The following is a 72,089-nucleotide window of genomic DNA, read 5'->3' as shown; positions in this document are numbered from 1 at the left end:
CACTATGGGGGTGGCAACAGGCTTGGTCAGTAGCCAAAATCCCAGGGGTGACAGATGATGTTTGTCTCTGACAAAGCAATGATGTCGGTTGAGCAGGTCATCCCAGGCTGACAGATAGTGGATCACCTTACAATAACATCACACACTAAGGCGATTATTGAAGTCAATTTTTGTTTGTTTTCAGCCATCATCCTAGCTGATATTAAAATGCAGTTCACGGCTAAGGGCATACCTGCCTGAGACACATAGTCTGTAAGCTAAGTATTGTCTCTGCATACAGTCCAGACAAGTATATCTCAACTCATACATACCAACAGGAACTATGACGTAGTCATAACAGTACCTGATGTTGACAGACTTGAGTACATGTGTGATATGGTGTATCAAGGCACCTCACAGGAAGCTGGCTGTGACCTTTTCCTTATGTAGCCTGGTGAGAGGCATATCAATGTGTCTTATGATGTAATCACCTTTGAGTAATATGTTTGTTTTTTGTGTTCTGCCTTTGGTATTTGATGAGTGAGACAGTGGTGTGTGAGCTATTATGTGTACCGTGTTCTACAGAGTTATGATTATGTGTAGCAAACTTGCTTTTGGGTTTCTGAGGTGTCTGATGTTTACTTATGTGTCTGGTAAGGACCTCCACACATGTAGGTATGCGTGATGTGGGTTTGGGTGGAATAGGAGGAAAGGTGTGCATGTTGTTAAACTGCTCATTGTCATATTTTCTGACTGGTGTGTGTGAGAGAGCTTGGATGCAAGGGTTTTAATATAGTCACATCTCTCACACATTGTGTTTGCGTGAAGTAGGAGTAGACAGTTGGGAATGCTTTCCACCTCTTGTCACCAGTTAGTAGTAATGCCATTAGCAATAGATTATTGCTTGTGTATATGTCACAACAGGCCATGGTTAGGCAGTGGCCTGACAGATGTTTACATTTAACATCTTATCACCTTTATGTTGTCATCCTAAGATGAAACAGTGCCTGAAAGTGTGGCTTAACATGGTAGATTGAGTGTGATGCTTTGCCAGGCATGGGGCACTTGAATTAACCATAATACTGTTATTAAGCAGGTCACAATAGCATACCTACAAATGTGAAAATGTACAACTCCAGCAAAGTAAGGGTCATTCTGCTACACCCTTCTGGTTGATAGCCTGAAACACACTGCTTATAGGCACTCTTTGCAGTGACGATGTAGATGTCTGTGCCTGCACAGGAAACTTGTTCAACTTTGCAGTCATTACTTTGGCCTTGCAAGTGTACAATGGCTGTCAAGCAACCAGACTGCAATTGGATGCTGTGTGAAATGATGTGGGAACATAGAATTGTGTTCTGGTAACATAAATGTACAGTGTGACATACCTAGGACATGTATGAGGGAGAAACACATTGGCCAAAGGTGGCCAATCCTCTGCAGTAGACTTCACATCCATGTCGCACAAATGTCCACCATCACCCTGTTGAAGGGCGGGCTGCATGAATTGCTGTGAAATTGCCACCTAACATGGATCACTGCTGTTGTGGAGCTTGATGGAGCAACCTTGGACATGTATGTCACCTGACATTAAACATTGTATTGTGACACAGCAGCTGTGCTCCTAATTGCTATGAGTTCAGTACCCCAGTCAAACTCTATGAGGGTCTGAACACAATTCATAGTACATGCAAAAGTCAAATGATTTCTCTGGTTGCTAATCATTTCATCTACCTGGAAATGGTATGTCAAGCCTACAGAGTTGTACATCACGTGGGACAACTGTGTGGCTCAACAAACAGGCTGTGGCCTGCTTTTCATCTTGAGCTTATAGGTTCATAGGTTCATAGGTTCATACTAGGCTATCTGCCCGAGGGCATTTATAAGCCTAGCCCATAGTTTTGTGGCTTACACCACCCCTTTAGTTTGGAGAACTATGCCCATTATTTTGCTGTGCCTCTGTCGAGCAGTGACACTGAGGTAACCCCTGGGGTGTATCTGCGATCTCCCATCCATTGGTCAAGATTCCTCTTGAACAAGGCCAGCGAGGTGCTCTGCCTCACATAAACCGGGATTTTGTTCCACAGCATAGGGAGTCTTTGGGTGATGAATCTATCCCTCCAGCACGTCCTATTAATAACCGTGTTGAGGTTTAAGTCTCCGCCTTGTGGCTCTGAGGGATCTAGATTTTGAGATGAAGCATGTTCATCAAATCTGGGTTTGACATGGCCTTGTATGTCAGGCATAGGTCACCTCTGAGCAAGCGGTAAGCAACTGAATATAACTGGAGTTCTTTCAGTCGGGCAGCATAAGACAGATTTTGAGACCCTTTATCCTTTTGGTGAGGAACTTTGTGGCCTCTCCAGCTGCTGCAAGTGTCAGGTCAGATACATTCGAATGGGGCATTGTACTCGATCATTGGTCTGATGAGTGATGAGTATAGGGAGACTATGACTTCCCTTGATCTAGATGTGAATCCCTTCATGATAAGGTGGGCAATGTAGAAGGTCTTCCTAACTACTTTAGCAATATGAGTGTCGAATGAAAGGCTACTGTCAACCTGGGTTCCCAGGTCCCTAATAACTTCTTCTGTGTTCAGGGATTGCCACCTATATGGTAGCTAGGGGTAACCTTATTTTTCCCGAAGGGTATGACTATGCATTTCTTGGCATTTAACTTTAGGCCATGGGTCTGGCACCAGTTATCCGTTTCTGTGAGACCCTTCTGAAGGATATCTGTGTTGGATGTGTTTTCAACTCTGGCCAGTTTGCAGTCATCTGCAAACTTTGTCAGCCATAATCCTCCTGTGTTTGCTTGTACTTCAGAAAAGTAGATGCCAAACAAGAGTGGGCCCAGGACTGAGCCCTGTGGGACACCACTTGTGACAGGCTTTGAGTCTGACATGGCGCCAGCAACTCTGACCCTGTGGGTTCTGTCACTCAGCCAGTTTGCAACCCATCTTGTAATGTATGGGTTTACATTTAAGTTGATGAGTTTTCAATGATACCCGAGTGAGGTATTGTATCAAAAGCCTTCGCCAGGTCTAGGTAGGCTGTATGGACTGCCTTTCCCTCATCAATGGCCTTGGTGACTGTTTCGAAAAAGTCAACCAAGTTTAAAAGGCATGATCTGCCTTTGACAAAGCCAAACTGGGTTGGATCCAAAGTCTGCAAGTTCCCTATGTCTTTATTTATGAGCTCCATTATGATCCTCTCCATGGCTTTGCAGATAAGGCTTGTCAAGCTAATGGGACGGTAATTTCCAGGGTGGGTGGAGGCACCGCCTTTGTGGAGTGGGACCACAGTTGCTGTGCGCCACTCCTGAGTGCATCCAGAGGTGAGACTAAGATTAAACAGCTGTCCTAACTGTGGGTTTAATTCCTCGTTGAGTTCATGGAGCACACAGCCGGGGACACCATCAGGTCCCATGGATGCTGTGTTCTTTGCCTTGGAGAGAGCAGTTCTCACCTGGGCGTTAGAGATGTTTGGGCGGCTAGAATCATTTGGTATAGATATGTCTCCTTTAGGGGTGGGGAGAAGTTTGCACTGAACCTGCCAGCCAGTATGTTGGCAATGTCTGTAGGATCAGTAATCTTCACATCATTTTGAACTAATTCTGAGCATATCTGGGAGTTTCCTCCTAGGTTTCTGACATAGCTAAAGAATGCCTTATGGTTGTCTTTAGAGTCCTTAGCTATTTTTTTCTCAAAATTAGCTTTGGATGATTTTATGAGAGCTCTTAGCTTTTTACTTATAGTGATCAGCGGTGTCTTACCTTTTAAGGATTTTGCTCTATCTTGTAGTAGCTTTCTCCTTTTGGTATTAATATTTGGCTTCTGGTGAGAATAAAAGAATAGGAGCTTTGTATTCCAGCAGAGTGTGGCTTTGGTGAGACCAGCAGTAATAGTAGCCAGGTGCCAGCAATTCATGATGCTCCCCTCTTTTCAGCATTCTTTACAAGGTAATTATTTATTTTCAGTATGCACTGCTTGATTAGTGTCTGACTGCTGAGTAATTGTGTAAGTACTCCATCCTTACATTTACAGGGTATACTTATTTGTTTCCCCTCCAGTGTTTGTCTGTGCTCTGTACAGACCTCAGACACATTGAGTGACAATTTTCTTTGGATCCATGATGGAATTAACTGCAGTACCAGTTGCACACAGGACAACCAGCATGCAGTAACAGGCACTGTCCCCAGAAGTCTCAGTAGTCTGATATGTAAAGCCATGAAAAGAATCATCATGGAAATAATCATTAAAGATGTAGTACTCCCACAGACACTGGACCAAATTCAGTTTGGTTTTGTCAAGAGCAGATCATACCTACCCTCCCTGGTGGACCCCACTGAGTGGTAAACAAAGCAGTGGATGAGGGAAAAATGATTCACTCCACCTACCATTGCCTGACAAGGCATTTGACACTATTAGGCCATCAGGCATTGTTGACAAACTGTACAGGTTAGTTACAAACTAGTATGTCAGCCAGTGGATAGCCAAGTGGCTGACAGACATTATCCAGAACAATAGTATTGGAGAGCCCACTGCTACAATGAAGCCAGTCACCAGTGGACTCCCTTACAAACTATTTCTGGGACTGCTCTTTCTAGGCATTTACTTCTCTGTAGTCACAGCCACTGCCATTGACTTCTAAATGACTAAATTTGCAGATGATTGCAAATTAGGAGCTATCATTGAATCCCACACTAACTCAACTGTTATCCAGGATGGGCTGACGCAGACATTCAGTTGTTGCCAGAGCCATGAACTAACAATAAATGCCAATGAATGCACAATACTATCTGTTGGGAAGTCATCCACCGCTAGTAACTACTGTATTGACAGCACACCTCCAACAGCTGATCCAATATTCAGAGAATTATGGACACATAGCTAGTGATCTAGCCACTGACTGTCATAGATTGATAATATTTGGGGATTCATTCTATGTTGCGCAACCTATAACAAAGCTATGGCATTTAATTCCAAGAAAGTCATTGTTCCATTGTATTTGGCATTCATTACACCTATGAGTGCAATGCCACCTTTGATATGCAACTAACCAGGCATATCTGACAACTGTAACATCCACAGAGGTTCCACAGTAAACCAATACACAGTGTACATAACATGTCTTATGCAGACCGCATCATGGCTGTAACTATGTATTCTGTCTCTCACATGCTTTGGAGGGGGAGGTGAATGGCTGCCATGCAGGGAGGTGTCAGACCACACTGTGTACCTCCTGCATATCCAAGAAAGGACTAGCATGAGAATTACCTTTCCAACACACCTACACCTTGACTATGGTAAAATAGGACATGTTGGAGAGACAGGTATGTAGCCCAGAGACTACACCCAATATGTAACAGACTGCCCAAGCATGTAAAGCACAGTTCAGCCCTACCACAACTCATGTGCAAGTTACATGATAGGATGGGGAACACAATAACGATAACTTCTTTAGGACAAATGTCTCTAATTGACACTGGGAAACCATATGTGGTTCATCTTCCACATCACAGCTTGTACATGTCTCAGTTCCCAAAACCCTGCTTACACTTATCAAAGGTTTCAGACCTTGTCAGAGTTTAGGGATGCATTGCTAGGCTGAAAGAAGACCTTGTTTTTGTTAGCCTATTATACACATATGAACCTATGGAGCCATGCACCTATACTGTTTTACATTTCTGATGACATTTTTCTTCTGTACTATCATTTCATCCTGTGCTCTGAGGTTGATGGGTTTATTGTAGATGTGAACCCATAGGTGTATCCTACACAATCCTGAAAGTGAAACATAAAAAGTTCCATGAGACACCTTTCATTGTGTGACTACACAGCCATTACAACAGCATCCAATGTAGAGTATACAAAATATTGTGGTTTAATCATTATTAATGGCAGCGTACAATATCTGTAACTGACCAGTATAAGTAACATGTCAAAGGCAATAATGGATGAAACAAAGGCATATTAATTTAGATAATCACCCTGTGCATCAGACACATTCCTTCATTTCTCTGCATCGATGAGAAGGATGACACGGATGTGGCACAGGTATCATCACTTGCACAGGGTGTTGTATGTGGGTGCTGGAGGGCTAGGCTGACCTAATAGTTTGGCATGTCTGTGTATGAGTCAGAAAGGGAAGCAGGCAAGACGGACCATGTAAATGTGGCATGTGTGTCTGTAGGTGACCTGAATGCAACCATGGTGTGTGCGTATCTGTGTGAACACAGCCAAGCTCAGTGCTAGACCTATGTGTCTGTATGTTGTGCAGCTTTGAACCATGCATGGTAGAGCTGACAGCTCATCATCTCCACCCCGGAACATGAAAACTGGCTCTTCCAGTGGTTGCACTGGCACCTCCATGCACAAGGTCAGATGCTAGGCTACAACATGAGGGTGACTGCTGTCTGTTGGGACCGTGCCCTCCATGGCAATGCCCAGGACCAGGAACCCATGGCCTGCCATGTCATGGTGTGGACAGCACACTCCCCTCTGGAGGGCTGGATGTACTGCCACTACTGGAGCATGGTTGTGCAAGGCCGTGTATACTCTCAACAGATGTAGTTGCTGACCTGCGTCCATGAGTCCGACTCTCAACTCCAACCAGACGTACCCTCACAGACAATGTGCATTCCAAGACAGATAGTATGCAATTTGTCTCAGACCAACATCTTTCTACTGCATCAGTCAACCAATCCAGGGTATCAGCAATGTGGTGGATGCAGTCATGGATGTCAGACTGTGCTGCATTCATAACCCTGAGCATTTATCTGGAGTTCCTTTTGGAATGTGCCTTTGCCTCCATGATGGAGTGACAAGTGATGGAGCACCTGCAACAGGTGGTGGAGGGACAGCTGGCCTAGTACGAGCACCCCTATCAATCCACCTGTGTGGAACCTCACCAACTGTTTGCTTATTGCCAGTGTCAACAATCACTGCAGCCACAGTAGCCATACTTCCCTGTTCAATGTCCCCACCCTCCAACTGTCCAATATCTGTGGCCTCAGAGGACTAGATACACATAGGCATATTGACTGTGTATGGTAATAATGAGGGTAGTTGAGGGATATAAACATTTTTTTCAAGAAATGTACTCAGTTGACAACTGGTACCATTCTGCACAATAGCACAATGGAGCTGTGACAGCTCAAATAAAAGTTTGCATGGGCGGTTGAGGAAGCATGCAGCCCGCCAACATTAGGGGTAAAATTTCCTTGAAAAAAAAAAAAAAAAATTTTTTTTTTTTTTTTCGCAAGGTTTAAGCTTAAAATTAGCAGCATGCAAATGGGAAATACTATAAAATATAAAAAATAAAAAAAAAAAGAAATAAAAAGCCATTATATAGCATATAATAGATAAGTGAATGGCAGGACTCAGTCCAAGAGATGTAACCAAGCATTACTGGGCAGTCTATGCAAATGAGGTAAAGGATAGTGAATCCCAAGTCTACATAGCAAAATGCAGTCAGTGGGTGAGTGCAAGACTAGGAGGAGGAGAGTAACAGAGTAAGATATAGGTGACATCATGAGTGGGGGCAGCAATAGCTAATCTTCTATTGGAGAGCAGTGGTTGGTGTTAGCTGTCAGTTGCTCATCACTAGAAGAGGTATGTCAGCAGAGCTAAGCTAAAAGAAATAGATAGATAGAACACCGTGGGTATCACCAAAGTTTCTATAAAAATGCGGAAAAGGAAGCACAACAAACAGTAGGAAGTTAACCAGGAGAGTCAGCAGAGCTAGCAGGTGGAATAATCAGAATCAGGCAATTACACAGGCAGTAAAACCAGCCCAGCCACAGCCTTAAAATCCTGCAAACAAAACAACTTTTGTGGCCTCATTCCTCAGAGACACAGCTGCACTGCAGTAGAGAAGTGAATTGAAAAGCTGTAAAGCCTGGATGAGACAAAAAATGTTAGGGGCTGCCACACAAGGCGATAGCTGCAATACAACATATGCTGATGGTGCTGAATGTTGCCCAGTGCAGAGACCTGCAGCAGGACCAGCATAGGCATGGCCCAAACAGCCCCCCACCATTGCCAAGGTCATCACAGGCAGAGTGTGACTCGGAGGAGGAACAACCTGAGCCTGCCCCAGTAGGCAGATGGAGGCGTGCCCAGTATGCTTTGGCCTTGGCAAAGAGGCAATGCATAGCACATACACTGGCTCAGTAGGAACCCTGGAAATGATACCTCTCTCTGACCTGCACATATAGTAAAAGGGATGCCTAAGTTGACACTACCTGCTTCAAACATGTACAGGGAGTGTAGTATGTGCATCCGACATAGGCAGCCCTGCAGCACCACCTGAGGCATGATTGCCATGTGTCAAGCAATTTAAGGTAGTGCTAAACAGTATTTATCACCATGTTGTACGTGCAAACAGAATTGCACACACCAACTAGTACAACTGTGGTCAATGTCGAGTAATATTGGGCAATGTCCAGCAAAGGTGGTGAATATACAGCAATGTAGGACAAACCTGGTCTAAGTAGGGCATAGCAGAACAAAAGCCAACATGCTTATATTTGCTTAACTGGCCCTTAAGCAGTCTGGTCTGCTCAGTATGGAAATATAAAGCAGTGATGGGCCTCGAACCCAGGATATTGTGCACTATAGTTAAAGCACTGAACCACTAAACCATGACAGCATTGCACTGTTCAGCCAGTATGAAGGAATGTTGATAAGTCTATGCAAAGTATCTCATGGAAACCCTGCAGGCACAGCATAATCCCTGTTGAGTTATGACACAAAGGTGAGTCCTGCAGTAAGAACAGAACTTGACTTCCAACACACACAGTATAAATGTTAATATTGGTCATGTTCACACACATCCACAAATGTAGTGGACTTCAGATCACAACATACTGAAAGGTCACACTGGGCATGCTCACCACACTTGAATAAATGAGACATATGTCTGGCAACAAAACATGGAAAGCCTGAACTGGGCATGCTCACACACTTAGGCCATGTCTGACTACAGCAGTGGGCCACACATACCTGGCAGTTGCATGTGTTAACCCAGGAACCTCTCACTATCCAGCAATCCGCCCTGTGCACACAGTTACATGACAACAGACACTTATATAATATAGTGGAACCCTGTCATGATCAAACATGTTCCGCAGATACTTAAGTTGTTCATAGAAACTGGGAAAGCAAAGATGATAAAGACCTGCAAACAGTATCAGCAATAAATATTGTGCATCCCGAGCAGAAGCATAGGTTCAGAGGTCGATACTAGGCTATCTGCCCTAGGGTATTTACAAGCCTAGCCAGAGTGTGTTTGGCTTTTGCAGCCCTGTCAGATTACTACACTGTGCCAGTGAATAGTAGGTCACACAAGATAGCCCATGTATGTTTAGGCTAGTGTGCCTCTGTCTAGCAGGGCACAGAAGATATCCCATGGGTAAACATACGATCAGCCATACAGCCATCAAGATGTCCCCTGTAGATGGTTAGTGGGTGGCTCTGCCTATGTGAAACTGTGATCACAATCTGGAGTGAGTGGAGGCCCTGGGATACGAATCTGTCCCTACAGCATATCCTATTAACATCTGTGCTGAGGTATATGTCCCTGGAGTGTGTAGCTACAAGGGAGTTGGATATCCTGAGGTGGAGCAGGTCCATTAATTCTGGGTTGGGTATTACTGCAAACAACAGGCACACATCATATCCGAGTAGGTGGTAAGTGACTGAGTAGAGCTGGAGTTACTGCATCTGAACTGTGCAGGTCATCTGTGTGAGTCCCTACATCTGCTTGGTGTGGAACGTATAGGTTCATAGGTTCATAGGTAGATACTAGGCTATCTGTCCTAGGGCATGTATAAGCCTAGCCAGAGTGTATTTGGCTTCCATCTCCCTATTAGATTAGTCTACTGTGCCTCTGTAAATTAGGTCACAGAAAGTACCCTTTAAGATTAGTTTGCTGTGCATCTGTCTAGCAGGGACACAGAAGAGATCCCAGGGGCGAATTTGCGATTTCCCATCCACGTGTCCAGAATTGGCTTGAAGAGGGTCAGCGAGGGGCTATGTCTAATATGAATTGGGATTCTATTCCAGAGTGAGGGGAGCCTCTGGGAAATGAATCTGTCCCTCCAGCATGTCCTTTTTTTTCTTGTGCTGAGGTTTAAGTCCCTGGAGTGTTTATCTCTAAGGGACTTGGATATTTGAGGTGGAGCATGTCCATTCATTCTGGGTTTGACATGGCTTTGTATATCAGGCATAGATCGCCTCTGAGTAGGTGGTAAGCAACTGAGTAGAGCTGGAGTTTCTTTAGTTGAGTTGCATACGACATCTGTTTGTAGCCCATGATCCTCTTGGAGAGGTACTTTTGGGTCTCTCCAGTTACTGCAGGTGTCAGGTAAGGTACATCCCAAAAGGGCCATTGTATTCAAGTATGGGGCTGATGAGTGACGAGTAGAGGGGCACAATGACCTCTCTTGATCTAGATGCGAGCCCTTTCATGATAAGGTGGCATATATAGAAGGTCTTTGTAACCACTTTGGCAATGTGATTATCAAAGGAGAGATTACTATCTACACTGGTCCACAAATCTCAAATTACTACTTCTGTACTTAATGGATTACCACCTATGTTGTAATTTGTGTGCACCTTGTTTTTCCCAAAGGGGATGACTATGCACTTTTTAGCATGTAGCTCGAGCCCGTGGCTCTGGCACCAAACATCCATCTCTGTGAGACCCTTCTGGAGGATGCTTGTGTCAGCTGAAGAGTCGAATATGGCCCCCAGTTTGCAGTCATCTGTGAACTTTGTCAGCCATAATCCCCCCATGTTAGCCTGAACCGCAGAGAAGTATATACCAAACAAGAGAGGTCCCAGAACTGAACCCTGTGGGATGCCACTTGTAACTGGTTTGGATTTGAACATGGCACCTGCGATTCTGACCATGTGGGTTCTATCCCTGAGCCAGTTTGCAACCCATCTTGTGATATAGGGGTTGATATTTAAGCTGGTAAGCTTATTTATGATTCCCGAGTGGGGTATTTTGTCAAAGGCTTTTGCGAGGTCCAGGTAGGCTGTGTGGACTACCTTGCTCTCATCTATAGCTTTGGTAACTGTTTCAAAGAAATCAACTAGGTTTAAGAGGCAAGATCTGCCCTTAACAAAGCCGAATTGGGTAGGGTCCAGTGTCTGGAGGCTACCAATGTCTTTGTTTATGAGTTCCATGATAATACGCTCCATAGCTGTACAGACCAGACTAGTCAGGCTTATGGGGCGATAGTTCCCAGGGTCTGTTGTGGCACCACCTTTGTGGAGTGGAACCCCTGTAGCTGTACGCCATTATTTGGGTACATATCCTGTAGTAAGTCTAAGTTTGAACAGTGACTTAATGTGAGGGTTCAGTTCTTCTTGGAGCTTGTGTAAGACACAGCCTGGGACACTGTCCGGTCCCATAGCTGCTGTGTTTTTTGCTTTGGAGAGGGCAGCTTTCACCTGTGCATCTGTGATGTCAGGGAGGTTGCATTCAGTTGGGATAGGCATTTGTTCATTTGGGGGTGAAGGGGGGGAGGTTTGTGCTGAATCTGTCTGCCAGGATGTTGGCTATATCTGTAGATTTGGTATATTTTGTACCATTATGCAACAATTCAGAGCATATCTGGGAGTTTCCACCCATATTATGGACATAACTAAAGAAGGGCTTGTGATTATCTTTCGTGTCTAGGGCAAGTTCCCTTTCGAAACTGACCTTTGATGATTTTATGAGGTATCGAAGTTTCTTGCTAATACTGATCAGAGATGCCTTCCATTTTAGGGATTTTGCTCTGTCATGTAGTAGCTTCCTCCTTCTGTTGTATAGCTTATTTATGGCCGTGGTCCACCAAACAGGTCTCCTGTTTTTGGAGGAGTGAGTCTTCGTTTTATTTGGGATAGCACGATCCATGCATTCCTGCAGGTGCTCATAGAATGCATTTGTAAAGGATTCTGCGAATTGGCCTGTATTATCCTCTGGCCCGTGGGCTTTGAAGGATTCCACCTCAGTCTTGAGAAGTGCAAAGTTGGCTTTTGAGAAATTCTTTACAGTGATTTCCTTGGCTGGGGGTGTGGATGGGTTATGGATGTCCATGGAAATTTGTTAATGGTCTGATCTTACCAATGAGGGGTTTACCTCTGGTGTGGAACATAGAGTCCCCATGTTGGTGATGACCAGGTCCAATATGTTGTTCCCTCTTGTGGGAGTGGTGACCAGTTGTTCCATCACATTACAGTTTATAACATCAAGGAACCATTGGGCGAGTGTGTTTGGGCATGAGTAGTTGTTGCAGTCAATGTTTGGGTAGTTGAAGTCACCAAATAACATAGTTTTAGGAGAGACCTTGACATTCTCCAGTGTTCTCAGGAATGCCAAGTGGGGTTCCTGTAATAGGGAGGGTGTTCTGTAGCAGGCTACAAACTGAAAGGCAGTTTGGCCCGCTGTTTGTTGCTCATGGATGGTTTCTGATGCTTCGTGCAGTGCCACTAACCTGGAGGTGTAGGTATCTTTGATGAATATAGATACTACCCCTCCTTTTGTGCTTCGGTCTGAGTTTTGTGTCTGAAACGCATGGTATGAGTTATAACCTGGTAGTGCTGTGGTGCTCTCAGGAGCCTTGAACCAGGTTTCTGTTACTGCACAGACATCGATATTCTCCATACTGAGGAGAGCCTCGAGTGCGTGCATCTTGAGGTTTAGACTTATGGCATTGAGTAGCATTACCTTTAGATTTTGTATCCTTGGGTTGTCTATGGAGGTGGGTTTGTCCTTTGAGCCTCGCCTAAAAAATGCACTATGGGGGTGGCAAGAGGCATGGCCAGTATACGAAAGCCTAAGGGTGACAGGTGCAAGCCATCCCTAGCGAAGCAACGTGGCTTGTCGGGCATGTCATCCCAGGCTGACAGACACTGGATCCCCATTGAATGACACCAATACTTTAGATAATTGTTGAAACTGATCATTTTGTCTTTATACTCTGGCATCATTCTTGGTGAGGGCAAGATGCTACTCAAGGTCAGGGTCATATCAACCTGGGCTACATGATCAGAGAGCTCCTCTATGTCTCTTTTCTTGTAGTCCAGGGAGGTACGTTTCATGTCATTCACACCTGCATGGACAATGACGGAGTCATACTTGTACTTGCTTTGGAGTGACCTGAGTGCTTGCGTTATGTGGTGGATCCTGGCACCTGACAGGCAGCTTACAGTGACCTTCTCCTTGTTCAGTCAGTTGAGCGGGACGTCAGTGTGCCGGACAATAGAGTCCCCTATAACAAGTGTATTTGGTGTGTTGTTTGGCCTTAAGGGCTGTGACTGTGAGGCACACTGATCTTGTGAGATATGTGATTTGTGGGTATTGTTGAGGGGTGGCTGTTGCTTGGGTATCTGTGGCCAGTACGGTTGCTGCAGGTGTTGGGTAAGGTACACCCCAAAGGTGGCATTGTAACCAAGCATGGTTGTTATTAGTATAGGGGCACAATGACATCACTCGATCTAGATGTGAAACCATATGGCATAAGGTTGCTTATATAGAAGGTCTGTCCAACCACTGTGGCAACGTGAATGTCAAAGGCGATAGTACAAATAAGTCATGTCCCCAATCACCTAACAACACCTACCATATGTAATGGAGTACTACCTATGTGTTAATGTGTGGGCATGTTGTTATTCCCAAAGGGGATGACTATGCAACTAATGGCATTTAGCTGTAGGCCATGGCTCAGGCACCAGTCATCCATCTCTGTGTGACCCTGTTGGAGTATGCATGTGGCAGCTGGAGAGGTGATTATGGCACCCAGTTTGTAGTCAAGTGCGAACAAGGTCAGCCATATTCCCTCTGTGGTAGCCTGTACATCAGACAAATATATACTGAACAAGAGAGGTCCCAGGACTGAGCCGTGTGGGATGCCATGTGTAACTGGTGTATAGTCAGACATGGCACCTGCAATTCTGACCATGTGGGTGCTATCCCTGATCCAGGTAGGAATCCATCATGTGAGATATGTGTCCATATCGATGCTGGTGAGCCTATGCATAATGGCCCAGTGGGTTATTGTGTGGAAGGGTTTAGCAAGCTTCAGGTAGGCTGCGTGTACAACTGTCTCTATGTCGATGGACCTGTTAACCACCTAAAGAATACAAACATGTTCAAGAGGCAAGATCTGCCCACAACAATGCTGAAATGTGTAGGACACAGTGTCTGTAGGTTCCTGATGTCTATGTTTAAGAGTCCCATGACAATACGCTCCATAGCTTTGCATAACAGGATAGTCAGGCTTATAGGGCAATATTGTCTGTGGTCCGTTCTGGCACCAACTATGTGGAGTGAGATCACTGTCGCTGTACGCCATTCCATGGGTACATATCCTGTAGTAACTCCGATATTGCACAGTGATGTAATGTGAGGGTTACGTCTGTCATGAAGCTCGTGTAAGATGCAGGCCGGGACACCAACTGGTCCCATTGATGCTGTAATGTATGCTTTGTAGAGGGCAGCACTCACCTGTTACTGTGTGGTGTCAGGGAGGTTACACTCTGTTGGGATGGATATTTGCTCCCTAGGGGGGATGGGGGGAGACATCTGCACTGAACCTGTTTGCCAGGATGTTGGCTATGCCAGTGGGTTCAGGGTAAGTGTAGTCAGTATGCAGTAACTCACAGCATATCAGTGAGTGTCCACCCAGGTTCCTGACATAACTGATGAAGGCCTTGTGATAGTCCTATGTGTCTGGTGCAATTGTCCATGAGAAGAAGACCTTAGATAAGTACATGAGTGATCATAGCTGTCTGCTAGTACAGATCACAGATGCTTTCCCCATCTGGGATTGTGCTTTATCATGTAGTAGCTTCCTCCTGACATTGTACAGCTTATTAATGGCTGGTGTCTACCAGACAGGTCCCCTGCCATTGGAGGAGTGAGTCTTGTTGTTATTTGGGGTAGCACAATCCATGCAGTCCACTAGGAGTCCATAGAATGTGTATGTAAAGGACTCAGCAGTCGGAGCTGTATTTGACACAGTCTCAGGGTCTCTGAAGGATACCACCCTGCTTTGGTGAAGTGAGACGTTGGCTCATCAGAAGTTCACCAAGATTACCCAGGATGTGTGTGTGGAGTGTATATGTATGTCCAGTGATATAGATGTATGTTCCGACCTTACCAATGAGGGGTATATTGCTGGTGTGGAACATAGAGTCCTCATGTTGGTGATGATCAGGTCCAATATGTATTCCCTCTTGTGGCTGTGGTGACTGGTTGTGCCATAGCATATGAATTTACAAATTGTAGTGACTGTAGGGTGAGGTTGTTGCGGCTTGAGTAGTATCCTCAGTCAATATTCGTGTATCTGATGTCACCCAATATAATGGTGTTTGTGGAGACCATCATATCCTCCACTGTTCCCAGGAAAGCTGAGTGTGGTTCCTGAGTATGGGAGGGTGGTCTGTAGTAGGCAACAAACTGAAAGGCAGTTTCGCACAATGGTAGTTGTATATGTATGGTCTGTGATGCTTAGTGCAGTGCCACTAACCCGGAGGGGTGTGTATCTGTGATGTATATGGATACACCCCCTAGTTGTGTTGTCCGTTCCAAGTCCTGTGGTCAGAAAGCATGGTATGAAACATAACCTGGTAGTGCTGGTGTGCATATGTGACCCTGAACTAGGCGTCTGTTAGTACACATATATTGCTATCCCCCATACTGAGGGGAGTCCTGAGTGGCCACAATATGAGGGTAACACATCTGGTGTTGAGCAGCATTACCCTTAGTGTTATTTATCCTGTAATGTCTATGTAGGTGGGTTTGTCTTTTGAGCCCTGCTCAACAAATGCACTATGGTGGTAGCAAGAGCCTTAGCCAGCATTCAAAGGTCCAAGGGTGACAGGTGCAAGCTGTCCATAGTGAAGCTACCTGGCATGTTGAGCATGTCACCATAGGCTGACAGACACTGTATCCCCTATGAATGACACCAATCTGTTAGCCAAGTGTTAAACGTGATATGTTTGTCTGTATACTGTGACATCATACTTGGTGGGTGTAAGATGCTAGACAAGGTCAGGGTCATACTGGCCTGGACTAGCATCTTACACCCACCCAGTGCATCTGTCTCAACGCTACACTTGGCTAACAGATTGGTGTCATTCATAGGGGATACAGTGTGTTAGCCAAGTGTTAAACGTGATATGTTTATCTGTATACTGTGACATCATACTTGGTGGGTGTAAGATGCTAGACAAGGTCAGGGTCATACTGGCCTGGGCTACATGATGACACTGTTCCTCCATGTACCATGTCATGTGATTCAGGGAGTAACATCTGAGGTTTTACGCACCAGCATGGACAATGATGGTGCCAGTCCTGTACTTGCTTTGTAGTGACCTGACTGCATGTGTTATGTGCCAGATCCTGGCTCACGACAGACAGCACAAAGGGACTATTCCCTTGTATGGGCTGGTGAGTGGTACGTCAGTGTGTCTGACAATAAATGTCACCTATCACAAGTGTATTATGTGTGTTGTTTAGCCCGAAGGCAAGTGACTGTGTGGCACACTGACATTGTGAACTATGTGAGATGTGGGTATTGTAGTGGGGTAGCAGTTGTGTGTGTGCCTGCCGTGGAGGTCTCTGCTGCTTAGGCAGAGTTCATTTACAGCATCCGAGTATGTGTATGTGTGATAATGTGGTTTGAGTGCTGTTGCCAGAGGATATGTGACACTGATATGTGGTGTGTGTGGTTATCATCACCACCTGATAGACTATGCCAGTCATGGGTCGAGAGAGTTCAGCACCCTGTATGTCTCTATAGGTGCATCTCACACATATATCTGGGTTTGTTGTGAAGAGGAGAGTGTTGTCTGTGTACATGAGGCAGATTTGACATTGTGTCTACATCACAATATTCACCAGCTGGACTGGAAAGTGCACACAAAGCCGACCCCTGGACATGCCGTGATATCATCATGACATACTCTGTAGCCAGATGACAAAGGATCAGTAGGGTGTTAAGTGTGTAAAGGAGTATAACAGGGATTAGTGCTCAGGTTTGTTGGTGTTCTGTAAAGAGTAGCTGAGAAAGAGTCCAGACTGAATCATGACACCTCCGACAGCTATGTCATATATAGCAATATACACAAATATATGTCATGAGTCAGGGCCAACTGTACCTGACTGACAATGCCGACATCCTGACAGACAGGCCCATATATACATACCCACCTCCCACTGACGATAGTCCATATCATCATACCAGGAGAAATCACATGTAGAATGGATGAACAGCTACCCCCAATGCTAAAAGCATGGCATCAAGTGGACTACATTGATTCCCAATATGTGTCATGCATAAACTACAGAACAAACAGATCCTGCACCTGAACAATCAGCTGAACCCCCCCCCCTACACAGGATGTGGAACCGTTGAATGTGTTACAGCAACATATGGCCCTCCACACAAGTGTTGGTGCACAACACACCATGGAAAGTACAGTCCAGTATGCCTATGAAGTATGATCTGCAAGGCCATGGAGTCCATCATGGTTAAAGTCATAAACCGAGCTATTGGAAGCTGACATACACACAACCCTACTAACCGTGGTATGTTCATGTGCAGATCATGGTTCCCAAACATGCTAGACTGTTTGCAAGGCAGCTACACAGGACATACATCACTGAACACAGCTACACAAGTCTCACATACACTTTGAATAGCCCTTTATCAACATCCCAGACACATGTAGTACCCACAAAACCAACAAGCTGTGCATAAATATTTGTTGACATATGAAGGAATGTCGATGTGTCCACAGATAGATCACGCAAGGTAAGGATTATGAGTTCCTGTTCCAGCTGTTGACACCTGACGACCCACATGGACCATTCCTGGAATGGCATAAAACAAAGTGTACACACATTTCCATGTCCAGTCTGATGATGTCACCACCCTAGAAATACAGACAGAGAAGGAAAATGCCTCCATAAACCAAATAGTGCGCTGCGCTAATGCGTCTCTCTCGAACATCATAATCTAGTTAGATAGCGGTTTGAATCCTGCAAATGCTGACTGTGTCTGTGTGGGGGTGTATGTGTGTCTGTAGTTCTCCTTGAAAGAAGTGGCCTTTTTGAAAACTGGGAAAACACACTAAAGATGTACATTCCTCTTTGAAAAGTCTGATGATGTCACCACCCTAGAAATACAGACAGAGAAGGGAAACCACCTCGTAAAGCAAGTAGCGTGCTGTGCTAATGCGTCTCTCTCTCTCTCTCTCTCTAGTATCATAACCTAGTTAGGTAGGGGTTTGAATCCTTCAAATGCTGACTGTGCCCATGTGTGTGCAATCCTCCTTGAAAGGAGTGGCCTTTTTGAAGACTGGGAAAACACACTAAAGATGTACATTCCTCTTTGGAAAGACTGATGATGTCACCACCCTAGAAATACAGACAGAGAAGAGAAACCACCCAATAAAGCAAATAGCACCCTTTGCTAATGCATCTCTTTCTAGTATCATAACCTGGTTAAGTAGGGGTTTGAATCCTTCAAATACTAACTGTGCCTATGTGTGTGCAATTCTCCTTGAAAGGAGTGACCTTTTTGAAGACTGGGAAAACACACTAAAGATGTACATTCCTCTTTAGAAAGACTGATGATGTCACCACCCTAGAAATACAGACAGAGAAAAGAAACCACCCAGTAAAGCAAATAGCGCCATGTGCTAATGCATCTCTTTCTAGTATCATAACCTGGTTAAGTAGGGGTTTGAATCCTGCAAATGCTGATTGTGCCTGTGTGTGCAATTTTCCTTGAAAGAAGTGGCCTTTTTGAAGACTGGGAAAACACACTAAAGATGTACATTCCTCTTTGGAAAGACTGATGATGTCACCACCCTAGAAATACAGACAGAGAAGGGAAACCCCCCAATAAAGCAAATATCACGCTGCTTTAATACGTTTCTCTCTAGTATTGTAACCTAGTTAGGTAAGGGTTTGAATCATGCAAAAACTGCTTGTGCCCATGTGTGGGGGGGTGTGTGTATGTGTGTGCAATTCTCTTTGAAAGGAGTGGCCTTTTTGAAGACTAGATGTATATTCCTCTTTGGAAAGACTGATGATGTCACCACCCTAGAAATACAGACAGAGAAGCAAATCCACTTAGTAAAGCAAATAGCGTGCTGTGCTAATGCGTCTCTCTCTAGTATCATAACCTAGTTAGATAGGGGCGTGAATCCTACAAATGCTGACTGTGTATGTGTGTGCAATTCTCCTTGAAAGGAATGGTATTTTTGAAGACTGGGAAAACACACTAAAGATGTACATTCCTCTTTGGAAAGACTGATGATGTCACACCCTAGAAATACAGACAGAGAAGGAAAACCACCCAATAAAGCAAGTAGTGTGCTGCACTAATGCATCCCTGTCTGATATCAGAACATAGTTAAGTAGGGGTTTGAATCCTGCAAGTGCTGACTGTGTGCATGGATTTTGCTTTTACTATGTTATGGCATATTATGATTACAACAGTAAGTGCATTGCACACATCAGGTATATGCGTTGCAAATATATATGTGTACATGTTCCTCAGTACATAGGTGTGAAGCCTGCATACTACATGAATACATTTGTTGCCATTGACAGGCTGTGCCGCAGCTTCTCAGATCGTAGGTCACATATGTATGTATGTGACAGGCCCATCCACTGTCGTGATCCGTGGCCAAGGTCATATGTGCCCCACACACCCATGACAGTTACTTTACAGTAGTGTGAGTGAGGGTATATGCCTGGGGTATATGTCAGGCATGTTCATACACAACAATGACTGCCAATAATGGACAGTCTTTATAGGTGTACAACCGCCTTGTGGAAATGCATCCAGGCCTCCAATGTGATATGTGACACACCTTGGGACTCCACAATACCTATGTATATGTGGATACCAAGGGACACATGACATAACATGAGGCTGTATGTACACATTGGTACCCATCATACATGTTGAGGGCTACCACCTATGTGGTACTGACGAGATAGTAAGTATAGTACATGTGGATGACTATGCCATAGTCAGCTTACTGCTATACAGCATGTATCACATGACAGGCATCTGTCTGTATGATAACCTTGTGTAGGATATGTGTCCCATCCAGGGAATGGATTGTAGGCCACTGCATGCATTACCAGATGTGGATGGACACATCCCTAGTGTGTTTGCATGTACTTAAGGGGGCTATATGCCAAACAGGTGTGGACACAGGAATGGGTGGCAGTAATTACCACTGGTTAGTGTTATAATGTAGCATGTGAAGGATACAACTGTTACTGAGTTCCCTATGACTGTGTGTCATTTGTCAGGACATCATCCAATGATTGCTTATAGTCATGCTGTTGAGGTTATGTATACTACCAGACCACAAATCATTGACAGATACTAACAGTATCACCTACAGCATGGTGTCTACCCATGTCATACACACATGTCTACCCATGTTAGTACATAACTGTAGTAGAATGCATACTGGCCATTGAAAGATACTATGACATGTTAACAATGTGTACAACAGGGTATGCCACATGTCCCATGTGTCCACTATGCACATACATACAGACAGTGCACACCCACCATGTCCAGAGATGTACACTTGCTAATCTGTACTGCACACATCACACACACATACTGTCCACTCACTAACACATGCTGGCAACACATTACACATCAGCCAAGTGGCACATGGGTGGACAATACATAGTCAGACCTAACAGTGGTGTAAACAATGCTACATTGACAATCAGAGCTTTGATGAATAATGTCTGCTGCGATATACCTACAAGGATGTCATTACACTTTCCTGTTGACAACTTGCTAATATTGCTACACTGCTATAGTGTCACCCTGTGCATCAGCACCATGTTAGCCTGTTCCTCCATCAATGTTATAGATGACAGGAGGTGACACAGGTATCATCATATGCACAGGGCGTTTTGTTGTTTGCCAGAGCCTGACATTGACCCATCCAATTGACATGTCTGTGTGTGTGTGTGTGTGTGTGTGTGTGTGTGTGTGTGTGTGTGTGTGTGTGTGTGTGTGTGTGTGTGGGACAACAGTACAGCATGGGCCAATGTTGATGTAATGTGTGTGTGTATGTGTGAGCCCTAGTTGTTTGGTTAATGTGTGTGTGTGTCTGCATGCACACAGCTCCACCATGTGGCTGCCATATACAGTAGTTTGTGGGACAGCCACAGACTGTACCTGCTAGGCTGTACAGATTACTGTCTCTGGCCATGGACACAGTACCTGTACCTGGCAGGGGTGCTACGGACAGTATGGGGTACCAACCCTGACTGGGTACTGTCCTCAGAGGCAGAGGTGGTACGACTGGACCCATGTCCCTGCTGGGAATGGCCAGAGCCACGTGCACGTGGTCTACTGGGATGGTCAATGGACAGGCCAGACCCAGCATTGCTGGGGCTGGTACTGCCACAATGGGAGCGGCTGTGAACCGGGGGCCATCTGCAACTACTGCCAGCTGTTGCTGTTGCTGGCATGCATCCGCATTGACGTCGCAACCTTCCCGCACGGTATTGGTTCATGGATGACATATTGTGGAGGGCATCTAATGTCTCCCTCCAATGTCTACCAATGTCCTCGGTGTAAGTCCAGATGGCACCGGCAAGGTCACGGATGCTGTTATTGATAGCGGTGTAATGTGCCCTCTGCACCATAAGTCCCTGCCTGGTGTACCATTCCATACGTGCCTGAGCCTGCATTACAGCCCGGAACATACTGGACGTCATAAGACCAGTGAAGGCACGCCTGCCAGGGGCAATACAACCAGCGGTGCTCCCCCGAGAACCCCTGGACCTCCGCCTATGTGGTACCGTTCCAAGAATACGGCTATGGCTGCTGTGAGGGGATGCAAGTGCCATGGGTACCACACTCTCCTGGTCAGTGCCAACTGTATGCTGTCCCTCACCTATGGCCATTGGTGGTGAGGGATGTATTGACAGTATGAGTGTGCGCATAGATGGGGTTGAACGCTGTGTACTGTCGATTGGTGGACCAACGACAGATCCTGTAAAACCTTCCTGTGTCAAAATACATGTCTCATCATCAGCACTATTCATGGCAGTGGCTTCAGGTTCCCTTCTGCATTCGGCCAGCCCTAACTCACCACCTGTGAGAAGAAGACAGGAAACACACTTTACGGTCTGCACTTGGACACATGGACACATGCACACATGCACACATGAACACATGCACACATGCACACATGCACACATGAACACATGCACACATGCACACAAGCACACATGAATACATGAACACATGCACACATGCACACATGCACACATGAACACATGCACACATGCACACATGCACACATGAACACATGAACACATGAACAGTAATACACTCCTCACTACAGCACATACACACACACACACCAGCAATCCAACACATACTCTATAGTGGGTGAAGGTGGTTGTCAGTATCACAAGGTAAACAGTGACCATACACGTGTCAGCATGCAGAATATGTGTTGCACAAGACCATACAATGCAAGTGTAGATGCCCCAATGTAATGGCAGTATACATGGCTTTGTTGCAACTGTGTCATTGCTCAGTGATTGGCTACACCCTGGAACACAATTTGTACATGGACACAACATTGCTGTGCAGGTATTATCAGCTCTGCAATGCCCTGTGCACCATCACTCATAAGTATACATGCCATGGCTGCATGTGCTATCTGTGTGACACATAGATATCAATGTCTGAGTACAGTGTCTGTGTCCAAAGCAGATAAAAGTGGGCACGGGTGTAGCACATGCATGCTATGTACACACACGGGACAATTGCTGCATGTTGACGTGAAGGTATCCCAATGCTCTACATGGCCAGTGTACAGTGGTTATGCTGAGTGTGGGACATATTGCAGATATGTCGGTGCCACACATGGCATGGCATGCTACACGACTGCAACATTAAACACCACACATACCCAATGTGTGTCAAGTGACCTATACACCCACTAGCATTCCAGGACATATATGTGACACTTTGTTTGGATGGCGACTGCTGTGCATATTGTGTATACTGGCATATGTAAGCACACACACAACATGATATGCATATTGTGTATAGGTGCATATGTTTGCACACTCACAACATTGAGGTGCAAAGCAATAACTGCTATGAGTAGTACTGTGGTCACTGTAACTGGATGGGATGTCGTACCCTGTGCCATCATCAACATGCATCCTATGGTCACTCACAGCTACTAATGTGTGCAAGACCACCGCCTAGCATGCTGTACCTGAACTGCAGTGCCATGGCTACATTCACAATTACACAGACACCTTGTACATGGGTGTGTGAAGTGACCAATAGGGAGCATTGCCTAATATGACTGTGTTATGTGTTGCAGAGTGTTGCACACACTCATGATAGGACTCTAACCCTGAGGTACAGCATGTGTGTGTGCAAGACATGTGGGATACTGACGTGTGACCTTACAGCGGGTGTGATGGGAAATGTAGCATGTTTTCGTGTACTGCGTATGATAAACGTGTTCTGTTGTGTACAGCTGTAGCAACTATGCATATCTAAGGTGCAGTACAGTGTTGCCACACTTGTGTCTGCTGCACTGTGCAGTGTATGTGATTGAGGCAGCTACTGACTTCAATGAGATGATTAATGTCTCACAGCAAACATGGACAGCACGCATTATGCGTAGGTGTGTTACGTGTACATGGCCTACACCTCACCTATGACATGCACATTTCATTACCAATATTAAAGTGTTAACACACTCACCAGCATGTAGTGTCTGCCCTGCTGTCACACCAGAGGGACCTATAAGAATATGACACAGTTTATCAGTGGCCGCAACTGTGGCATTGCTACCATGAGTGAGTGCACTAATCTACAGTGGAACAACAGTCAACAGTCACAGGTGTGGAGATACTATTCTGAATATCAGTATTGCACACAAGAGGCAGCACAACTGCTAAACACACAGTGCACATCTCACATAAGCATATTCTAACAATACATGTAACGGTAGTCTACAGCTAGGGCATATTACCTGCACGCTCCATGTCGTCCTGCTGGGTAGCTCCGGCCTCCATGATGACACATGTATGATGTTGTTGCTACTGTAGGCCAGGAGCCACCACGCTTAGGAGCAGCTCCTCCACTCTGGTGAGGGAGATGTATGGGCGCCCCACCACCTGTGGCAAGCTGTTGCCTATGGATATCAGATGCACGCTGCCGGACATGTCTAATTAAATCACTGCAGTGATGGCGTACCTGCTCATACGTCCGGTTATGCATGCCTATGTCATTTACCCGGCGAACAAGATCTTGCCACAGTGCAGTACGCTCATGCTGGTGCTGGCTGACCCTGGAAAAAAGCAGGGCATAGTGCTGATACAGGCTGGCCTGTATGGCCTCCTCCTCTGCAGCTGATGAGCCATAACCCTGGAAGACAATTAAAGAATATGTGTGAGCAAGTCATGTGGCACAATTAACATTATGAAGTACAGATATCACTTAACTGCCAGATATAGCATCTGTCTGTCTATCAGAGGATACACACATTCAATACCACATATCAGTGCTTAGCCCACAACTGCCTGACAGTGGCTGCCACACTCCATACAACAAACCAGTATACACCAGTACTCGGCACACTGTATGGGATACAATGCACAACCTCACACTAGGGGTATATATCAAGCTAATGCATGACGAATATTGTCATCCAATGCAATGAATGTAATGTACAGTTACAGTATTAACAGTAATCCACCCTAGTCTTTGATGCCATACCCCTACCTAACATATGTGCATGGCTGTTAATATAGCTGGCATACTGCTGTAACAGAGTATACATGTTGCTAGGTACACACACATACCCTGTAACACACATGTGATTGCAGCCATGGTACAGGCATCATTACACACACATTAGACATACATACATCACACAAATGTATGCCAACACAGATGAGCATTACCTGTGTACCTTATAGTACTGTGTTCCCCTACTTACAGATACCTATGCCTGAAGAATGTAATCTGTGCAGACTACAGGCAACATTTAAGACAGTGATACCAGGGAATGTGAACATACACCATACTGTGGTGTTTAGGCCTATAGCTTCAGGTAGTACAACAGTTCATAAGTGACCTGGATTAACCAGCAGTACCACTTACTGAGCATACATGTATTGCTTCAGCCTACAATGGGACACCACAGTCGTACACAAGGTACTACGTCACAACATATGCCATTCTACTATGTCTGCATCCCAATAACTGACACATCTTTCTCTGCCCTCACACCTAGGACACAAACTACCATGACAGACACAACATCACGCTAAGCTATCACACCTTTACAGACCTTGCACACAGTCAGTATCACACTCATTCCACCTCACATAGCTGGTATTGCACTGAGTACATGTGTGTGCACATTGTGTCATAGGTAGGTACTATGCTATTGGCCTGGGGCCTACAGCAGCCTAGCCTTATGCTACCCTGCCATTTAACACACATGTAATGTGATTACACTTGCTCCTGTCAAACAGATACACAGAGGTGACTGCCAGGGCATATTACCTATCTCCATAACATTCATCAGGGGTATGTATGACATCTACTAATGAGGAGCCTTGTTTATTAATGCTGGGTAGTTTAGTCCAGAGTATGGCATATTTGTGTATAGGAACCTGTACCTCCAGCATGTGCTGTTTAGTGCATTGACAAAGATGAGGGCCCTAGGTCATGTAGCCCGGAGGGATTGTGAGGTGTTGTCATGGTGGTTGGCCGACTGCTATGGGTGTGACATACCTCTGTATGTCCGGCAGTGGTAACCTCTGTGTAGGACGTATGCAATGCACTCTAGCTGTGGTTTTGTGAGTCAGTCAGAATAGGGCATGTGTTTGGGGCAGTGTCACTCTTTGTTAGGTATGTCTGTGGCCTTTCCACTTGCTGTGGTTGTCATGTGAGGTACATACCACATGGGGCATTGTGAGGAGTAGGGGGTACACTGACCTATATTTCCCTAGATGACGCACCTTTTGTGATGACATGTACCACGTAGAGGGATTACAAGACTAGTGTGGAACTGTGAATATCAGAGGGGAGGCTACTGTACACCTGCGTCCCATGTTCCCTTCTGACACCTTCAGTGTTAGGTAGGCAACCACCTATCTGGTAGTTAGTGGGTAAAGTGTTTTTGGAATGGGGTATGGTACTGCAGTATCAACACTGGTGTTCAGTCAATGCGTTGGTCACCAGGCACCTGTTGCAGTACGTCTGACCCCGTGTCTCTCTCTCTCACTCTATAAATATATATATATATATATATATATATATATATGAATATATATATATATATATATATATATATATATATATATATATATATATATATATATATATATATATATATATACACATATCTATATATGTATCTCTCTCTCTCTCTCTCTCTCTATATATATATATATATATATATATATATATATATATATATATATATATGTATATACATACCTATATATATCCGGATATATCCATATGTATCTGTATATCTCTATATATCTCTATATATATATCTATATATCTATATATCTATATATCTATATCTATATATCTATATATCTATATATCTACATATATCTATATATCTTTATATCTACATATATCTATATATCTATATATGTATATATCTATATATCTACATATCTATATATCTGTATATATGTATATATATATATATATATATATATATATATATATATATATACGTATATCTCTCTCTCTATATATATATATATACATATATATATATGTATGTACAGTACCCTTCAGACACATCATTCGGATGCCAGCAAATACATATCTGTTACATACCTTACCTTTGTATTTCTTACCTCTGTCTGTTGTACCTGTTGACGTTTATTTTTCTTTTTAAATATATTTTTTTTTTGGTGTCTCCAAACACCACTGTTTGTTTGTTTGTTTGTCTGTCTGTCTCTCTCACACTCGCTTACGCTCTCTGTCTCCATATGCTGCAATGATATTATTGCATGTGTGGACAGCAACTACAGGCTGCTTTTGTAGATATCTGCACATGTGCATTTGATGGCCTCTGCACCAATTGGTGCCCACCATTTTGTAATTGCATGCAGCCTGCTGTGTGCTAATTGCAGTTCTCACTGTGATTTCAGGACACTGCTATAAAATGGTAGGTTAGGTAGGCATAGGCCTTTAAGTTTTGCAAGGTGGGGACCATGCTTGTTTGCTGTGGACACTGTTGTGTGAGTCAGAAGGTTGGTATATGTCTCATATCTGAAGCTGGGTTGTAGCCAGTGAAATGCATGTTGTACTGAAACCTGACTGTTGCTTCTTCAAGTACACTCTTCTCAGTGTGTAAGTTTACTCACACCTCCTAATGCTAACACTGGATACATGGGAGTATGCACTTTCTTTTGGAATTAGGGAATTAACTAGCATACAACAGTGGTTATTGCAATGTATTGCTCTGGCTTTCCTATTTGCCCTTTACATTCACTCCTTGTAATGCATGTTACATTTCTTTCTTGCAATGTAATGCTCTGGCTTTCCAATTTCCCCTTTACATTCACTCCTTATAATGCATGTTATATTTCTGTCTTGAAATGTATTGCTCTGACTTTCCTATTTTCCCTTTACATTCACTCCTTGTAATGCATGTTATATGTCTGTCTTGAAATGTATTGTTCTGGCTTTCCTATTTTCCCTTTACATCCACTCCTTTTAATGCATGTTACATTTCTTTCTTGAAATGTATTGCTCTGGCTTTCCTATATTCCCTTTACATTCACTCCTTGTAATGCATGTTATATGTCTGTCTTGAAATGTATTGCTCTGGCTTTCCTATTTTCCCTTTACATCCACTCCTTTTTATGCATGTTATATTTCTTGCAGCACCAAGTTATTCTATATCTGCTGTGGCTTAGTGGTATGTCACGCAGACTGGTGAGTCCAATTTGTGGGGTTTGAGACTGACAAGGATATTTTATTTTGCTGCTGAGCGGTACAAGGGCCTTGTCATACAGAGTGACTAAGGCACTTTTAAGCAGTTGTAAGCAGGTTTGCACGACACTTAGCGATGCTTAGCTAAGCGCACACAAGCTCACACTCACGCACTCACGTAAAGCGCTGCCAAACTCTGGGCAACTTTATTTAGCTGGGTAAAGCGCTGCTAAACTCTGGGTAACTGTATTTAGCTAGGTAAAGCACTGCTTAAATCCTTATATCAAATCAAAATGGTCATATCATACCATTCCACATAACCTGCTGGTAAAGACCCACAGAACAAGATTTGTGTTATGGCATTCCTATTTTCCCTTTACATTCCCTCATAGTAATGCATGATATATTTCTTACAGCACCAAGCTGCTGTATATCTGCTGTGGCTCAGTGGTAATTCATGCAGTCTAGTGTGTCCAAGGTCCGGGGTTCGAGACTGACAGGGGTATTTTATTTTGCTGATGAGCAGACTACAGGCCTTGTCATACAGAGTGACTAAGGCACTTTTAAGCAGTTGTAAGCGGGTTTGCGTGGGTTTGAGCGATGCTTAGCTATGCTTATCTACGCTTGGCTAAGCGCACACAAGCGCACACCCGCTGACTACTCCTTAAAAGTGCTTACTCCCGCTAACACCAGCGCTAATTTCTTTTAAAGAAAAGAAAATGAGGAAATAGGAAAGTGGTGAAAAAGGGGGCACAAAGAGGGTAGGACAGTAGGAAAACAAGCTCGGGATGTGCAGGAAGGATGTAGAGAAGGCCCATAGCTGCCCAATTCTTTACCAGCAACAGCTGTGCATATGTTAGAAATTTAGAGTGAGATTTGAAACCTTCCACCCCTGAGAGAGGAGTGAGGACAACAAAGTATGTTGTACAGCCAATTGTAATTATCAGTTTACATGTCCAGCAGACATGTGTGCGAAATGGGCAGCTATGTATGGGGCATAATTTTTTTGCGGGTACAGATTGCCCTTTTTTTTTTCAGGTAAGAGTGGAATGTGAGGTAAAGGAAGTAGGAATATTGGGGGAGATGGGTTGCGGAGGTTAACAGACAAGACAAACAAGACGCATACAGGGGTGGAGTATGACACGTGGTGCGTACACACAATTGACGGGGACGGATGTTTGGATATCGCAAGCCCATGAGCCCACAGATGGCAACAGTGGAACTGAGATCCCCACCCATGGGCAGTTACCACTGCACCTTCACAGCCCAGGCTGGGGCTGTGCTGTGGGCTGGATAGGAGGGGCAGGCACACCCATGAGTTGCGCCACTCTCGCCTCAAGCTGGCGTAGGGGATCAGTTATGGAATGCCTGATCTCACTGCGCACCACAGACCGGACCCTTTGGAGGGTGAGTGGTGGCTCTCCTCCAGCCACGCCTGCAGAGGGGGGGCAAGCCCCATCCCCTGCAGCGCTTCCACCCGAAGGTGGCAGAGGGCCACCGGAGGAGGAGGTCCCAGGCTGGGCACTGGTGCCAGGTGCAATTGCCAGCTGAGGTGGGAGAGGTGGGTCCGCTGGGACCCACCTTCCCAGTTGTCCTATGTTTAGCAATATTTAATGGCATTTTGGGTTAGTAACAAACAACACCATTCCAAATTAGTTGTAACAGCATGCATTAGTATTCCCATTAACCAAACACAAATGAATTCCAAACATTGAACAGCAAGCATAACACATGCATATTTAGAACAACAGTGGACATTCCAACAGCATGCAGGGTCGATTGGTGGCAACAGGCCATCAGGTTTGGATATGTGAACAGGGCACATGCATCAACGTACATGCAGATATGTATAAACCAACAGGACAAATGTCCATAGGAATTAATTGTGAATACACATACCCAGTTTGGTGTGGAATGGCATAGTTTGTGAACATAACGTAGGGTGGCAAATTATTACATTAACAACTTAAAATACCTATATGTATACTGTACATTCCTACTAGATGCAGATATATATCCCCTACATGTATTAGTACAGTTCCCTGTATGTAACCTTAGAAATGTTGGTGATGGAGATGTTACTGCTACATTAATATACATTCCATTTATATTCATATATGTTCATATCTGGCTGTGTTCAGGTAAAGTATCCTGCTACATTTGAACAGTTACGTACAGTTCTAGCAACACACTGACATTTGTGGGATCACAAGCACAAGCTGCTCATGTACTGGATTAACATATACATACTATACATGAAACAGTTGAGGACTATAAATATTCTTCTGAGATACTGGCATTCCCATCAGCCAGTTTATATGGACCTAGACAACTGTAGATGTTCAGCATTTCATAGAACCATACTATCTCCATAATGCAAGGGTACAACAACATATCCAAAATGTGGGACGGACACAGTCCAGGTATTGTACTTTATTAAAAACATTTCACTCTTTGGTTGTGGCTGTCTCATTCATTTCATTATGTAGTGCATGCAGTATATCTTTATTCCAGACTTCTTACACCTTTATTGGTAGCTTCAAACTCTTTCTCACACTCTCTCACTTATTTTATATTTATATTTCAGGATGGTACTTAATTCCAGGCATTATTAACATTTATTACTGGGTTACAACAATCCTTTCCAGCTGACTCACTTATTTCATATGACAGTATATACAAGGATGTATTCAAGACTTGTCTGTCCTTTATTGATGGATTATAACACTCATTTTCAGGCTGAATCAGTTATCTGATATTACAATACAGGTGGAAACTCTATTTGAGACTTGTTTACTCTTTATTAATGGATTACAATACTCTTTTTCAGGCTGCATCACTTATCTGATCTTAGAATACTAGCAGAAGCTTTATTCTAGGCTTATTTAACCTTTATTACTGGGTTACAATACTGAACTCTTTTACAGGTTGTCTCACTTATATTCTATAATAATACCAGCTGAATAATTACTAACCTGCCTGGTGGCACAGCCTTACCAGCCTATCAGCATAGGCTTGCCGATTCGTGGAACGAACATCTGCAGCTGTAATATAAATGAAGGGATATTGGAACATACCTATCCATACTATAGGCTAGAATAGCATTTCTTACATACTTAATTACATGGATACTTACTCAGTAGTGGGACTTTGGGCATATGACGGGCCTCCTGGATCTATCGGTTCAGTTGGTCCTCCTTTCGTCGCTTCAGGTCCGCATAGTGGTGACGGACCTGCTCACCAGTCCTGGGAATGCCTGTGGCACTGGTAAGATCATGTGCCAACTGGTTCCATGCCTCTGCCTTATATGGTCCCTATTGAACCTGGCCCTGCATGAGTCGGCCTTCATGTTGGTGGACTAGGAGCTAAACGATATATTTGGACTCCTCAATGCCCCACCTTTGCGTTCTAAAGTGATTACTCTCTCCGACGCCTGCCATCCTGACTGCAAATGGGTACCACAATCAGTTATGGCGAGTATTCCCGCCTATGGGGCTTAAATATGCCACATTTCCCACATTTTTTGTGATCAGCCATTTTTGAGAATTCTAAGCTGACTGCAGACCTGCTTAGTAATGGTTAATCTACCATTTCTAAGTATATGTATGCTAATAGTGGCTGTTTCTCTTACGCCGTCATGGCTTAGTGGTTCTGTGCTTTCACTGTGATGCACAGGGTCCTGGGTTCAAACCTTGTCACTCTTTTATTTTAATACTGTCTAGACAGGCTAGGGGGTGTGGCTGCGTTTAAGCAATCTAGCTCTACATTGCTCCCTGGTGCCCTATGGTGCCCTGGTTGGTGCAGCGCACACATCCGCGCAAACACATTGCACTGGGTAAAGCGCTTTTAAACTTTGGGCAACTCTATTGCACTGGGTAAAGCGCTATTAAACTATGGGCACCTCTGTTTAGCTGGGTAAAGCACTATTAAACTATGGGCACCTCTGTTTAGCTGGGTAAAGCGCTATTAAACTATGGGCACCTCTGTTTAGCTGGGTAAAGTGCTGCTTAACAGCAGGCTATTATATATCTGGATCCTTTAAAAATATATATTTTGTTCACTGATACATTGGCCATTTCACATAAAATTTTAATCATATATGTCTGGTATTATTTCAAATACTGATTTAAAGCATAAATAATAAGGGGAGTGGTGGAACTCGAACCATGAATGCCTCCTCTTTGTGCATACGCTCTACCATTATGCCATTGCAATTTGGTGTGATTTGCATAAACATTCTTTCTTGTGCTCTTCCATGTCGGAATTGCTAACTATAGCTAAGCAATGGGCACACCCGCGCACACACACACAAATACGGGCAGTTATATCATGGATTTAAAAATAAATAAATAAATATAACTGTGATGGAGGTTTACAGTGTCAGGGAGTGTGGTGTTGTGTGCAAGTACATTTGAGCGAACTCGCTCTTGTGTGTTAACATTTTGCTTTTACTACACTTGCAGGGGCGTGGACATTTAGACTGCTTGGCAGTCGGACACACCCCCTGCTTTCATACTCGGTCCGTGTAAGAGTTACGGTTGAGTCAGCATGCCCTCATGAATATTCATGGCAAGCTGACATCATACCGTTCAACTGCAGCCTCCGAGTAAAACTTATTAAGTCTTACATGGAGGATTCGTGAATCCAGGGGTATGAATATAACAGATCTTTAAACTAGACTCTCATGATCAAAACATAAATTATGTACACTGTTGACATTCTGAAAAACTTTGCACAGTTTACTGGTATGGCCACCTGAAAAGTCATGACAATACTATGAAATCTGTCACTGTGGTCACACCGACAAGGCATGAGTATGACCCTAAAGTGTGATCAGTCAGAACATATTTGTGCATTTATCAATCATGCAGACAGTACATCAATCCAGCCAGCAGGTGTGGGATGACACCTTAGCTAATACCTTGAAGTAAATCTACATCTCTGACAAAAATGTTTTGTGCTTACCAGCAGTAGGAGCACAGCCTCCTCCTATTTCTGATGGACCTGAAAATCATATGAGGGAGAGGTAATTAAACAGAACCACATGTTACATTATAACATTGGTACTATGTCTAAATATCTCCCATTTACAGTGGCTGCTATGCTAACAGGTATGTGGGTCACAATCTCTGCATGAGCTTAAAACTGCAGTTAACCTCCTTCCCCACAGCTCATAAAACACCTGACACCCACATAAAACTATGTTCACCCTGACATGCTAAGTGCTATGGTATTCCAATTCTGATCCAAATAAGCATACTTGGATGCTCCTCCTGTGTGGAAAAGGTGGCATCAACATCCACAACATATTGTGTGGTAGATGCCTACACGCTGTCCTGTGTTACAAGGTTCACCAGGAATGCTTCAGTTACTGACAGAGGTTGTTCCACTGCAGGCCCACCACCAGTGACCTGTCGATCCTTGGCCACATCCGGTGCCCATCTGCATGTCAAGTGGATCATGTCTGCGGCATGGTGTCGCACCTGCTCATATGTGCGATTCTGGTGACCCACAGCATTTATGTTATGGACCAGTTCAGCCCACAAGGCTGGTCACTTTTGCCTATTTGTCCTCTCTCTGGACAGCAGGACTTGATAGTGTTGTCTTAATGCCGCAATTATGAGGTCATTTTCAAACTCAGTGAAAGTTGGGCAGCATCTGGCATGCATGATATCACCTGAAATATAAATAAAATGAGAACACATTTCAGGATCACATAAGTGGGTGTAAAGTATGCACAGATACAGCAATAAAGGAATGCTATCAGTATTCCCCGCTTGATTACACATCTTATATGTAACATAGATTCATAGAATGATACTAGGCTATTGGCCCAGAGGCCCTTATAAGCCTAGCCAAGAGTTTGGCCCATGTTCCCTCAAAGTCAGCACCTGTTTCCCCATCTAGCAGTGACACAGGTGGGATCCCATGGGGTGTATTTTCTGTTTCCCATCCAGTCATCCAGGTTCCTCTTAAAGAGGGCAAGAGAGGTGTGCCAAACATACAAACGGTGTGGAACCAAGTAGGATAGTAACAATACTGACCTATGCCTGTTCCATGACAGATACTCACATATGATCACACACCCAACACAAGAGCCCACTTGTAGGGTGAACCCCCATACCATATGTATACAATACAATGCCAAACAAATAGCTGTGTAGTACAGCTACTAACAAAAGAAGTATCCGTGAGGCCTGTGTCCCTAGTTAACAAACAGCATTATACCCTTGCTGTAGTCTGCATCATATGTAGGTGTTACACAGCTGCAGATCAATGGCATGTCATCTGTGCAGCTCTAAGAAAGGCTTACTGATGCAATCCCCATTCCCCCTAAGTATATTCAAACATATGCATCATGTTGGAAACAAAATGGTTACGTACCTGATGGAGTACACTACTCCTCTGTTGAAAGATACTAATATATAAGTGTTTTGCCAATGAGGTCACAATAGAAAGTAACTCTCATACACAGTGGTTCCTCTAGCTAGGACTTTGCCTTTTTAAGATGTTCCTCATTATCAGGTGATTGCCTCTGAACCAATCTGTGGTTCAGGAATGCTAATTGCAGCATACACAGCTGATTTGCAGTAGTCAGGCAATCCTATGCAACTATTCAACAAGATATAAGGCCCCAGTGTAGAATCCACCCCCTTTCTCATATGTTGGGTTGGAAAGTACTGGGGTAAAGATACTATGTCAGCACAGAGAGAATGTCTGTAGTAGATACTTTTTACATACAGATGTGTGTGCTACAGGCTGCAGCTGCTGCTGCTGCTACAGGCAATAAGTATAGTCAGAGAAGCTGCAGAATGTGGCTGACAACAACACTTATGAGTAATGGTGTGACCTGTGGCAACCTTTGTGTACAGAAAGAGCCTGATTAAATGAATCCATCCTACAGGAAATTGAGGTTTGTGTATAAGGCAAGTATAAGCCAAATGTGTCATTAACAGAGTAAAAGGCAACATGGTTGTTATGTCCTAGAGCAAGGTAGGGGGGTACATTTACCATTATGTCAACAATTTGGACAACTGCCAAGTCATGTGTTATGTTGTGGTAGTCATATGGAATGTATGTGCTGCCAACTCTTGCTTCTAGCACGACCTCCATATATGTATGTTACTTGTGTAGCTGTGGTTATCTATAATATCAGTAGCAAATCATTGTGTGCTGCAGTCTGATATTCCTGGGTCTCATTTGAATTACATACTTCAAAATTCTCTGCAAATGCATAATAATGCATGACTTGATATTGTATGTGCATTCTAGTGTTGTAATAGGAATATGTTAACTGCATTCCTATCTGAAGGCCTGTGACTTCCATCATTGAAAAGCAGACAGTCCATCTGTACTGTTTTAGGTGGATAAATAGGTTATAAGAGAGTCATACATATCAAAATTCATAATGGTGATGTACACATGCATGTATTGTATATGCTAGACACCACTGGTTTTGAAACCAGGACCACGTGGATGAAAAATTAATATTTTCATAGTATTTAACAGACTGAGCTACTGAGTCACTGTTGCAGCAGCTGTAATTTTAAATATATAATTGCATACTTACATGCTGTTACATCATTTATATCCATTATTATGTGTATGGTTTTACAGGGGTGATTTTCTCCACCAGAGTCCCAGTTAAACACCTATTTTCTATTATTTTTTTAGCAGGTGCATTTTTAAATGTTGTACATATAATTGCACAGTTACCTGCTGTTAGATAACTCACTTACATCCATTATTATGTGTCTGGCTTTATAGAGATGTATTCCTACATCAGAGTCCAAGTTACACTCCCATTTTTGTATTACCCTTTTATCAAATTTGTGTCATATGGCATGATGTGCAGCATTGCTTAAACATGCGTAATGATGGGAAAATGGCAAGTATTATTGTTTGCTTAAAACACCTGTCTTAACTAACAGCTGCTAGGGGGTTGATGCACTGGTCTGCTGATGTGATGGTTCTGGGTTCAAAATTGGGCACAGGTGTACTTTTTAAACATGAATAATATTTTTTCACACACATATATCAATATATCACTATTTAGCTTTGCAACGTTGCAAGTCACACAGCATTGCACAAAAAATCTTCAAAGAAATTAAACATGGGGAGATAGGACAGTGGTGAAATGGGGTGCAAGCAGGGAAAACAACATAGTGAAAGGTAGGTAGGTATGTGCAGGAAGGGTGTAGGAAAGAACCATAGTTATCCATTGCTTGTACAGCAACAACTGTACACTTTAACAGATTTTTTTAGCTGAATTTGGACTGTCACTCCCAGAGACAGGGGTAAGGACAACATAAGTGCATTGTAAAGTAAATTGGACAAAATTAAGTGTGTCCAGTGGACACATGTACAAAATGGAAAGCTATTTTTGGGACGACAGGTGCCCATTTTCTTTTTCTTCAGGTGAGAGTGGAATGTTGGCAAAAATACATAGGTATGTGTGGGGGAGGTAAGCTGGGAAGATGAGCAAGCTCTTGCAGACAGTAAAGATAGACAAGACAGCAGAGATGGTTGCTGTTGGACACAAAAGGGGGTGAACACCTTGGTAGGGGAGGGTGCTGTGGAATCTCAGTCCCATGGATGTGATACAAGGTAGCAGTGCCACTCAAGTCCTCACCCATGGGACTGTCAGCACTGTACCTTCACTGCTCCTGTGGAGGCAGTGGTTCATGCTGGGCTCTGGGGTGAGGTTGTTCCACCAGGATGGACAGCATCCTCTCCATTGGGCATAGGTGTGCACCAGTAGTTTGGCACAGCAGCCCATGCACCATGCCTGGCAGTTTATCATGGGTGACATAAGCACATCCTCTCCTTCCACTCCCAGAGGGAGATCCACCCCCAGCCTGTGGTGCAACACTAGCTGAGGGAGCAGGTAGTGCAGTGGTAGCAGACAGGGTGCCACCAGGCTGCAGCCCAAATATGCTGTGCCCTGGTACCATGGCCAGTGAGCCAAGGCAGATGGCTCACCTGGAATCAGCCTGTGACATTGCCAGCCCAGTTATCTGGAATTTTGTAGAAAGCCATATGTCATTTGTGTATATTAATGTGATTTATATGCATGCCTTACAAATGTAAGAGAACTATATGTTATGTGTATATTAAACTACTGGTGCAGAAGTGTGTGTTGAACTGTAGGTTATGTGCTGAGCTTCAAGATTGTAACCACAGTGTACCCTACTGGAAAAGAACAGAATGTTTTATGATTGTGTTTATCTCTCAGTTTCACTGAAGGAAACAGGATGTCTAGAGCTATAAGTTTCTTTCTACTGTCTTGAAACAGAAATAATTACAAGGTTTAAAATGTTTATTGCTCTGTGACTTCCTAGCAGCTGCACTTCTAAGAGATAAGTATTTTTGACACGGAGGTGCTAAATTCTAAGTATTGATTTAACCTGGGAACTGAAGGTAGGGGGCAAAGAGTGATGTCATCCAGCTGACCCAGCAGTAATGTTTTGATATTAATTTGGGAACTCTCTCAGAGACTGTGCATTTTGTATTTGTCTTTAGACCTAGAAACATCCATCTTTAGCACTTCTGCCTTGCTAATATTAAGTAACTAGGGAAAAGTAATTTCTTTTAGAGATAGATAGGAATATATTAAGATTAGTTTAGACGCTTCCCGTATTTATTTGAGACTGTCCTGCAATGTTTTAAAATATTTCTTGTGATTCTGAACTCTGTGGTCACTTTGTTGAATTATTGAATATTGCTTTCTTCTTTTATTATTTATTATTAAATATATTTAAACCGTTTAATTGTGGCTGGTTTGTTTAGAGATATTTAAGCTCTTAGGGTACTTGCATAGGTATTTGGTGACACTGTACAGGCCACTCTTAAATAGCCTTGGCCTTGGTCACATTTGCCATTTGTATAATCGTAACATTACACAGTAGAATTGGTCACCTTTTGTAAGGGCCTTATTGTAGCTGATAAAGAGCTGGTTGGTGGCAGAGATAACTACCTTTTAGTCTGGGCAGAAGAGGGCATAGCTCATAAATCTGTGCCAGCCTTTCCCAGGAGTATGTGTGTGTGTATGTTTGTGTGTGTGTGTGTGTGTGTGTGTGTGTGTGTGTGTGTGTGTGTGTGTGTGTGTGTGTGTGTGTGTGTGTGTGTGTGTGTCTGTAAATCAAATCTCAAAGAGTGTGTGCCAGCTACTTGGCAGGGACACGAAGCACTGTTTGGACTGAGAAGGTGCTGGAGGTTTTGGATTGACCACTCAGCTGAGTGTGCCAGTGGGGATTCTTATTGGGAATCTGGAGAGAGAGAGAAATCAGCCCCAGACTGACTGAGATCTCTGTGTACTCTTAAGGGAAATTGTAGTTTACTGTGTATGTACATGTCATCCTTCCAATGTGTACGTCTCTCACTGGTGCTAGTGGTGAGGATTGAGGGTCCATGATTATTGCAGGATGGACAGCATCCTCTCCATCTGGCGTAGGTGTGCACTAATAGTTTGGCACAGCAGCCCATGCACCACACCTGGCAGTTTATCATGGGCAACATAAGCACCTCCTCCACTTCCAATCCCAGAGGGAAATCCACCCCCAGCCTGTGGTTTGGAACTAGCTGAGGGAGCAGGTAGTGCAGGGGCAGTAGAGATGGTGCCACCAGGCTGCAGCCCAGATGTGCTGTGTCCTGGTGCCACTGCCAGTTTGTCAAGGTAGGTGTATAACCTGGAATTGGCCTACCTTGTTGCACTGTAGAAAATTAAATAGAAACATAATGTAAAAATAAACATAACCAAACAATGCAATTCTTCCTCTTTTGGCTTTTCCTAGTTAGGGATAACCACTGCGGAACAATGGTCTGCAGATTGGTAGTGGAGTTTTATGGTGCCAAGTTGCCAGCCCATGCCCTACTTTCCCCAGAAGGCACACACTCACACCTAGGGCCAATTTAGTGTGTTCAATCCACTAACAGCATGTCTTTGGGATGTGGGAGGAAACTGGAGCACCTGGAGGAAATCCATGCAACTGCAGGGAGGACATACAGACTCTACACAGAAGGCACCCCAGCTGAGAATCAAACCAGAGAACCTCTTGCTGTGAGGCAGCAGTTCTAACCACTGCACCACCGTGGCTGCCCATAATTAATAACATAATAGAAAATAATAATGAGTAATGGAAAAAATAGAAAGTAATATAATGAGGAACACAACAATAAATAATGTAAATGAAAGTATTCTAACAGCAAAGCTGTATTAAATTATACATAAAGCCAACATTAGATGTAATTACAAATAATATATTGATATCAAATCATAACACTAAATAGAATTAATAAATTAAAGAAGAGAAGTGGTGGGGGTGAGAGAGAAAAAAAGAACATTAACAACTTTGCAGATAATAACATTAGTAACTTTGCGGATAATATAACTATACAGACTACTACTACATACTTCAACATATGTCAGATTTCAGTTGCGAGAACAGTGACTGCTAATATTGTATAGATGATGTTGCATGTACATAGTTCTCAACCTGTTAGCATTTAACATTATGGGCCAAGCCCTACCAAATGTTGGAAGAAAGGCACAACTACGGGGAACATTTTTTGCATGGTGTGGTCAGAGTTCCTATTATATAATGGAAGAAGCAAATTCTTCAAATGTGTCTTGATCGAACTTAAAATCACAAAACAACAAAATAGTGAAATGGCATATAAGAAATTTCTTACCCTAGGAAAGAAATCGCTTGGATGCTTCCATTACTTTGCCATTTTCCTCACTAAAGTGTGATCTTGGAGTTGGTATATTTAAGTGCGGTGGGTGTGGGGCACAGTCCCCCACTTTATGTAATGTTTTGAAGTTTTTATTTATGTATTTATTTATTTATTTATTTATTTATTTTTTGTGGAACAGTGATTTTTTTCCCCTGAGAAATAAATCGCTGTTCCATGTGTTCAGGATTGTAAGCTTTTGCTTACATGGGGTCAATAAATCAGCATTTGTTTTTTTAAGTGTTCGCTGATTTAATCATTAGTAGCAAGGTGTTGTGATAATAGATTTGCCATTAAACTGCATTCCAAACAATGTCATATATCTGCAAATCAAAGTCCAGACATATGGGGCAGTAATCATTGCATTCTGCAAAAATCGTGACAGTTGAGAGATATGTTCGTGTACACTAATTGCACTAAACAACTTGTCATTTCTCAGTTGGCTGCCATGGGATTAGAGCCCTCAAGCAGTGACTGCAGGAATAACGTACACTTTATTGGAATATAATGAATTCTCAAAGCATTGTCTCCTTTAAGACTTTTATTTCAACATTTTTTGTGAAATCGTACATTTACACATATATTTACACACATGCATAGCTGTGTGTGTGGCATCAGATTGAAAACTAAAAGCAGTGACCACAAGAATAATGAGTAATGTTTTTGAAAACATTAGTTATCAAAGCACTATCTCCTTTTACACTGTGAATAAATAGCACTAAAAACCACAGCAAAAAAGAAAATAGGCACAAACACGGAGCTGAAAACACACTGTAAAAACAAAGGAACCACAGTAGGTAATCCACAAAGTATATTTGAGCGAACTCATCCACAAAAGCTTTCATCCCTGCACAATCAGGAACTTCATCAGAATAAAGCAATTCTTCCCTCTCCTCCGCTCTTTGCCATTTCTGGAGTGCTATGGTTGCAAGCAATAGGATACTCTGATTCTCGCAATGGTGATAACTTAGTAGTGTGTATATATATATATATATATATATATATATATATACACACACAATCAAAATGGAACAAAGGAAGACTCCCACTGAGGTGCAGTGTTGTAGAAAAAAATATGCGAGGAACAAAACCTAGTCTTCCTTCCCTTTATGTACCCTCAAAAGGACCATACTTAGTATCTCATTACACGTGTCTCTCCAATGTGTCTACTATGCATTTGCACAATTTTCTACAAACAAAAAATGTTATTTGTTAACCTATTGAACTATATCAATGTAAAACTGTTACTTAGCTTCTTTTTAATGCAACTTTAACTTTATGCATGTATCCCAACATATGTGAATCATTTTCCTATAACTGCTATTATATCAATATTGTTTAAAATTGTACTTGTTTTAAATGTATTACTGGAGCTTTTCTCCTCAGGTCTCCACTGAAAATGGGCCACAAGCCCAGTTGGACAAACCCGGTTAACAAATGTCAATAAATAAATAAATAAAACCAGCACACCCAGATTACTTTCTTTTCTCGTATATAAGCCAAATAGCTCAAATAAGGACTCGGATGAACCATAAAAGGTATAATTAAAATTGATAGTAACTTTAATAAAATAAACACTTGTAACAAAATAAGATAAGCACTTTTGGGTTCTTACAACCCTTCATCAAGTCTATTCATTAAAAGCACATCTCAGTTTTTAAAATACTAACATCCAATCAATAATCATCTTTATCTTCAATCAACCAATGTCCATCCACAGATACACATGCCCAAAAACAAACATGGAGAGAATTCTTTTGTCTAATTTCATCTGATAAGAACCAATGAAAAACATGCATTATGTCCTCAGCTTCCATTACAGCCATGGAAACATAATTCGTGGTCATTATCTAAAAAGTCCAATTATACATTAATATTAATATCTAATCAAAATCATCTTCAGTTTAAATCAGCCAATGTCATTCTATTGATACACATGTCAAAAAGCAAAAATAACCATAATTAATTGGTCTGATTTCAGCTCATAAGAACCAATGAAAAAAATACACATTACATCCCCAACTACCTTGTACAACCAAATGAACATAATTGGCTGTCATTATCTAAAAAGTCCATTCATAGGTTGAAGTAGACCAGCTTATTATTGGTTAAGAGCACTTCATTAAAACCAATAGAATCTTTACATCTTCGCATACAACCTATCAGTATGCGATCATCAATAGTGAAATGAATAACCATTAAATAGTCATGGTTATTTCTATTCTATATACAAAATTCTTAATCAAAGATTTTTTTTCATTTAAATAAGGACAAAACACTTTCTAAGCTGATGGCATCCCACATTTCCCAGTCATGCAAAGATTTTGCAAACTTGTACACAATCTATTGGCAGTGACTGTCAGAATAAGTTGAAAGATATATATGCATATAAAAACAGAATGATTGTTTCTGTTCAGCTAGAAATAAGATTATCCGTCATTATCTAAAAAGTCCAATTATAGGTTAATATTAAACAGTCAAAATTATCTTCATTTTCAATCAACCAATGTCCGTCCACAGATACACATGCCAAAGAGCAAAAATAAAAGCAATTCATTGGTCTGATTTCGCCTCATAAGATCCAATGTAGAACTACACATTACGCCCCCAACTTCCTTAAACAGCCAAGGGAATGTAATTGGCTGTTATTATCTAAAAACTCCAATCATAGGTTGAAGTTGACCAGCTTATTTTTGGTCAAAAACACTTCATTAAAACCAATATAATCTTTGTATCTTTGCATGCAACCTATCAGTCAATAGCGAAATGAATAACCATTAAATAGTCATAGTTATTTTTTTCCATGTACAAAATTCTTAAACAGAGATTTTTCATTTAAATAAGAACAAAACACTTTCTAAGCTGATGACATCCCACATTTCCTGATCATGTTAAGATTCTGCAAACTTATACACAATCTGTTGCAGTGGCTATGAAAAAAAGTTAAAACACATATGTCCATTGAAAAACAGATAGCCAAAAATAATTACTTCTGTTGAGCTGGAGATGCACATCTCAACAGATATTTCTGTATAATATTAAAATCACTGTGCAGAGGGGGCTAAAACCAACATAAAATCATTTTATACGGTCTTGATCAAGTCATAAATAATATTATGAGGGGATAAGTGGATTACATAAGTTACTTGCTTTCTCCTTCCTCGGGGCTCATTAAACAAACACTAAGAGACCAACATATTTCAGATGGATTTCCTATAAAGAGCCCTTCAATATATTACAAATGTCTTTTTAACCTCTTCCTTTTTAAAGCTGGCTTGAGTAGAGAATTAGTATTCAAGTTGGGAAATCTATATACTTGTAGCTTCCCAATCCATGCTGCTCCTTCTAGCTCAACAATATTATTAATATCACTCCTCTATTCTTTTTATTAATGACTGCCAATACTCTGAAATGAAGGCAATGTCCAAGGTATTCTTCTGATCCATTAATTTTATGTCACTAATGTGCTTGGAGACTCTTTCTTTGAATTGCCTGGTCAGTTTTTCCCTCATACAAACAATTGTATACATCACATGTAGCCAAATAAATCAGGTTTCTAGTGGTGCAATCCACACAGGAGTTAAACAATGTATTTCTTCCCTTGGATCAGATGTATAAAAGTCCTATCTGTGATGATGTACTTACAACTTGTGCATCAACAACAGGGGAACGTACCTTTTCAAACTGAAATTCTTTTATTTTATTTTCTTGCATCATTACTCTAATTCTGTTTATTTCTAAGGCAAAATGTGGTGCAGTGTCAACTATATCCCTGAATTTCTCATCAGATGTGAAGATTTCTCAGTTGTCTTTAATTACATTGCATATATATTTCATGTCATTTGTGTATGTAAGGATCATCCTTACATCCTTCTTCCTATCCTCACTTCATCTGTAGGTAAAATTCATGTCATCTCTATATAAGTATGGTCTTCCTTCCCCTCCCATTTTCTCTTTCACATAATGTATATGCTTCACATCATTTGTGTTATAGCCTGTCTGCATAAAGTTATTAATCAACAACTGGCTAGCCTACTTTTATTCCTTGTTCTTTGGTGTGGAGTCTGGATATCCTGAAAATCTGTCCCATCAATATATTATCATGTACATATCTAGGGTGCCTACTAAAGCTAGGAAAGATATTTCTCCAACATTCTCTCCTGTATAAGGAAGTACACATTTCCCCAGCAACATCTTGTTTTAACCTTATGTCTAAGAAATCAATGTCATGTTGTTCATTTTTTATTATGAACCTAAGGAAGTCTGTAGTAATTTCCAAGTAGGCATAAAACAATTGCAGTCTCTTTGCTTCACCATCCCATAGAATGTAGGTGTCATCCACAAACCATTTATATAGTTTTATATGTATGCTAAAGGGGTCGTTGTGTAGAATATATGTATCCTCCCAATGTGCCAACATTAAGTTGGCATAACTATTGGCACATGGTGTTCTCATCGCAACCCCATGTGCTGTGCATTGCACCACTATAAATGTGATTCATTTGGCTACATGCGATGTATGTTATTGCTTCTATTTGGGAAAAATGACCAGTCAATTCAAAGAAAGAATCTCCAAGCACATTAGTGACATAAGATTAATGGCTCAGAAGAATACCTTGGTAAAACACATTATAGACAATTCAGGACATTGCTTTCATTTCAGAGTATTGGCAATCGTTAATAAGCACAATAGAGGGGGTGATACTAATAATATTGATGAGTTGGAAGAAGCAGCATGGCTCACGAAGCTACAGGCATATAGATTTCCCGGTTTGAATACTAATTATCTGCTGAAGCCACATTAAAAAGGAGGAGGTTAAGAAGACATTTGTAATATTCTGAAGGGTTCTTTATATGAAATTCCATATGGGATATGTAGGTCTCTTACTATTTGTTTATGTGAGCCCCAAGGAAGGAGGAAGCAAATAACTTATGGTAATCCACTTATCCCCTCATAGAAATATTTATGACTTGAGCAGGACTGTATAAAATGATTCCATGTTAGTTTAAGCCCCCTCTGCACTGTGATTTTAATATTGTATAGGAATAGCTGTTAAGATGTACATCTCCAGCTTAACAGAAGTAATTATTTTTGGCTATTTGTTTTTTAATGGACATATGCCTTTTAACTTATTTTGATAGTCACTGCCAACAGATCATGTACAAGTTTGCAGAATCTTCACATGATCGGGGAATGTGGGATGTCATCAGCTTAGAAAGTGTTTTGTTCTTATTTAAATGAAAACATTTCTGTTGAAGAATTTTGTATATGGACTAGAAATAACCATGACTGTTTAATGGTTATTCATTTTGCTGTTGATGACTGCATACTGATAGGTTGTATGTGAAGATGTAAGATTCTATTGGTTTTATTGAAGTGTTTTTCACCAATAATAAGGTGGTCAACTTCAACCTATGATCAGAGTTTTTAGATAATGACAGCCAATTACGTTCCCTTGGCTGTACAAGGAAGTTGGGGACGTAATGTGTAGTTCTCCGTTGGTTCTTATGAGTTGAAATCAGACCGATGAATTTCTTTTATTATTGCTTTTTGGCATGTGTATCTGTGAACGGGCATTGGTTGACTGAAAATGAAGATGATTTTGACTGTTTATTAATATTACCAATAATGGGGCGGCCACGGTGGTGCAGTGGTTAGCATTGCCACCTCACAGCAAGAGGTTCTCTGGTTTGATCCTCGGCTGGGTTGCCTTCTGTGCAGAGTCTGCATGTCCTCCCTGTGGTCACGTGAGTTTTCTCTGGGTGCTCCGGTTTCCTCCCACATCCTAAAAACATGCTGCAGGTGGATTGGACACTCTAAATTGGCCCTAGGTGTGTGTGTGTGCCTTCTGTGGAAGGTTGGGCGCTGGGCTGGCAACTCAACACCGTAAAACTCCACTGCCAATCATGAGCGGACAAGGTGATCCACTGTGGCAACCCCTAACTGGGAAAAGCCAAAAGAAGAAGATTAATATTACCAAATAATAAGACTTTTTAGATAATGACAGATAGTCTTATTTCTAGCTGAATGGAAACAATTATTCTTGGTTATCTGTTTTTCAATGGACATATATCTTTTAAATTATTCTGACAGTCACTGCCAATCGATTGTATACAGGTTTGCAGAATCTTCACATGATTGAAAAATGTGAGATGCTATCAGCTTAGAAAGTGTTTTGTTCTTATTTAAATTAAAAAAATCTCTTATTAAGAATGTTGTATATAGAATAGAAATAACTATGACTATTTAATGGTTATTCATTTCACTATTGATGACCACATACTGATAGGCTGTATGTGAAGATGTAAAGATTCTATTGGTTTTAATGAAGTGCATTGGACCAATAATAAGCTGGTCTACTTCAACCTATAAACTGACTTTTTAGATAATGACATCCAATTACGTTCATTTGGCTGTCCAAGGAAGTTGGGGACGTAATGTATATTTCCATTGTTTCTTATGAGCTGAAATTAGACCAATGAATTCTTTTATTATTGCTTTGTGGCAAATGTATCCATGGATAGACATTGGTTGATTGAAAATGAAGATGCTTTTGGTTGGATTTTAGTATTTTAAAAACTGAAATGTGTTCTGAATGAATAGATCTGATGAACAGTTGTAAGAACCTGAAAGGGCTTATCTTATTTTGTTATAAGTGTTTATTTTATTAAAGTTACTATCAATTTTAATTTTACCTTTTATTGTTCATCTGAGTCCTTATTTGTGCTGTTTGGCTTATATACGAGAAAGGAAAGTAATCTGGCTGTGTTGGTGGTGTTGCTTTTGTTCATTGTATATATATATATATATATATATATATATATATATATATATATATATATATATATATATATAGTTTGGAGGTAATGATGCACATATTTAGTAAGCTTTGTGTTGTGAAGGGGGACACTTCACAGCCACCTGTGTCTGCTTGCAGGTTTGGAATTTACAGTGGGTCAGTGTGTACAATACCATCCAGAATTACTTTAAAATATATCTGAGTGATATATATTAGTTTGCTGATGTAAATGATGACAGGCTTATAGTTATGTCTGGATATGTGTCCTCAATTATTATCATAGTTGCTATATGAGGCTTCTTTAAGGTGTCTCACTGTTTAGGGTGCATTGAGGTGGGTGGCCTTCCCAGTCTGTGTTGTAAGTGTAGTATTTGTAAACAGCAGCTTCTGTCACTTACTGTAGAATGTAGTAATGACAGACAGACACCATTATGGAGTGTATATCCTGATGGATCTGCCTTTGAGCATATCAGGCAGAGCTTTGTATATACATTTGTGTAGACTTGTCGACAAGGCATCAGGGTGTAACTTACCACAGCTGTCAATGCTCTTTGTAGAAACCTGAGCTTGGATGTTGAGTATACCATCCCTTAGGTGAATGTATTTACCTTGGGTGATGTTTTTGCGCATGAGTCCTCCTTTAGGGAGTTCATTAGATTAACAGTGCAAGCCCTACACATGTGCCATTACAGTGTTCACTCATATTGATGACAAACAGGCCTGCCATATTACAGACCCTTGTGGGGTGGTGCACCATTTCTTCCATGGCATTTCAGTTTGCAAAATCCACTTATGTTTGTGCAAGTGAGTTTGCCTTGCTATAATTATCCATGTGAGCCATTATATGCACTGGGTAAACAAATCATGTCAACTAGTCTTGTAGAGGAAACATAGGGAAACTGATAAGTGAGGATGGGGGGTTTGAACTTACTGTCTGCATAGAAAATTCTGAAAGATGGGGTATATGTGATCTGAGTGGTATTTTCAGGGGATTAACCCATGGTGTCTACATTTGGAGGTTCTTCTTAATGTGGATCTATAGTTCTGTCATTGATCGATAACTGTTTTAATTGTTGGTTGTTATGTATTGGAAGGTATGACAGCTAGTTAGAGCTGTGGATGATCTGCTCTGCTACATATCAGCAGCTGATTTTATTGGAAAATAAGTGTATTGCCATTTCTGTACATATGAGGGCAAAGTGTTAAGGCATCTGTGCATAAACCACAACAGAGCAGGTAATCCAAGGAAACACTGTTAAAGCTCATACTGGGTCCAGAAACAGTATCTTCAAATAGATACTCCTACTGTAAAGACTTGCCACAAGTGAAAAGGTGTGAGTTCTATAAAACAGATGTCATCCTAATGTTCTTATTCTTTCAGCTACTGCTATAATGGGTTGCCACAGCATATTATCTGCTTCCAGTTCCTCCTTTCCTCTGCATCTTGTTCTGTCACACCAACCTCCTGCATATCCTGTCACCACATCCATGAGCCTTATCTTAGGTGTTTCTGTTTTACTCTTACCTGCCATCTCCATCCTTAGCATCCGTCTCCAAATATACCCAGCATCCCTCCTAAGTACATGTCCAAATCAATGCAATCTCACCACTCTGGCCTTGTATCCAAGCCATACAACCTGAGCTGACACTCTAACATACTGATTACTAATCCTGTCCATCCTCAGCACACCCAATGCAAATCCTAGCATCTGAAACTCTGCCAGCCCCTGTTATGACTCCTGTATTTTTGTCAGTGCCACCATCTCCAAACCATATAACAAAGTTTTTCTCAGTACACTCTTGTAGATCTTCTTTTTCAATGTTATTGGTACCTGTCTGTCACAAATCCCTCCTGACACTCTTCTGCACTCACTCCACCCTGCATGCATTGTCTTTTTCACCTCCCTTCCACACTCACCATTACAGTGAACTTTTGCTCTCAAATAGTTAAAATCATACAAAAAAAAAAAAAAAAAAAAAAACAATAGCAAAGGTACTTATAGTCAATGAAGATTGGAAAGTGAAAAGCTTTAGTGTATAAAAAGCTTTATTCAATGCTTTTGTCTCAGCAAGACTTCTTCAGAAAAACAGTACATTCACTAAAAGTGTTACTTATATATATTGCAAGCATCCAATAAAAAAACAATTCAGCCAGAGTCCCTTCATGTTGGCCTAGACTTCTGAGAAATAGATACCAAACAGGAGAGGACTCAGGACCAATCCGTGTAGGACTCTACTCATGCCTGGTCGGCAGTCTGACTTGGAGTCAACTACTTTCACACTGTGGGTTCTATCTGTGAGCCACTTTGCAACCCACATAGTGATATAGGGGTTGTTGCCTAGCTTAGTGAATTTTTCTATGATTCCTGAGTGGGGAATGGTATCAAAGGCCTTGGCCAGATCAAGGTAGGCTGTATGAATCAGCTTGCCTTCATCCACAGCTCTAGTGACTGACTCATCTAGGTTGACCAAGTAGAGCAATCATGATCTACCCTTCAAAAAACCAAACTGTGTGGGATCCAGAGTTTGGATATTCCCTATATCCTTGTTTATTAGGTCCATGATGATGCGTTCCATAGCTTTGCATATCAGACTTGTCAGGCTAATGGGCTATAGTTCCCAGTGTCTGTAGTCACTTTTCTTTTGTGGAGAAGGATGACTATAGCAGTGTGCCATTTGGTAGGGACAAAGCCTGAGGTGAGGCTGTGACTGAACAGGGCAGACAGATGAGGTACCAGTTCACTCTGTAGTTCATGTAGAACACAGCCAGGGATATTGTCAGGTCTCATAGAACCTGTATTCATGGCCTTGAACAGTACTGTTTTAACCTGTGCAATAGTAATACTGGGTGCCTGGCAATCTACTGGTATAGTGATTCGTCCTTTGGGGGGGGGGGTAAATTTGGCACTTAATCTGTCGGCCAGTATATTGGCAATATCTGTTGGCTCAGTATAGGAGGTTATGATATTTAAACTGAGTGTTATGGGGAATTGTTTTATCTGATGAAGTCTTCCTGAGAGACGAAAACGTGTGTGGTGCTTCTCGCTGGAATCTTGTGCACGTTAATAAACTCATTTTTGCTTACAATTGTGCCTTATCATGAGTTTTCGCCCCTACAGCTTCTGGACTGGTGTGGCTGCATTTTCTTTGTGTGGTTTGTTTATCGCAGCGCTTGTTTTGGTATAGTCAGTATAGGAGGTACCATTGTGCAGTAGCTCAGAACAAATTTGGGTAATGCTGTGGAGATTCTTTACATAACTATAGAAGACCTTGTGGTTGTCTATACTATCTGCTGCAATTCTGTTTTCATAGTTAGCTTTAGAGGATTTGATGAGGGATCTCAACTTTTTGTTGAGGCTGATAAGGGAATTTTTCCAGTCTTAGGACTTCACCTTATTCCGCATCAGTTTCTTCCTTCTGTTGTAGAGTTTGTTTATGGCAGGGAACTACCAGATTGGCTTCCTTTTTTTTGGAGGAGAGCTCCTTGGTTCTATTGGATATGGCAAGATCCATGTAATTGTGTACGTGTTTGTACAGTGCATTGGTGTATGATTCGGCAGTCATGCAACTATTCTCCATTTGCATGGGTGCCGTGAAGTTAGGCACCTCAGTTTTTAGGAGCCCAAAGTTAGCTTTGGAGAAGATTTTCATGGTGGTTACCTTTGTGGGGGGTGGGAGGGATGTGGATTTCCAAGGTGATTAGTTTGTGGTCGGATCTAACCAGGAAGGAGTTGACTATTGGTGTAGAGCAATGGTTGCCCAGGTTAGTAATGACCAGGTCAAGGATGTTGCTACCTCTAGTGGGTGTAAGAAAGACATGGTCCAAGGCATTGGAATTAATAAATTCCAGGAAATATTGGGCAAGTGTATTGATAAATTAATAGTTTTCCCAGTTAATGGAGGGGTAGTTGAAGTTGCCCAGGATGATAGTGTTATGTTGGACCCTAATATTCTCCAGGGTGCTTTGGAATGTGGAGTGTGATTCTTGGGACATGATTGGGGACCTATAACAGGATATGACCTGAATCGCTGTCTTATTCAGTGTTAGCTGCACCTGAAGTATCTCTGATACGTTATGTTGGGCTACCAATCTGGAGGTGTGCGCATCCTTTATGAATATGGAAGCACCACCACCTTTGGAGCGTCAGTCCCTGTTCTGGGGCCGAAAAGTGTGGAATGCGTTATAGCCTGGTAGTGCAGGGGTGCTTTCTGCTGCCTTGAACTAGGTCTCTCTTACAGCATAAATGTTGATGTTCTCCATTTTAAGGAGTGCTTCAAGTGAGTGCATTTTGAGAATTAGACTTCTAGCATTGAGCAGCATGACCCTCAGATTGCATTTGTCGGTAGCTGTTATGGTGGTAATTTGGTCTTTGGAACACCACCTAAAAAAGGCACTATAAGGGTGGCAAGAGCCTTGGCCAGTATCCGGAAGTCCAGGGGTAACAAATTCAGGCCATCTCTGGCAAAGCATCGAGGTCTGTCAATCATGTCATCCCAGGCAGACAGATACTGGATCCCCTTAGAATGACACCAGAAACTTAGCCAAATGTTGAAATCAATCATTTTCTACTTGCACTGTGGTATCATTCTGGGTGATGGTAGGATGCTACTCAGGGCTAGTGTCATACCCGCCTGGGCTACATAATCTGAGAGCTCCTCCATGTCTCTTTTCATGTAGTCCAGGGAGGTTGGTCTCAGGTCATTCACACCCACATGTACAATGACAGAGTCATATTTGTACCTGTTGTTGAGGGACCTGAGATTAAGTGGCTCACTGTTAAGGAGAACTATGTGTCTCATGATTAGTGTTGTGTTGTGGTGGTCATGTGCACTTCCACCTAGGAGGTGTCTGCTGTTTGGGTGGATTTTTATTGAGACCCTCCGCGAAGGTGGGTGCATGGTTTGTGTTTTATGTGAAGGCAGTACTGGTGTGTGTTCTGGAGGGTTATGTGTTCCATATGGTGTGGTGCAAGTGCTGGCCTTCTCCTCTTGACCAGCTATTCTGGTCTTGGCTGGACAGTGCGTGACTTCCAATTTGGATATATAAGTGCATCTCTCGCACGTCTGAGTGTTGGGAGGTAAAAAGAGAGGGTTGTCGGTGTACATGAGGCAGTTGCTACATTGCCTCAGGATGCCCAAGTTCACCAGGTTAATAGGAAAAAGCACAGGGAACTGACCTTTAGACATGTCTGGAGGGGTGGGTATTAATAATAAGTACTGGAGATGTTTTCTTGTAGAACGTTTAGTGCTGGTAGCACTTTTGTGTGCTACAATAATTGCTACAAGAAGTCTGGTATGTTAAAGTGCTAGACTAATAAGCTAGTAAAAGTGCAGGAGAGGAGAGAACTAGCAGATCTAAGGGAAAATTTGAAGAGCAGACTTTGGCACCTCTCAGAAGCTTACAAACAGTCCTGGATACAGTAAGACTGTATCTGGACTAGACTAGTTACAGGAAAGGCGGGAAACAAGCACAAAGATGGGTTTGTAGTAATATAAGTGTGAGTACTCATATGTTACCTTAAGTTATCTATAAAAACACCACTATATATATATATATATATATATATATATATATATATATATATATATATGTATGTATATACATACATATATATATATATATATATATATATATATATATATATATATATGTGTATATATGCATACTGTAACAAGATAAGACATATACAAGGATATGTCATAACAGTGTTCAACATTACAGTCTAGGTTCAGGCCTTACCTTGCAAATGCAATGATTAATACAGCATCAGTTCAAGGCTGACTGTGTCTGATACAAGCAGTACACAGCCAATACATGTATAGATAAAGGTTGTGTAAGTTGCCTGGCATCAATTTTAATATATGTTTGTGAGAAGGAAGAAGATATTAGAGTAACAGCCTGCATATCATTGCTGGAGTCTTCTTGTGTCCTGACAGAGTGCTCTTCAAACTATCTGGAGATATACAGAGCTAAGTATATTTTTCTGGCACTTCAGAGTTGTGTACTGTTAATTGTTGTTTGACTAATTTTACATCATTGCTGGCTGACTTCAAAGTTGTACTCTTGTTATTATTGCTTCACTGTATAGTTTTTCAGATCTCTGCTAAAGGTGTTGTTTTTCCCCTACCCACACTCCCTTTCCCTGTTTTGTTATTTACATTTGGAGGCTTTTGCAGTTGCCCACCCCCATGGTAGATTTGATCTAGGACACTCCCCCTAGACCCATCTCTTTACCTCATTCTACCTAATAGACTCCTTCTGCACTTGTTTTTAGTAATTTTTAATTTAATTGCATTTTTTAAACTGTTTGGTCTAACATTGCTACATACTGCTACCTTGCACTGCATTTGAATTGTTTTTACTGCTGTTTAACTACTTTTCTGTATATAAAAAAAAATCTAAGCCTGTTTCCTACCTTTCCTGTAACTAGTGTAGTCCATATTCAGATATTCTGTATCCAGGACTGTATGTAAGCTTCTGAGCCCCCCCCCCCCCCCACAAGCTTTATGTGCTGGAGGGAAGCCATCTAGCTTATCAGTGGGAGTGGTAAGCACTAGGTAACCTACCTACCACATAAGGAGTGGCTCTGGCCCAGAAATTGTAGTTATTGGCCATTTGGGCAGTTTTTCCATCTCTCTCAACTTTCTGATTTAAAAGCCCGCATTTGCACTTGTTTCCCCCATTTCCTGTAGCTAGTTTAGTCCAGATACAGATTCTTAGTTTTAGCACTTGAATTTGCTTATTCATGATCAGCACATGTTCAGAACTTGTTGTAAGCACTAAATAATTACTACAGCACTCAACCTTCCTCATTACCTAGAGGAAAACAGTTTTGGTACTTACTTTCCTCACTTGCTTAGAGAAAAACAGCTCTTGTACTCACGTTCCTCACTTAGCTAGAAGAAAATAGTTTTTTATTCAGGCATGTCCAAGAGTCAGCTCCCAGTGTTTTCTCCTGTCTATCTGATGAATCTGGGCATCTTGGGGCAATGTAGAAATTGTCTCATGTACACAGACAACCCTCTCCTCCTACCACCCAGAACTACAACCTGTGAGAGATGCACTTATCTAGCCAAACTGGAGGTAAAGCTCTCTCCAACCAAGACTGAACCTGACAGTCAAGAGGAGAAGGTAAACACTTGCACCACACCACACTCATCACATAGTCTCACTAAATCTACACCACCAAAATCCACACAGAGAAATACAAAAACATTCACAGAGGCTCTCAGTAATAATCTGCTCAAGCAACAGAGGCCTCCAAAGCAGAAATGCAAGCAACCTCCACCCCCCCAACACAACCCAAATGACACATAGCCCGCAGACTCAGTGTGCCACTCAACCACCGCCAATAAGGAAAAACAATGTACCCAACACACTAGTCATAGGTGACTCTATAGTCTGACACACTGATGTCCCACTCACAAGGCTAAATAAGGAGAAGGTTACTGTCAGCTGCCTGTTGGGTGCCAGGATCCACCACATAACCCACGCACTCAGGTCACTCCACAACAAATACAAATAAGACTCTGTCATTCTCCATGTTGGTGTGAACAACCTGAGACGTACCTCCCTGGACTACATGAAAAGAGACATGGAAGAGCTCTCTGATCTTGTAGCCCAGGCAGGTATGACCCTAGCCCTGAGTAGCATTCTGCCATCACCCAGAATGATACCACAGTACAAGTACAAAATGATTGACTTCAACAATTGGCTAAGCTTCTGGTGTCATTCTAAAGGGATCCAGTATCTGTCTGCCTGGGATGACATGGCCGACAGACAAAGATGCTTTGCCAGAGATGCCCTGCACCTGTCACCCCTGGGATTCTGGATACTGGCTAAGGTTCTTGCCGCCCCTATAGTGCCTTTTTTAGGCAAGGTTCAAATGACAAATTCACCACTGTAACAGGAACAGGCAAGCAAAAATTGAGGGAGATGCTACTCAATGCTAGAAGTCTAAATCTAAAAATGCACTCACTCGCAGCACTCCTTAAAATGGAAAACATCAATATCTGTGCAGTGACTGAGACCTGGTTCAAGGCACCAGAAAGCACCTCTGCACTACCAGGCTATAACTCATACCACACTTTTCGGCCATGTAACCTGGACCGGAACACCAAAGGAGGAGGTGTGTCCATATTCATTAAGGATATCCACACCTCAAGGTAGTTGCTCAGCATAATGCAGCCGAGGTTATCCATGTGCAACTAACTCTGGGCAAAACTGCAATCCAAATTGTAGTTTGCTACAGATTCCCCACCATGCCTCAGGATTCCCACTCCTCTTTTCTTGATATACTGGAAAATATTAGGGTTCAACCAGACACCCTAATAATGGGTTATTTCAACTACTCCATCATTAACTGGGAAAACTACTCATGTACCAACTCCTTCGCTCAACGCTTTCTGGAATTAATAAACTCCAATGCCCTGGATCAACTTATCCACACCCCCATCAGGGGCAACAATGTCCTAGATGTAGTCATTGCCAACATGAGTGACCAGTGTTCCACACCTGAAGTCAATGCCTCATTGGTCCGATCTGAACTTAAGCTAATTACCCTAAATATCTACATCCTGCCCCCACCCCCCCATTAAGGAAACCATGGTAAAAGATTTCTGCAAAGCCAACTTCATGCTTCTTAAGACAGAAGTGGTGAACTTCATGACACCCATGCAGATGGATAATACAGTTACGATTACTGAATCCTACACAATTGCACTTTATAAGCATTTACACGAGTGCATGGATCGTGCTATCCCAAACAGAACCAAGACACTATCCTCCAAAAAAAGGAAGCCAATCTGGTGGTCCCCTGTCATAAACAAACTGTACAACAGAAGGAAGAAACTGTTGCAAAAGAGAATAAAATCCCATGAGTGGAGGAGCTCCCTGGTCAGCCTCAGTAAGAAGCTGCGATCCCTGATAAAATCCTCCAAAGCTAGTTACAAAAACAAAATCACCACTGATTCTAAAGACAACCACAAAGCATTCTATAACTATGTCAAGAATCTCAATGGCAACACTCAGATCTGCTCTGAATTACAGCACAATGGCACTAAATATACAGACCCAACTGATATTGCCAACATCCTGGCAGATAGGTTGAGTGCTAACTTTACCCCCCTCTTAACCCCTAAAGAGCCCATCTCTATATCGGAAGAATGCAAGTTTCTGTAATCACAGCTGCACAAGTAAAAACCACACTCTCCAAAGCCAAGAACACAGCATCCATGGGACCAGACAACATCCCAGGCTGCATTCTACATGAACTACAGAAAGAAATGGCACTCCACCTAAGTACCATGTTCAATTATAGCACCACCTCAGGCTTTGTGCCTGCTGAATGGTGCACAGTGATGGTTATCCCACTTCACAAGGGGGGAGCCACTACGGACCCTGGGAACTACTGCCCCATTAGCCTGACGAGCCTGGTCTGCATGAAACTTATAAACAAAGACATTGGTAATCTCCAACCTCTGGACCCAACCCAGTTCGGATTTGTAAAAGGCAGATCATGTCTCTTAAACCTGATAAACTTTTTTGAAGCAGTCACCAAAGCCATAGACGAGGGTAAGGTGGTTCACACAGCCTATCTAGATCTTGTCAAGGCTTTCAACACCATCCCCCACTCTGGAAGTATAGATAAACTCACTAAAATAGGTATAAATCCCTATGTCACAAGCTGGGTTGCCAACTGGCTCATTGACAGAACCCACACTGTGAAAGTAGAAGACTCCAAATCCAACTTCAGACCAGTGACAAGTGGAGCACCACAGGGTTCAGTCCTGGGTCTTCTCCTGTTTGGTGTCTACTTCTCTGAAGTACAGGCTAACATAGAAGGTCTTTGGCTAATGAAGTTTGCAGATGACTGCAAACTAGGAGCCATAATCGAAACTCCTAACGATGTGGACATCGTACAAAAGGGCCTCACTGAGACAGATGCCTGGTGTCAAAGCCATGGCCTCAAGCTCAATGCCAAAAAGTGCTTTGTCATCCCATTTGGTATAAACTCTGTACTCATGAACTAGAACATAGGCTGTAGTATACTTAACACCGAAAGAGTGATAGGAGACCTTGGGACACAGGTGGACAGTAGTCTCTACTTTGAAAATCACATCACCACAGTAGTCAGGAAATCCTTCTATGTGGCACACCTCATAACAAAAGGTTTTTCATCCAAAAAAAAGAGGTCATTGTTCCTCTCTACTCATCACTCATTAGACCCATTATAGAATACAACGCCCCTTTTGGTATGTACCTCACAAGATATCTACAACAACTGGAAAGGCTGCAGAAATACCTCACAAAGAGGATTATAGCCTCAAACAGATGCCCTACGCAGGCTATCTCAAAAAACTCCAGCTTTACTCCGTCGCATATCGCCTACTCAGAGGTGATCTCTGCCTAGCATACAAAGCCATGTCAAACCCAGAGCTGTTGGATATGCTCCACTTAAAGAAATCCCAATCCCTCCAAGCTACACCCTCTAGGGACCTAAACCTTGTCACCACAATAACCAGAACATGTTGGAGGGATAGATTCCTGTCCCAGAGATTTCCCATACTCTGGAATAAACTACCTATCTATATCAAACAACGCTCCTCATTAGCACTCTTCAAGAAAAATCTTGATGATTGGATGGGAAATAGGAAATTCACCCCGGGGATCACTTTTGTGGCTCTGATCGACAGTGGCACAGGAAAATAATTTTCTTGAGTGGTAAAAGCCATGGTACCATTTTGGCCGGGCTTGTATAGGCCCCAGGGCCCATAGCCTAGTACCTACCTGTGCATCTATGAACCTATGAACCTATTAGACCCTAGATGGTCAATGAATGTGCTATGTATTGTCTCTTAGCCAAAACAAGGACATACTGAGCATGTTTACATCTACCTACAGGGACAGCAGCTGGGCGTTCCTCCTTCGAGTCCTCCTGTGATTGTGGGTGTGGTGACCTAGGCATTGATGAGGGTATGTGTGCCTTTTCCCATTGCTGATTGCACTGCAGCTGTTCCCACAGGATCAGATTGTGCAGCATAGTACAAACTGTGAATATTTTTGTAAATGTGCATATAGTATATCACAAGGCTCCGCCAGATATATCTAGGCACTGGAACGGTATCTTCAGAAGCCCGAACACATGTTCTATGATGTTAATAGTTTGTGCGTGTGCCTCATTATGGCAGTCTTCCATCGGTGTGTGTGCATTTATGATGGGTGTCATCATGTAGAGATCCAGAGCATAGTCAGCATCCCCCAGTAAATGGCCCTGTGGGATGTCCCCTAGCAAATATCTGGTACAGCCATGATATGTGCAAGATATGGGAGTCATGATAACAGCCAGGTTTGCCAGCACACACTTTCAGGGTAATTGTCTGGGCATCGCACATGACTTGGCAGTTGATGGAGTGGTATCTCTTGTGATTAATGTAGATTCTGCCCTGTTCATCAGGTGGTGCTTTGATGTGTACATGAGTGCAATTGATGGTACCCAGTACTTCAGGGTAGTGTGCTGGATGACAGAAGTGTTGCATACTACTGGTCCTCTCCTCAGCAGTAAGGGGGAAATATATGTGCTCACTGGCATGTATAAGCATAGCATCCAGGAAGTTGAGGCCGGCAGGGGTCACAGAGTTGTTGTAATATGTCCCTGTCCACCCTGTAGTGGTCTACAATCCCCAGCTCTTGTAGCACCTGGTAGGTTACCCTGGGCCAGAACTCTCTTCTCCTTTTCTGCCTAGGCCTATTGGCATCAGCACCAACAGCATTCATGTCAGCCTTGAACACATACATATGTAGAATAGCTGCAGCAGCCCTTAGCATTATGCCAGTTAAATGTTCCAAATCTCTTCTCCAATGTTGTTGAAGTAGCAAGGGAAAATCACACTGTAGACTATATACATACTTTATACATTTCTTGATTAGGACCACCATCTGGTATTGGCTGCTTTAAATGACATTCACCTGCTTAGGATATAATTAACAGGATTTAAAACTCCTACTGCAGTGTGCAGTATTGTGCTTTGTGCATGGATGTGCAGCAGAGCACAGCTATGCATAATGACAGCAAATCATGTAAACATTTTATAATATCATCCCTATTGTCATGATATATACAGAATACACTAATTACAGATGATTGCATTTCCATGACCTACAATGCCAGCACAGTATGATTAAAGTTGACATACCCTTTATTCAAACCCAAGGCTATCTGCACCCTAGCTCAGCACCTAACAGCCATCTTCAGAGGACTAGAAGAGATTAGTTGAGCACAGCCCCACTTTTAGGTTTCTGCGATACTCAGATGATCTTATCCATGGAAAACACACACCATGTGTGAGCTGGAGTGTACAGCCCTACATGGTCCCTGCTTTTCGTGATTCAAAGAATCCACTTATTTTTTACATATTTTACATAATAACCATGCTGACAACCTGGAAACTACATGGATATTAGCCGTATAAGCTGGGCAACCGCAGGAGAGCATGGAGTTAAAGACAGAATGCAAGGTATAACTGTAATTTATCTGGCAATATATCACGTCAGTCTTTTTAATTACATTTGTATTACTCTTATTAAAATGTTTTGCACATAGTGGCACATTGCACAAATTTGTGCTAAAATAAAAATGATAAAATTTATAGTGATTTGACACATATTCCTGATGCTGTTGGGCATCCTCAGCCAGTAAATACCTGTTTTAGCCTTTTTATGGGCATTCTGTCCATATTTTGGGGCATCGTTATGCCCTTGCTTCTGTGTAGGCTCCTGTATGGGGAAAAGTTTTGCGTACACTTCCAACATGGATGGCTGTGTGCAGGGTTGTTGGATCACTACACCATATTGGTTTGCTTCAATAGCATAAAATTCAGCCACTTATGCTGAAATTTTCATGCCACAAAACGTTCTGTTGGTGCACCTGAATGTGTGTGCTTCTGCGCCCTACACAGAGTTTACAGAAACTAAAACCCACTGCGCCCATGTTCAGATTGCGCCATGACATGAACATGGAAAAAAGTAACCATGTAAGCTTTATTGAATTTGCACCCTTGTCTTTTATGACCTTGGAAACATTACTGTTTTGATTAGTGACCTTCCAAAATTTAGATGATTTGGGGGTTTGAATGATTACTTGTCAATTTAATGTGATGCAATTATCCACAGTGGACCCAGTCTTAGAATATGCAGTTCCTGAAAGTGAAATATGACAGCCGTAAATGATACGACTGTTTCAGTGTGATTTTCTGATTCTTCACTTTCTCATCTATTTCAAGCCAGAAATAAGTATGAGGCTGCCTGTTCTCATGCATGCAGATTTTTTTTTAAAAAGCTCAGCCCACCGAAGGGGAGGTGAAACATCTTAAAAGTTAACATGTACATAAGAAATAAATAAACAGAATAGCAAGCAATTTCTGATACTGATACATTAATATTCCATTATGTTTTGAAACCCTTGCCTTTTGCTAATAATTCCACTTAATTATGGTTATCCCTGAGAGAAAGTGTAAGAAATACATCAATACTTCATATTTAGAAAATAATATGTTTTGATATAATTGCTAACAGTTTAATATCTAACACTACAAAATGTATTACTATATAGAGAAAAATATATGCAATGCAATTATTACAAGTGCATAATTGTTACAGATGATTACTCATACCTAAGTCCCTTTTATTTTTGGAGAAAGATTCTATTTACTGCCATGAACAGAAAAGTTGAAAGGGATCCCAGGATAGATGTTTGAAGTTGCACTTATGAAAAACAGAATACTGCAATTTGTAGATTAAAAGGATATAGTATTTCAATAAGATACTGAATAAGTTATCTTGAAACCTTTTGACATCAGCTAAAAGAAGGCTGCAGAGACATGAATTCAATTTAGTTTTACTAACCTCCCCCAGCTGAATCCAGTGACTTTATTGCTGTACAGATACATTTCTCACAGTTACGGAAATGAGATTCAGAAAGTGAAAATAATTGGTTCCACCTGCTGTTACAAATGTCACTTATTCCACAGAGAGCTAAAAGCAGCATGCCGTGTAAGTTCCATCAGCATGCGTAAGCGTGGTAGTGTGGGGAGGATATTGGTGTCAAAATATGTTGATTGCATTTCCTATTGTTATTTAAGTGTTCACATGCACTTAGATCCCCTAAATTCCCAACAGATTTATGATGCTTTTGTATGCAGGCTATATTGAGAAACTGTTGTCATGTAACATTAAGAACTACATCCTTCTGTGTCAAGTCCACATTTTGAATGTTTTATGTTTCCTTTTATTAGTATTTAATAAATTATTTATCTATTTACTGCATTTTAAAATGAATACATAACCTAAAACTAGGAATAAAATGGTTACATGTATAAAGGGATTTGTCTAGAGTATCAGAACAAAATTACTAAGGGTTACTATAGCTACTATTAGGTTTCATAATAAGGTTCATATCTCATGGACAGAAATCAGAAATGTACATTCTGATCCTCTCTGATGATAATATGAACAAATGAAAGTGCTGACATCATAAAATTTTTCCTTTTAGGATAGTAATATCCCTCTGATAATTACATATTCTAACATTCTTTGGTGAAATATAGTGTTAAACTTGTGTTGCATTTGGTATAGGTTTAGTGCAAATCAATAATGCCATCCTTCTGGCTTCACTGCTATATATATCTTAATACATAGAAATAAGCAGACCATTGAAAAGCATGTCTAATGCAAAGTAGGTGGTTTAGCATTATGCAAGAAAGAAATTTTAATTGTGATTTGCTATGGCAGAATCTAGGATATTTAGAAAGATAGAATATAGATAGATAGATAGATAGATAGATAGATAGATAGATAGATAGATAGATAGATAGATAGATAGATGCATTCACACATACACATATGTGTGTGTCCATGTGTGTACAGATGCAATAAATATATATATATATATATATATATATATATATATATATGTGTATATATATATATATATATATATATATATATATATATATATATATATATAGGTTGACTGAAATTCATCAACTCTACCTTTGGTGGACATCTGTTTAGCTGATAAAACTTAGTTGCCTAAACTCCTAAACTGATGGTCTGTAGGTGTGTGAGACTGCACAATTCTTGGGCAAGGGAAATACTCCCTTTCCACGAGATTGTGTGATTTGCAGTTAGTATATATAATAAGAAGGAAGTGCAGGGGTACAAGGAGTCTTGGCCTTAAGCAGAAAGTAATGTTTTACTGCAATTTTTTAATCTAAAGTTTTGCATGTGCCAAGGCTGTCACTCAGAGCATGAATGGTAGATAGTTGATGTTTGCAAAGTTGACATATTGTTGTCAACTTTTAAACATCAAAATTTGCATGTTTTGTTTAATTTCAGTACACACACACAGACGTGTGTGTGTATGTGTGTGTCTGTGTGTGTGTATTTATTTATATGTAATACATTCTTTTAGCTAAACTTTTTTTTTTTGTTAGCCAGGATAATAAGCCAGTATATGTGGTTAAAAATCAGCTGATCACACATAGCAGCTTTTTAAATGTGTGCAAAATTGCTCTACAGTTGGGATCAGCACCTTTGCACTATTCCCAATGTAGTGTGAACTTGTGTTGATATATATATATATATATATATATATTTATATATATATATATATATATATATATATATATATATATATATATATATATATATATATATATATATATATATATATATATATATATATATATATATATATAAAACAAGGGTGTGGGGGGAACAGGGTTGCTTCCTCCGTGCAAAAGAAAAAAGAAAAAAAGTTTTACTTTTTTTTGATCACCTGGAGCTCAACCATTTGTGCTCAATCACTTGTCATTTGATGGTTTGATTTTTTGACATATAAACATGCATATGTATATATAGGAACCCCTAATTTAGTCAGCTGTCATTAACATTGACATTTGTTTAGTCAGCATAATTTTGCTGAATAATCAGATGGTCGACAGGTGTGCAAGACTGACCTGCACTCACTGCAGCAACTGATTGCCTTAGAATTTATTAATGTATGTATTGTCATGGAGATGTCGTTTTGGACCATTGAGAGCACCCTATCAGTACAGGGTTTCAAGATCTACTGCACCTTCTTGCCTAGCACGGTAGATAGAAGGCAGATATTCTGCATTCGTAAAACAAAATTTTCACCTTGAGGCTTGTTAGGCAGGAAAATGACCAGGAAATCCATCTCATCCAACTTACCATTAATAAAACCCCTTATGACATCTTAGTTAACTATAAGACTCCCTCCAGATCCCCCTTTGTCCCATTACTCCTACATGACAAGAACAAAATCTGTATGCAGTAGGCCAAATTCCATTCTCCTAGGTAACTTCAGTTACTCCTTAGTCAACTGGGAGACTTACACATTCACTAACATATATGGACAGTGATTTCTGGAAAGCCTACCTGGACCAGTTAGTTTGCACTCCAGCTGAGGAAGGCAAAATCTTGGACTTGGTCTTCTTCACCAGTATGGGACAGCTCTCTTCCTCATCAGCTGTAACTTCCTCCCTAGTCAAATCAGACCATATATCAGTCACATTCACCAAAACATTGAAGCCAGAAGCATCTTTAAAAAACTCAGAATTCAGAGGTTATGCTAAATCTAATCTACTAAAATTTGTGATGACCTGGTTAAATTCAACATCACCCTCCAATCTGATGACTTCTCTATGTATTCAGAATCCATTTGCTGTCAAATTCTGTGCGCATGTGAATAGCTGCATAGATCCACATGTTCCCCTCCAAAGTAAATACAATTCCACATTTAAAAATAGACCCCGCATGGTGGAAACCAAATATAAACAGGCTCTATAATAGAAGAAAATATTTCTTCTATTATAGAGCTTGTTTATAGCATGGACTAATAAATATAACTCTCAAGTGTCAAACATGCTTTTTCTAAACATCACAAGGGACCTAATCAAACAACCAGAGGTAGATATGAGGTAAAAGTAACCACTGAGGCAAAAGATAACTATAAAGCCTTCTTTAACTATGTTATAAACTCCAGACACAATGCCAGAAATTGCACAGAGTTAATAGTAAATGACATCAAATACAAAGACTCTGAGGACATGGCCAATATATTACCAGAAAATTTAGTTCTTACTTCTCCCCCTACCCCTACATTACCAGATCTACCTACCCCGAAATCTTCCAAGAACAAATCCTCAAAGTGCTTTTCAGTGCCAAGAGCACTGCTTCTATAGTGACAGATACCATGCCAGGCTACCTACTGGCCAGCCGGAAACAGGACCTGTCAAATCAATACAACTATTAAGTAACAGCCTCCAAACAGGCTTTGTGGTAGATGAACAGAGGACAGCAACTGTCATCCCTTGCACAAATTGTAATGTCAATGGATGTGGGTAATTACAGACCCATACATCTGACCAGCATTATCTGAAAGGCTTTAGAAAGGATCAATATGTTATTAATAAATGACATAGGTGACCTACAAACTTTTGACCCATGCCATTTCGATTTTGCCAAGAGCAGATCCTGCCTGCTTAACCTGCTTGACTTCTTCAAAAAGGCTACTTTAGCAATGGATCAGGGAAAATTGTACACACTACATATCTAGACCTTGCAAAGCATCTTGCACTCTGGTGTTCTTGATAAACTCCCCCAGCTAAATGTTAATCTCTCTGTAACTCAGTGCATACCAAATATCCAAGGAAATGAGGGTGGCCATTTCTATCTCTGCCAAAAGACCTGTCACTTGTGGTATACCCCAAGGTTCAGTCACTAGGATACTCCTCTTTGGCATTTACTTGCTATAGGTCAAAGCTATTGTTAATGGTTTATGACTAATCAAGTGTGCAGACAACTGCAAATTTGGTGCCATCCTTTACTCTCCAGAGGACACCAAGATCCTCCAAGAGGGCCTTTGCCAAACAAATAGCTGGTGTTATAATAATAGACTAAAAGTAAATGCCAAAAATGCATCATAATATCCCTTGGCTAGCTTGATGTCCCCTTTAGCTAACATATTGACAACACACTTCTGAAAACTGATTTGGCTGTTGTACTGTTCCAATATGCCTCTGTTTCCGCTGCACTATGCCATCAAAAGCTGGTCGAGATGATTGCACTAGCTGTCCTGTTGAAAAAGATGCCAAGTCTGGGTTCTGTTGTTTGTTTAGTGTATTTCCTTCTGTATTTACAGGATCTAAACAGAGGCATATTGGATCAGTACAACAATTACCTGCAGTTATGCAGCAGGTTCAACCAACAGGTACTGATTTTAATCCTAATCCTACTTCTCAGCAATGTAATTGATTGCATAATGTTGAGGCAGTTGGAAATGCTCATTCTAATGTTAATTTGTCGGTTCATGTTACCAGTAATAGTGGTGTGTTTTGGAAAGCCCCAGTATTGAAAGACTGCCTTTTGGGGGAAGTTAGCAATGCTGATGCACAGGACATTGAAGTGAACAATGCAACCAATGTTAAAAATAAATTGAATGAGCTTGACAACAAACTTTTTAAGTTAAAAAAATTACAGGTAGAGAATTGCTACCTAAAATACTGTATTGCAAATCAAATTGTACCTAAAGGCCTAAGAACATGGCGTTATCCAGCAGGACTAACTGAAAAATCATCTTTGCATAATGAACTTATTGCCATGTTTGAAGACACGGCCTAGAATTGCTTGAGCTTTTGATAAAATTTAATTGTAAGGATATTGAAATTCTTATAACTGAACGTAATGAGCTTGAGTTACAATTGCAAGATGATGCTGAATATGATAAATATAAATATGAACACCAACTAATATATTCAAGCATAGAAAATCGTATTGCTTATTAGGTAGGGACAAGCAGCAATATGGTAAAGGTCAAGCATATCCAAAACCACCATGAGTGGGCAATTTTAATTCAGGTCAAGGTAGGCAGTATGCCCAAAATAACACTAATGAAAGTAGCATCAACAATAATCAGCAGACTGAACAGCAGGCTGTTAATGACAACAGTGGTTATGATTATGAGCAGGAATTTCTACCATTAAGGAGATCTGAGAGAATTAGGAATCGTAATACTAATAACATGAATAACAGCAACAATTTTCATCCAGGTTCCAGGCAGGATTTTTACATGCTATCCAGGAGGAATCATCAGAGGGGTGGGGGGTCAAGCATGGGGTCGGTTCAGGAGGGCGAATTATTAATTAATTTAAGCAATGTTGATACTAGTCAAATTAGTCATGGTGGTGCACATGTTCCTTCTATTATTACAAATACAGAGGGAGATTTTAAGGTTTGGAATTATTGATGAAGAAATTGTAAATTTATTAAGTAAGGGACTTATGTTTGTTCCAGCTACAGGTGCCAATTTCGCTTCAGTGCTCATTGATTTAAAACTGTTCTTAAGAAAGTTACATTTTAAAATCATGTTTGGGGAAGGACATGGTCAAGATAATGCCGATTTCAGTATCAGCAGCACCTTTAACGCACCTCTACATCCAGCTTTGGTATGTTTTGAGACAATATGTGAGTTGGATATTAAACACTTACTGAATGAGAAAAATAGTACTTTCCAGAATAATCTGAATATGAAGGAAAGGGGTTTACGTACTTATTTATTGCAACAGAAGATCAGGATCATGAAGCCGGATAAGGGGGGTGGGTTTGTAATCATGGACATCCATGATTATGACAAAAGGCTACATGAAATGCTTAGCACTGACACGTATGAAGAAGTTACTAGAAATGAGTTGAATATGGCCTATAGGAGAACCCCTATTACTCTGAATGATATGTTTTTGGAAAATAGAATTACTATTGATATTTATAATTATTTGAACATCATTTCACCCACTATTCCAACTATATTTGGTACTCCAAAAATACATAAGGATGTTACCAATCCACTGTTATGACTTATAGTGGATGGTTGCAACTCTATTACATACTCTTGTGCCAAATTTCTTGATAGTAGATTAAAGAAGTTTTTGGATAGGCAAGTACAGATCTGCAAGGATTCTTGGCACTTTCTAAGCTTGATGAATGGTATTGAATATTCTGATCAGGTTTTGTTTTTGACAGTGGATGTAAAGGATCTGTTTTCTGTCATACCCCAATAGGAGAGTATTCAGATTATAGAGCAGTTTCTATTTGAACAAGCCGTGCCACAATCAGAAATCAATTTATATGTTGATCTGTTTGACATTGTACTTTCCAATAACTTCTTAATATTTAATAACAGCTACTACTTTCAAAAGGTAGGAGCTGCAAAGGGGTCACCTTGTGGGACCATTTTTGCCAATTTAGTTATGGCAGGATGGGAAAAGAAATATATCCTGGGAAGCAATTATGCTGATAACAGGCATTTCCTTTATCTGGATGATATATTTATCCTACGGAAAGGTGACCAACAATCTGTGGAACAATTTTTAGGATATATTAATAACACAACACAGTATTTAAAATTCACATATGCCATAGATAAGCAAGAAATAAACTATCTGGATGTTAACCTTAGGAAGGATAGAATTAACCAAAGATTTATTGCAAAAATACATAAGAAACCAACATACTCTAACTCTTCCTTGCATTTTACAAGCTCCCATCCTTTATCGAATAAGAAAACAGTAGTAAAAGGATAATTTGCCCATGCTGCTAAAATGGTTAGCTTGGAAGCAGATTTTATTTTTCAGTGCAGGCAACTCACAGAGATGTTTATAAGTAGGGGGCCATCCTGTTAGTTTATTGCATGAAGTGTATACTGAGGTTAGCCATAAAAGAAGTAATTGACATTTTTTACCAATCCTAAATCAACAGGTGATCCAGGTATATATACAAAATGAAGATAATCGTATAGATTATAATGTAACCATTATTACAACATTTAACGTTCATTATTATGAGATAAAAACAATAATTTTAAAGAATTTGCATTTAATCGCAATTGAAGCACCTGTTATTAATAAATTTAAGGCTGGTGTAAAAATGATAGCCAGGAGAGGCAAGAATTTAAAAAACTCTGCTTGAAATGTGTCAAATAACAAAAAAAACATGAAGTAAAAGGCATGAAAAATGTGGAATGTGTAATTTATGCAAGCATATGTATGAGGCTAAATATGTTCAAATTAATGGACAGAAATATAATATATATGATAAACTAAATTGTAATTCAAAAGGGCTGGTATATGTGGCAATGTGTAAGCACTGTCCAGCTTATTATATACGGAAGACTACTAGAACCCTAAAAGAAAGAGTATATGAGCAGCTATATGCCATTAGAAAGAGGAATTTAACAAATGCACTTGCAAAACACATACAGGAATATGGTGAGCATAGATTTGAATTTTGTGATATCCAACAGGTCGATGAGTAACTTAGCGGGAGGCCCATGGATGCTACATTTAGAAAGAGCAGAAGTAATCTGGCAACTAAAACTGCATTCTTATGTATGGCTGGGTTTAAATGACTACTGTGCAATCAATAGCATACTCAGGCTAAAAGCATTACTTAGGTGAGATAATTTGTAAGCTGGTTTTAATTACTGCTGACCTGTGTTAGGGTAGTGATTTAATAAATATATTTGCATGTATCTATTTTATATATATATATATATTTTTTTTTCTATAACAAGAAATATTTTAATCAATAATAATCAACTAGGATGTCTTTAGATTATTTATTAATGAAGGTATTTACTTAACATATTTTATGTATGTGTGTTTTATATATATATATATATTTGCTTCATATTTTTAAAAAGATTTAAAATTTTGTTATGACATAATTTCCTTTTTAGTGTAGGGCGGGCTTATAAAATGCTATTTAAGCAGTTCAGTTGTGGTTTAACATTGTTTCAGTCTGATGAAGTTTGTTATTTGACAAACGAAAAGTGCATCACTGTATTTCATTAAATTAGAATTTTGCTTGCACTACTGCTTTTAGTCGAATTACATTTGGTAGAAAATGATTTCAGGCTGCCCATTTCACCAAAAATACATTTCACTGAAAACCCATTTGGTTGAATCCCATTTGGTCGAAAATGGAATATAGCCCCTGCCCCACTGCAGTGCGACCCTGGAGTGAGAATATAAAGTAAGGGGGTGGGGGGTGAAGCCCCCCCCACATAATTGCAGTGTATGCACTACTATATACATCTGCATCCATTAAAAATGCATTGAAACATATAACATCATTAACAACTAGTTGCAACATGTGTGTGGCTTCGTCCCTCACCCCCCCCAATGTGGGGGGCTGTGCCCACTGCACTCCCCTATTACTTTATATTCTCACTCCAGGGTCGCACTGCAGTGGGGCAGGGGCTTAATTCCATTTTCGATCAAATGGGATTTGACCAAACATGCTTTCAGTCAACTGAGGTTTCAGTGAAGTGGGCAGCCTGAAATTATTTTCGAACAAATATAATTTGACTAAAAGCAGTAGACCCATAGATATATATATATATATATATATATATATATATATATATATATATATATATATATATATATATATATATATATATATACATATATATATATATATATATATATATATATATATATATATATACATATATATATATATATATATATATATATATGTATATATATATATTTTTTAATTTGTTACCTTTTAATTATAGCTCAGTGTGTACTATTTTATGAGCCATCTGGCTCTTCAGCCTAAACCAGACATACAACAACATTATCGCAACAATCATCAGGTTTTGAAACTATTTTGAAATGTTTATAGCACTGTTTTATATATATATATATATATATATATATATATATATATATATATATATATATATTCAAGGAGGTACACAAGAACTAGCCATGAAATTTTCTGAGAACTGTCTTGTGAGGTACAACCATACCAAGCATCTTGTTAGTGTGTAACTGGGAATTTTGAAAATTAGTTGATTAAATCCTTGATTACATATCCCTCACTTCTATTTGCCTTACATTTGGATGCATGGCTATCTTTTCTGTATGTTAATATTTCTGTATCATTACTAACAAGTTGGCTAAATTGCTCTCCAACCTATTTGGAATATAATTTTTAATTACTGTGTGTCAAAATTGCTCCCCATTTTGTTCAAGCTATAAATTTTAATTGCTGTGCATTCTTCTTGCCTGTGTGCAGGATTTGAAGTAACACTAGTATTTATAGATATTTTTAGTGCAACAGTTCAAAGCTGCACTCTGCACTATTCCTTCAGTGTGCATGTTCTGAACACTTAATGTTCAGAGGATAATGTGTTAGAATGAACCGGGATGCATTATATGGCCTAGATGTAAACTATGACAAATATAATAATAACAGCATGCCTTACAGATAGGACTGTAGTGCCATGTTTTCACTTGGCATTCTAATCATATCTCTCAAGTGTCTTGAAATATCTGGAGCATCTCTGCTCTTGGCTAAAAATATTGCTCTGTATAATGCAGCCATAAAAGCTACAGAGTCCTTTTACTTTTTAGCATCCACTCTAATTCAAATGCTCGTATTTTGTCATCTTTCATATTCATTCATGTTACATTATTTAACACCTTTCTCACTGATTATTTTTCTCTTAGTCCCTGATTTTGGAGATAAGAGTTTCAGAGTTTTGATTTTGGTGCAGAACTTGAATGGATAGACTTGAGGGAAGTTTTGCTGATTGATATCTCTGATTTTCAATGTGTGTTAATGATGCATACTCAATTGCGTATTTGCTGGCCTTGCTTTTTGGACATGGTCGTAGCAGCCATTTGGATTGCCTGAGAGTCTATTCAGTGTTTGAAAGTTGTTACAACCCATGATGTTCCAGGGCAGGGACGTTCACTGACTTTTACTTTTGTTGGATGTGCTAACTGCTAATTTTCTGACTGGTTGAACAGTGTTTCGGCAGCCATAATATTTTTGGACAATATATTAGGCACTATAGCTAGTGGAACTTTCAGTGTTTAAAGATAATATTAAAAGGCATTCTAAACTGCATAGTTTGAAGTTGCCTTATTGTCAGATTATTCTCAGTGTTGAGCTGTTGTGTATGCAATGCTGCAGTCTTTCTATTTGAGATTTTATGTTGTTATTCAGCATTTGTTTAGATTGGTCTTGTGCAGCATTGATGATATCCAAATGTTCCTAGGTATTCCCATGGCTTCAAGCAATAGGAAAATATAAACAGTCCTGGGAATGAGACAGTGCTTATTCCCAATGTCTCATTCATTGACTTGTCAAGTCTTGTAACCTCCTATGCTGATGCCTTTTAAGAGCTTTCCAAAGAATGTGGGGATGTGAAATTTCATTAACCATATTCAAATTCATGATTTCTTATGAAAGTTTTGCTGTTATTTCCTGTGGTTTTAAGGTATGCAAAATTAATACACTATGACACAAAGAGTAAAGTAAGGACAGTGTGTTGCCTCCCAGCACAGTTTGTAAAACAGTACATTCAGAAATTATTTGGACTTGAGTAACATGTTCTCATAGCCTGTCAAAGATGCCTGATAAAGAATCAATTTCAGTCAATCCATTTGTTACAGTAGAAAAATGCATGCTGAAATGTTGTGTTCTTCCATTATATTTAGGCCAGAAATCAATAAGACCACCATTGTTACCATGGCCATTTAAGTTTTTTGGAAAGCACAAATGCTAGTGGCTTGTGCTTGGCATCGGTATCAGCTGGGCTGGTCAAACAACTGACATCCCTTCCTTCCCCAGTGCAATTTTCCCTCAGACCAGTTCAGCAACTGCAATAAAATGTTGAAGTAAATTATGAGATCAACTCTGGGAAAAGGTGGAGTGAGATTTTCTCACAAAATTACCTTTCTAAAACCTTCAAAGTTGTCACACTCCATTCTGAGTCTGAACATACATCTTAAACCTGAATGTCTGACCCTCCCAGGTTACAAAATGTTTATCCTGTTTATTTTCCCACATTTGTCTGATCAATGGGATATAGCCATTACAAGATCAAATCCAAATCTTTTAGCATGGTCTTGTTTCAACAAATGGGTTTACGCTAGTGATGAGTCTAACATGAGCTTTCTTCAACACAGAGAACAACTTGGTTATCTTTATTGAAGTTTTAAACTTAGTTTTATTGACTTGATAAATCTTCATTTTATTGATGTAGATACAGGAGAAGAAATGAGAAGCAAGAGACAGGACACACAGCCAATGGGATGAACAACAACAACTCAGATTCCCAAACATGATGCAATCTGGACACCATAAATAATTAGGCAGCAGCTGGTTACTAAAATCTAACAATGTTCCATTATATACTCATTTTATCTCTGCTTCAGTTTTCTAACACATGTTGCTTCCATTGCTTTCCTATTGGAGTGCTGGGCTTCTTCACCTTATGTGCATTTCTGCACATCTCACATCCTTCTATAATGTAAAGAGTTGCTTGGAAGTTCTTGTCAGCCCTTGCATGCAGCTGACTCAGTGTTCTTGCTGGTTTCTCCTATTCTCTGTTAGGAGCCACACATTTAGTAGGTCATGCAACATCTCTTTCCCTATTATGGTTAAGCCAGCAACAGCTG

This window comes from Protopterus annectens, chromosome 1.part0 (assembly GCF_019279795.1).
Source record: "Protopterus annectens isolate FY-2018-M chromosome 1.part0, PAN1.0, whole genome shotgun sequence".
Taxonomy (NCBI): domain Eukaryota; kingdom Metazoa; phylum Chordata; order Ceratodontiformes; family Protopteridae; genus Protopterus; species Protopterus annectens.
This window is presented reverse-complemented; position numbering follows the sequence as displayed.